Raw genomic sequence first — 72089 nt, 5'->3', positions numbered from 1 at the left:
ACTGTTACTTATGACTTGAATCATGGACTAAAGTACGTTCAATAAACAACCTGGATGTCGTATAAAAATTATTAGCATGAATCTCTGACTGCAGCAGTGTTAAAAAAGATTTTGACCAACATGTCAGTGGTTTATCCTGCTGAAAGAGAAACCAACGCATTGAAGTACTTTGGCTTACTGTCACTTCTGCATTTCAGATCACCTGTACAGGTAGAAACTAACAGATGCAAAGGCGCAGGAGTAGGATCAAAATGAAGCGGCATTTGATCTTTGTAAAACTAGTATTTAGACTTTCGCCGGCCGAAGTGGCCGTGCGGTTAAAGGCGCTGCAGTCTGGAACCGCAAGACCGCTACGGTCGCAGGTTCGAATTCTGCCTCGGGCATGGTTGTTTGTGATGTCCTTAGGTTAGTTAGGTTTAACTAGTTCTAAGTTCTAGGGGACTAATGACCTCAGCAGTTGAGTCCCATAGTGCTCAGAGCCATTTGAACCATTTAGACTTTCCTGTAGCTATTTGTTTTAGTCAAACAATACTAAAGTGTGCGTAATAGGTTTCGATATACATAGGCTCCGTGTTTGTATAACCCAATATTGTAAAATTTGTGAAAAACTCACTTTTGTAGCATACTACTCGTATAAGTTTGGTCTTCAACAATTTTTCTATATACCCTCATTATTAGTAAGAGAAAATAAGGCATCTGTTTGTAAAAATAACTGGTTTTATTTATTTTGTTCTTAATCTAATAAAACTTCCTTTTCCTGGAAACTTTTTGTGCCATAGACCCTTCTCTCTCTCTCTCTCTCTCTCTCTCTCTCTGGCATTCAAGTTATTTCAATATATACATTCTAGTGAGGGGGAAAATGGTACTAACGTAAGAGATCCGCTGGCACATCAACTAATAGCAACCGTTAACAGTGTAATACTTCGGTTCAAAACTATTTTGGCAATTAACGGACAACAGAGTTCAGAATTGGTTTCGTGACACAACCTGACGTCCTTGTCTCAAGAACTTCACCGTGAAACCGACGAAGATGTGTGGAAATTAAATCCACCTGTACCTGTAGTCATGTTCATTCACTTGAGTGACCCAGGTCTAATATGGCTTATTGCTAGATCACTCATTAACCTCTTTCTCAGTAATAATAATAGTCCGGAACAACTAGTAGTTTTAAATGTTGGTATCTAAGTTGGTCTTGACTTCATCTGCAGAGTCAAGATTGGTTTCCTGGCAGTATTCTGACAGGTACGCCCAATGCGGTGGTTGAGATTGTAAGGGAGCTGTTTCCTACGTAAGAAGGTATGTGTTGAGGATTACCATCGGCACGATTGAAGTGCTGGAATGCCGTAAGGAAGGGATAGTATTCTGGAGGACGTAAGTTGGCGCGCCACAGGATAAATGCCCCTTATTTTTTGTGTGTTAATGACCCTGATTCGATGGGGAAGCCAGATGTAAAAAGACTCCCTCTTCTTGATGAGGAGTTACTCACAACATGATCGAGATATAACATTTTGGAGTCCATCATACATTTACACATTGTATTATTATTTTGTCTCTCTCTCTCTCTCTCTCTCTCTCTCTCTCTACAATGGGTAAATACGTCCACTTGCACTGTCACTTGCTACACATTCATAATGAGAAAATAACGTCAACAGTCGTTTATATACTTCCCGTAACATATTATATCGCCCAATCAAAGCTTTTCATGTTGATTGCTGGACCATCTACGTTTATACTTTTGTTACTCTCAGTTACAACTGTACCTATTGCTAGACATTAATTTCTACAACAAAGTTTGTAAAGTTCTCGGAACAGAATATTAAAAAGTACTTACATCACTGAAACATTTTTATTTTTCAATGCAGTCTTCTTGTAGGTTAATGCACTTGGTCCAACGATGTTCCACTCCTTGATCCTATCTCAAAAATGAGTTTCCTCCAGGCCTGCAGAATAGTAGCCAACTCCGGCTATCAGTTCTTCTTATGAATTGAATCTTCGTCCACCAAGAAAAATTTTGTTTTGCGAAGAGGTGTAAAACTGACGGAGCCATATCAGGTGAATAAGGCGGGTGTGGCCACAATTCATACAATAGTTGGTGTAATTTTGCCATATCGACGGCACATGTGTGCAGGCGCGCAATGTCTTCATGGAAGATGACTTTTTTCCTTTCTAAACCTGGCCTGTTTTCGTGTATCTTTTGTTTCAATTTGTCCAGGAGGTTAGCATAGTATTCTCCAGTAATTGTTTGCCCAGTGGGGAGATAACCTACCACCGACCCAGATAGCCACCAATAGCGCTACTCACCTCGTCGTGATTGATTCCTATAGCCGCATACGACCGTCACCTACATATAGCTACAGCGAAACCACTTAGTTTCCGCAGGCCCATGTAGCCGAACAGTTCTAGGCGCTGCAGTTCGGAACCGCGCTGCTGCTACGGTCACACGTCCGAATCCTGCCTCGGACATGGATGTGTGTGACGTCCTTTGGTTATTTAGGTTTAACTAGTTCTAAGGTCTAGGGGACTGATGACCTTAGCAGTTAAGTCCCGTAGCGCTCAGAGCCATTTTGAACTCAGTTTCCAGTGGGATTCGATACCAACACTACATGGGGTTAAGCGTTTGGCACTGCGATTAGCAAACGAAGTTATGAATCTCGATGCTTTAGCATATTTCTGAGGCTCTTCACACGGTAACAATAGCAATGCCAAATACACCAGTAAGGGCTACTTCCAGCGGTCCGACCTATTCATAGCATACGTTTTACACGAGGTTTCAACTGACGGTCAGATGAAAAGTATGTGGCCGTCTATAGGCACTGAAGTGTTGGCAGAAGAGCCAACACTGTGCTGCTAGAGGAGGCCGAAATGCACGCGTTTAATTACACGCTGACTGGCGCGAGGTCTGGAACAGTTAAGGGAATTAATAGTAGCAAATAAAGTACGTAGTTGATATAATACTTAACTTTAATCCACAATTGGTGTACATCTCTCGTTACGTTACACGCTTCACAATATTAATTATCAAATGCTATGGGGCCTTGCTAGGTCGTAGCAAATGACGTAGCTGAAGGCTATGCTAACTATCGTCTCGGCAAATGAGAGCGTAATTGTCAGCGAATCATTGCTATGAACGTCGGCTGTACAACTGGGGTGAGTGCTAGTACGTCTCTCTAGACCTGCCGTGTGGTGGCGCTCGGTCTGCAATCACTGACAGTGGCGACACGCGGGTCCGACGTATACTAGTGGACCGCGGCCGATTTAAAAGGCTACCACCTAGCAAGTGTGGTGTCTGTCGGTGATACCACAGGCACACTAACTAAAAACTCACAGCATACGACTAATCAGTCACACCAGTTTGTACAAACCGGAACTTGGGAACAGCAAAACTACTGCCTGCAGGAGAAGGGAAATTAAATATCCCATCCACTGTTTTTCGCTTGCTTCCTCCACTCTCGCGTCTCGCTCCAGTCCTCAGTCGGCATAAATTGGAAAAACTCTGCAAAACTTCATTATCTAATGTGTTATTCCACTAACTACGACTTTTTCGATGAAAGAATTTAATTTATGAGGTCCACTGGTAGCTGGTGAAACGAGAAATGCTGTGGGATTTGGAACAACGTAAGTGAATACATTAGACATCTATTCTGTACTGTGGATGTACTTTTCCATAAGGTACTAACTTTACTTTCCCTCAGTTCCTCACATAATAACCTTAATAAACCACTGTTTCAGAATTTTCTCGCAACAGTGTCTTCACAACATATTATCGGAGTGAAACTGAGCAAACTCCACTGTGTTTCGACAAAAGAAACTAATTTTAACATGGTAACAATGTGTAGGTTTCACAAAAATCTCCAATCATGATGAGTCTCTGAAAATTACAAATGGATAACAAGTCAGGCGAAAATAAATTGCTCCATTTTCGGCGGAATGATTTTTAGATACTAACCAAAGCAGAGGTGGCAGATCTTTTTGAATGTTCATCAGGTGAGCATGGACTTTGAGGTGCCCCACTTAATATTTACAGAAAATGTGATTGTGGGCTTCCATTTACGATGGCTCTTACTCTCCAGCGCTCGGTTTTTCCCTACAGCGCCTTCCCACAACCCCCACTACTGCTGCTCTCCCCACGATATTCTGGACTCCAGACCTCCACCTCTGGAGAGCTGCTCGTCACTTAACTCACACCAGAAAAACTATGTAGCAGGATTGTCGGGAGATTTGAGTGTACTCTGACAGTGTTGAGTGGCTCTATTGTGTCCCATACTTGTTCCCTATTTTACAGTTCGAACACTACTACACCTTGGTAACAAATTTCGCTGTAATCATGCAGACAGTAAACAAAAGTAAAATCGAAACTGCCTGTTTTGAGGATAATATTTGGCTGTGGCGGTTCATGACTGACGAAATTGCCAATTTCATCTGTTAGCTGAACAACACGAGCTGTTGGTCTATTTCGAGTTCTAGACTTAATGCTATGCAACAAGTAACATACAAAAACATCATAGAGATATGCTAAGGAATTAACAAGCGGTAATTAAGAAAAATTATAATTTCGGAGACTCTATCTCACACTGACATATAAATGCAAATTAGAGACAAGTACTGAAGCCACTACGTCACATCAACGTTGCAATAAACCTCTCTATAAGCCCGTACAGCATTGACAGGACATTTGAGACTAGTTTCGCAAACGATACCCACCGTGAGTGAACCTTAGCGATGTGTGGGCAATAAAAAGTAATGAAGAAAGCTGCCAGGAAGTGGACTCAGGACAAAGTTGTGCTTTTAATTAGTTTGTATGAGGAAAGGCCTGCGTTATGGGATGTGAAGTTACTGGACTACAGGAAGTGAGATAAGAATGGCTGACTGGTATGACTACAGTTCTTAAAAGTAGCTTAGTAGTGGCTTAGTAGAAGATCCACTGCGTAAGAAATCGGGTAAAGTAGTCTTACAACATAGATTGATTAACCCAAAGACACTTGTGAAGTTATTATTGAAAGTAATCTCTTTGCTGCATGGAAAATTGGTATTGTAGTACAGCTGTATCTATAATTATATGTGGCTGAATTTGTTGATTATATTATTATATTGGCTGTTGAACAGACGTTCAGGAATTTAGGACTGGTTCCTTAAGTCCATGTGAGTTAAAAAGCTCAGATAAACGTATGCCCAGAAATTCTTCATTTATCAGGTACTGGCCCTATTTGGCTTTTTTACGTGTATGGGTATAAAGACGAAATTTGTGTGACGTTGTTTCATTGTAATTGTTTCTTCAACAGATACAAAAGAGTGTAAACGTAGCTGAAGCTAGAAATACGTCACAAGCAGTCTATTTTTAACACTAATGTATTTACGCATAATAGTACCTAGATTGGCAACTTTCTGTCCATTTACCAAGAGTACTTCTTCCATCTCCTTCGTTGCCTCTCGCGTAAAATTTAGGTACTGTTACAAAATTTTCGATCACAGAATGAGATTTTGGATGCTCCAAAATCATTCCACCACCTAATCAGCACTCTTATCTAACAGGAACACGGTCGGTTGCGTTTTTTCTTTGCCATTAAAAGTGTTACAAGTGTTGCTGCAGTTCATCGCAACCTGTTCCTTCACGTGCAGAATTATAACACAAACATTTCGCAGTGAGTGGTATCTCAGGTCTCAAAGACACTCTCACCCCTCTGTGTGTAAACGATTTCGGCATATGCTATCACAAAACTCTAACAAGGGGAGGCCATCAATTGTGGAATTCAGATTAGATTCGTACTGCGCATAATAAAAGCTCATGGCCAGAAGTGTAATGTGGCAAAGCACCAAGATGCACTTCTCAGCCGTTGTCGAGAAAATCGACAGTTAAAAGGAACCGTTGCAGTGAAATACTCTCTACGATTAATAGTTTTCTACAGCGTCGTGGCGCAGCGGTAAGCGCTCAGGTTCGTAATCCGAAGGTCGCCGGATCGAATCTCGCGCCATGCAGTTTTTTTATTATTAGTTTTTTGTAATTAAATATATATATATATATATATATATATATATATATATATATATATATAAACTATTAATGAATTGCTTATGCATGTTGGTGAAGGTGGATCGCTCTCCAATTGTACCGCCTCCATTTTTCCGTTTGTTTAACAGGATGTACCAAAGCTGTCCCGTCCGCACTGATTTTCGACGATGTTATAAGTTGCGCTAGGGACCGCATCTACCTTCTTTCGAAGTTAGCAGGCAACTACGCTAGTTATGCGGCGGCTCGTTTCGGCCCATTCAACGTCTCTTCTTCAAGTGTAACGAGCGAGTAACGGAGTTTATATTTCATACCTGCCACAGCAAATTTGTGTTCGTGGGGTCTCTATTCTAATTCGAACGTTTGACTTACGCTATACGCATTCGTTTCGGAATATCGTTTCTACGTCTTCCGTTAACTATACGTGGTTAACATTATGAAGACAATTAATAACATTTGTGAAATACATCTTTGTTTACGGAAAACATAATGATGTTCCAAGTCGCCAGTTTTTTCACCACAAACGACTTTCAATAACTTATTATATGCATAATTGTTGCAACTGATTTCCGGCATATATATATATATATATATATATATATATATATATATATATATATATATATTAATCGTAGAGAGTATTTCACCGCAACGGTTTCTTTTAACTGTCGATTTTCTCGACAACGTCTGAGAAGTGCATCTTGGTGCTTTGCCATATAACACCTCTGGCCATGAGCTTTTATTATGCGCAGTATGAATCGAATCTGAATTTCACAATTGGCGGTCTCCCCTTGTAAGACATTAAGTACTCGAGAGGAATTATCATTTTGTAACTACCAGCGAAAGTTCCCCCAGTGTAAACAATTCTGCGAATTCTGTCTTTAAGTACCAAACTGTGTGAGGGCAAACTCGTCTGTGTATCTGTGCACTTAAGGCAGTGTTACTCAGGGTGCGCAAATTCCACAGACTATATTCATCCTAGTGTTCGAGACTGAGACCACTTAGCTACGTCCAACAAAGCATACACATTATTTCAAACCTTTCCTCGCAATTTTCTACCGGACAAATTAACCTACATTTTTGCTGTTTACACAGCAAAACCTCAGCATAGGGATTGTGTTTTAATTGATCACTTTTTTATTAGTGTATCCAAAACACATTTTGCATACAGTATCCACGTCTATCACTGAATGTACTCGCAAAATTATATGCTGTACGATACACTGTTCGGGAGATATCACGTTATAAACATTAAGATGCGTGAAAATTAGTTTTTCTTTAACCGGAGATGTTATACGAGGCATGTCCGGAAAGTAAGTACCATTTTGGAAAACAAACTCAAAATATATTTTCAAAGGAAAATTTATTTTTACAAGAAGCAGCATTTCTTAGACTGTTCTCCTACATAGCTGCAACCGTTGTCCAGAATCTATCACAGCGGGAACTATCTTTTTTGTTCCGACGTCGTACAAAGATGTCCCCAGTGACGACAGCCACCGGTGAATACCGTTTCTTCGTGTCATAATCGCTGTCAAAGCGCCATCCTCTAAAAGCAAGTTTCAAGTTCACGCTCTTTCTTTCTCACCATTCCATCAATCATTACCTCTTCACGTCCGCCCCGCTAGCTGTGTTTTCAGCATGTCTGACCGCCATACAGCTAGCCTGATTTCGATTCCTGATCAGGTCGAGGGTTTTTTCCGCTCGGGGACTGACTCTTGTGCTGTCTATTTCATCCTCGACACGGAAGTCGCCCACTGTGAGGTCAGCTGGAAAAACAAATCGACTGCCGTAATTCCCAGGTGGACGGGGAACCCTAGCCACTTACGCCATCGGATTTTCGTTTCATATTTCACCATGAATGTCTACAAGGTGAGGTTGAACTACTTGCTTTCAAAGACCGTGTTACAGAACGTACTTTCCAATCGGCGGGTTCAGAGACGTACACCCTTTTAACAGTCAGCAACAAATGTAAACGTAATACGATCAGGCTGTAATGGTGTCAGTGGAAAGACAATGAACCAGAGAGACGAGTACGAATGTGTAGAACTGTGCTACTACTGCTGCAATTGCGCCAGCACGAAACGGTCCATACTTTCCAGACACGCCTCGTACACATGTTCGTTCCAGTCCTTAATGAAACGGGGAGTAGCAGGGCGAGGCGAGGGGGGGGGGGACGAGTGGGGGAGGGGAAGGGAGGAGGAAGAGAGTCCCCCCCTGCGCAGGATCAGTGAGAACGGAACATGTGAAAAACTCTAACTAGATGTGTGCACAGGATGGTACGACACGTGTAACACCACCAGCGAATAGCGTCCGTGATACTAGTAAGAATTGTAGAGTGTAACTGTTGCAGGAGAAATAAGAAGTTGGGATATATGTGGTGTCTGAAGGGAGTGTAAATAAATATTCCATGTTTCATGTCAATTTCTTACTGGATGTTTACAGAGAAAAGTTTTCATTTCCCGTGCTGGTACTCCAGTTGTTATCGATTTTCATTTTTGTTTCTAGTTCAAGTTGTGCTTCAGATTACATAACTAAATATTGAAACTGTAATTGTGAATGTGATTCATTGGCGAATGCTGCTGTGTCTTTTAACATGCAGCACGAATTTAGAAATTCTGAGTATGGGAATATGTTTTCTGTGTGTGGGTTTTGTGCTGAAAGCGCTGCTGCTGCTTGCAGAGAACACGGCAGTCAATTTCCTTGGTGCACAGTGCCATACTCAACAGTAGTTGTCCAGCTGTCACATTCCATTGGAACGTGCAAATGAACAGGGTGTACGTCAAGTAGAATACACTATTTCGGTGGTAGAACGAAGTCTTCAAGAGGCACACGCAAACTTTCTAGACGTATAGCTGTTCCTCACTCTAAAATATGGCGGAAATTACGTCTACATGACTTCTGTCCTTATCAGGAACAGCGTATTCAGTCACTTCGAGAAGAAGGGCAGACTACTTGAATTTTGTCGTTGGTTAATTGCTACTTGTCGAGTAATGAGATTAATACTGTTTCTCTATGAAGCCACTTTCATTCGTGACGGTCTCAGTAACAATCGTTACTCGCTGCCATGGTCAGAGGAAACCATACATGCCTTTGTAGAGAGACATTTTCAAAAGGGCTTGTCTGTAAATAATGTGGAGTGTGTTTTGGTAGATAAGTAGTTGATTTGGCTGTTGCCTTCCCGCTCGATTTAAAAAAAAATTGTTCAAATGGCTCTGGGCACTACGCGACTTAACTTCTGAGGTCATCAGTCGCCTAGACCTTAGAACTAATTAAACCTAACTAAGCTAAGGACATCACACACATCCATGTCCGAGGCAGGATTCGAACCTGTGACCGTAGCGGTCGCTCGGTTCCAGACTGTAGCGCCTAGAACCGCTCGGCCACCCCGGTCAGCGCTCGATTTAAAGATCACTGTTACCCAGTGGGGTAGCTTCAGGTGTGGAGTTACATCTTCTTCCCCCTCACAATCAGCCCTACCACGCCCTCCCACCCCTCCCAAAGTCAAATATTTATTTTTTGGAATTAGATTTTTAATACCGATGATCGAGCATCAAAACGATGACGTACACTGCTTTGGAAGCAGTTGTTATGATTGGAAAGATATAAGTAAAATTTGTTTTTATAAATTACACAGAGTGATTATTAATGAAGCAGTACTTCTTAAGATGACGTAAACATGTAGCTCAGAATATCTTCTAACTTCTTCTGCAGCAAATTGTGAAATTATGTCATCAAAATCGATATCTTCAGCTAATCTATTTTCGACTTGTAACACCATGGCTCTAATGCTGTACGGATTTATTTTTCCTTCCGCTTTGGTTTAATGTTACATCGTTGAGCTTCTGTAAATGTGTTTGATTGAATAGATAACACAAATTTGTATACTCTTTTCTTTGTTTAAAACTTCGACGTCGGGTTCGATTCTCGGCGGGGTCAGGGATTTTCTCTGCCTCGTGATGGCTGGGTGTTGTGTGAAGTCCTTAGGTTAGATGGGTTTAAGTAGTTCTAAGTTCTAGGGGACTGATGACCATAGATGTTAAGTCCCACAGTGCTCAGAGCCATTTGAACCATTTGAACTTCGACGTCGTGGTTTGATCCTATGCAATGTAGTATATCGGTCATTTAAATTCCTTGTCCCATTTGGATGGAACAAAACTTACTGTATATAATTGTAATTTTGTGTGAATAATTTTTGGTAGAAATGTCAATATGTGCAAATGTTCTGTTTTATTTAATGTATTTGTTTGCTGTTATGTAAACTGCTGATCCTCACTTAGGGTTCTTAGTTATTCTGTATGTAAAAGTTGTTGTGGTTCCCCTCGGGAACGGAACTGTGTAGCGCGCGCGAATTGTGGTTGGCCTAAGTAGAAAAGGTGGAACTAAGAGTCAGTCGGGGACGAGCTACCAAACTGTGCACTGCCATGTAGAAGTTGTCTATTGTGCTGGTTCTATGAGAGGTTTTTTCTTCCACTGTCCAATGCCTCGGATGGATGGATAAATAGCTGGAACGATTCTGGAATTGGTATCCATCATCGCCACCAAGAAGGGACAGAGTCCAGCAATTCTACCAGCAAATCCACCTACCAACATGCAGTTCCCACCACACTGCGACCGAGCGAGGTGGCGCAGTGGTTAGCACACTGGACTCGCATTCGGGAGGACGACGGTTCCATCCCGTCTCCGGCCATCCTGATTTAGGTTTTCCGTGATTTCCCTAAATCGTTTCAGGCAAATGCCGGGATGGTTCCTTTGAAAGGGCACGGCCGATTTCCTTCCCAATCCTTCCCTAACCCGAGCTTGCGCTCCGTCTCTAATGACCTCGTTGTCGACGGTACGTTAAACACTAACCACCACCACCACATTGCGCATTCACTGTAACGGAATGCTATAATAATGTACAGTGAAGGCTCAGCTTATTCGATGTGTTAGTGTGCTCAAATATAAGGTAACTTGTAATTGAATTCATGTACCTACCTTGATTTTTTCCCTATCACAATACCTTTCAGGTTCCTCTCCATTTAAACTATGATTACTGAGTGTCCTAGTTTGTGGGAAAAAATGAAAGCCTCAGAAAATTAAATACTGTTGTTTGATCTTTGGTAAGAATGGAGTATTAAGATTTACTGTGGATTTAGTGAAATTGTGGGAGGTAGTAAATGTAGTCTTGTGAAAGCCTCCCAGGGATGGAAACAGTCTAATTTAAAGTTTTGTGGAGTTTCAAAGTCTCCTATTTAATCATTTACTTGCAAATAGAAGACTGTGGTAATAAAGACAATTTGCAGTTTTGCTTAGTAAATTATCACATTGCTGCCTGTAGTACATTTTAAAAGGTGAGTCAGTTTCTTTAAATTTGTCAACATTGTGTTTCACTGTAGCAAAAGTGGAATACTGCAATAGTAGAAAATTATAAGTTCATGATTGCTAAGTGTTTGTCTCTGTTGTGTATTGGAAGTGCATATTAATAGTATAACAGGATCCACAGTTTGTCTATTGTGCTAATGCTAGGTAACAAGTAACGGGAAGACCACTATTTGTGAAAACCATAATTTCTTTATTCAAAAGACAGTGAGAAGCAACCTGTTAGTCGATTCCAATTAACTTTCGTTTTAAGTAGTAAAGTATTTAACTGGGAGAGACTTAACCTATGTTCCATTTAGGATCCTGCAGTGAATGTTAATAGCAATGTTATAAAGACCATTCAGTTTGAACAAGCCCTGAAAGTAATAGTGTGTTTCGGTATCTGTTATATTTTTGCAAATAGTTTGTGCTGCTCTAGTTGTTAGCTTCAATCTTACCGCAAACATATCTATGTGTCAGAGTTCATTGCACTCGCGTGTGGCCAAGTCTAGGTTGTGTTTGTCGGTTGAAGTTACATCTACATCTACATCTACATCTATACTCCGCGAGCCACCTTACGGTGTGTGGCGGAGGGTACTTATTGTACCACTATCTGATCCCCCCTTCCCTGTTCCATTCACGAATTGTGCGTGGAAAGAACGACTGCTTGTAAGTCTCCGTATTTGCTCTAATTTCTCGGATCTTTTCGTTGTGATCATTACGCGAGATATATGTGGGCGGTAGTAATATGTTGCCCATCTCTTCCCGGAATGTGCTCTCTCGTAATTTCGATAATAAACCTCTCCGTATTACTGATACCTATTTTCCTGAACAAGGATATTAATCATTCTCTTGCCTAATTAGGCTGGCGACCGTTTTCTTTATCCGTTAAACAATGCAGATAGGCCAAATTTTTGTTTATTATTATTCAAATGTTTACGTAATTCTGACTTTCATTTCCGATAAGCCACCTCCGTTAGGTACAACTCGGTCAACACAACAAAATTCCTCTCAGAGGGTAACACTGGTCGGTTCCGTTATACCATAATTGCTTTAACAAGATAGTTTTAAAAGATTAAAACTGTGTGCCCGACAGAGACTCGAACTCGGGACCTTTGCCTTTCGCGGGCAAGTGCTCTACCGTCTGAGCACTTGCCCGCGAAAGGGAAAGGTCCCGAGTTCGACTCTCGGTCGGGCACACAGTTTTAATCTGCCAGGAAGTTTCATATCAGCGCACACTCCGCTGCGGAGTGAAAATCTGATTCAAGATAGTTTTATTTCACAACCCGCCTCCAGCTTTAAGGTTATGGTATAGCAATAGCAGGACGCGTGTGTTATAGACTGACAAAACTGCAAAGTAGAGAATCGCGAATGACACATAGTGGACCTAAGATAGTTGTCAATTATTTGGAGTTTTGAGGAACTCCTCTCACACAACGCTACCGAAGAACACGGAGTTGAGAAAAATGTAAACGCAGGACCATGCTGAGAACAGATTCGGGAAATACATGTTCAATAACGAAGTATAAGATTCTCAAAGATGGTCAAGTTTGGCAGTTTGAAGAAATCTTCTCAGGCGTGGAATTGTTGCAGGAATACCACACTGAGAAATCTGCTCATAACTGTTAAATACACGTTTTACAATCGTGGAAAGTTCCGCTTGTGAGAGTTCAACCAGGCTTCCGTGCTGTGAAACAGTGAAAGAATGTGATATATGCTCCCAAGTTTTGCAACACGAACCTATTTCGTGTAGAAACCTGTCGAAGCACCCTAACGTCGATCTGCACAGTCACCGTATTTAAGATAACTGATATCGTTGTCTCAAGTACTGAATTAGAATATCTTTTGTTTACATTCTATTTTAGAGGTAAAATACGTCAGTGGATACGAAAATGTCAGGTGCACGTCATAAGCTCTCTATTTGCTTGTTCTCTCGCATGAGTGTCGGGAATGAAAGGCCGAAAAATATTTATTCTTTCCTCATGCTACAGAACCAAGCAACTTTAGTCACCGCCATGGAGGTGATATCGGTGCTGACCAAGCCCACCGCACCCAATGCAGCCAATGCCTTTACCTATACTTTCTTGAAAACAAGATTCCACAATTATTCGAAGATAAAGTTTACTACATCTGGATTCAGCAGAGTGTAGCAGCGGCTAATGGGTGATGTATGATAACAGCAGTTATTTTGATATTGTTTTATTACGCAGCCAGTTCCGAAGTTCCAGTCACATCATTTTCAGGCCTGTCGCATGAATGGCACCAGGTACCACTCGTACGTGTCTAAAACTTGTCACCAATAATCGTATCTGGCCCCGTAGTTATCCATACCTTGTGAGCACGTGCATGAAATCCGGATATCTACGGGACCAAATACGATTATTCTTACCTTATCTTACACATGCGTGAGTGGTACTTGGTGTCATTCATGCGACAGGCCTGAAGATGTGATTGAAACGTCGTAAGTGGTTGCCTAATAAAACAATATCAATATGACGATTGTTCGTGCAGTATTATTACATTATTCGAGAAGCTACAATGAGAAACACTGGGCCCCTGGACAGTGTAGTCGACTGGTGACACATCATCTAAACCTAACATCACTCGGAAGGTGGATCATGAGAAATTTACACTTGTTTTATGACAATATCCCCTGATACTTGAGCGTTGGATGTTCAAGAGACTAAGTCTACAAAGAAAAGGTAAAAACAAGAGAAGAGTTGAAGGAGGCCATGACGTCGGGAGTAAATATAACTCTGAGGTGAAACGACTGACAAGTGAGACATGATAATGGCGGAGCGCATCAAACCATTCAGAAGGCTGATGAACTGAACAAATTTACCTTTCTTTAATGAATTGTGTGTTGCACGTGGAGGCTTTCCATCGACTTCACTAGTCTGTGAGTGGAATTTCCGTGGGCTTTATACAGAGACTCTGTCGGCAAACTGGAAGGCAGAATGTTGCCCCAGAAGACGACCCGTAGTGAGTGATGTTTCCGCCACGAATTGCAGGCGTATCTGCGCCTCTACGCGGGTCATTTGTCACAAAGTGTCAGACGTATTTTACCCTCGCGCCTGCTGTCACTCAAAAGTTACTGCCGCAAGCCAGAAATGTATTCCATCTCTTGTAGCGGCTGCTCGCTCTCCGCTGCTTCTCTTATGCTGCTCTCTTCACCTCCCTTCCCAATTCCTCCCTTTCTCTCCTCCCCCCCCTCTCTCTCTCTCTCTCTCTCTCTCTCTCTCTCTCTCTCTCTCTCTCTCTCTCTCTCTCTCTCTCTGCCTCTCTTTTACTATGTATTTTATTATATGCGAATTTTTTGTTTCCCATCTTCTATCTACCGGCTATCTGCTACAAACCTTCTCATCGGAAGATAAACTCCATTCTGAATCTCAGACAGGGATGCGTAATCTACAGGGTGGCCATAATTACATTTTCCTGCTGGAGCGAGTGTTGGCGGAAAGCTATTTACCGAATGTGTACCTAACTTTATGGGAATTACATTCAGACTGTGCACGGCTCGATTTGTGTTGTTAGTAGTATCACTGTCATGGTTTGCCATTAGCCGCCGGCAACACAGGAGGGAACTCGGACCCTAGGGACTAAGGACGAGTGTTAACTTCGCCACATGTGATCCCTGCTCTATGGCAGAGAGGTGCTTTGGACTTAACTGTTCTAACGCACGATGGAGGTCCACTCCACATTCCTCGAGAGGTCATTCGGGTTGCTCGGTAACATATTGAGAGGATATTGAATCACTCCCGATTGCTCCAGACTGCGTGGACACCAAGATCGCCAGATTTGAGCCCGTCTGATTTTTGACTGTGGGGCTACCAGAAGGACAGAGTATATCAGCAGGATACTAACAGATAATGGAGGTTGAAGATGGCCGTATCGAGGAAGGTAGCCAATATGCCAACTGAAATATTGCGGGCAGTAGAACAATCTCCATTGCGGCTCCCTGTTGTCGTGGATGCAGATGTTCCTTACATTGGACAACGCTTGTAGCTTGGAAGGTAACATTGGTACCCCATTAACAAATGTTACCATCTTATGTAGAAATTAAAATGTGTTTCATTCAAAGCTTTATTCGTGACTTCCCTTTCGCATGTCCTTACAAATGTTTCCACGAAATGTCATTGTCGTACGAACACTCATTTTTCAAGGTGGACTCTCTCAAATAGTGACAGATTAATTATAACCACTCTGTACATAGAAATGGCTCAAACTTTAAATATTGTGGTTGGGAACTGCACAATTAATCCTAAATTCACTCTAGTTATTAACCTCAAGTGTCGTTATGGGATTATATGTATTGGTACATACACTGATCAGCGGAAACGTTATGGCCACTTACGCCGTCATGTTGAATGGCACCTGGTGGTGGTGTGCGGTAACGAAAGTATATATGCGGAGCATAGACGAATGGGAAACATAATAGTAATGATACGGTGCCCCAGTGGGGAAATCCACAGACATAAGCGACTCTGACAAAAGATAGATTGTTATGAATCTCTGGTAACGAGCGGCTCGGACACAGCGGATCCTTTCGGTTATTGGCGTGCTTGCTGACGTGATCAACTGTGGAAAGTGGTTGAAGGACGGTGGAACCACTTGTAGGCGACAAGGTTCTGGACGCCGCGTCTCGTCAAAGATTATGGAGGTCGGAGACTAGCCTGCTCTGTAAAACAGATACGACGACAATTTTCATCCACGCACAATTTCACAGAACTCATCGTGCAGCGCACATAGTTGAACACTGGTCTCCGTCGTGGAAGACCCCTACGTGTTGCTACATTCAGCCAGCGTCATCGTGTATTGCGACTGAAGCGACAAAAGAATCGTCGACTTCGGACCGTTGATCAGTAGAAATCTGTCCCTGGCTCAGGTGAACCACATTTCTTGTTACACTAGCTCAATACGCTTTCAGTCAGGCGAAAGTCTACCCAAAACATGAACCACGACGCAGATGCGGATCGTCGAGACCGCTGGGGACATCACTTTACTAAGGGGGACGTTCACCTGAGCTTTAATGGGACGTGGGACAGCAATCTGAGACATTGTGATAGCTGTGGACTACGTGAATATCTTTGCAGCCCACCTACATAACTTCATGCTTGATTTTTTTCCCCAGCGGTGATGGCAGTTTGCGCACGGATAAACTATCTCTGTCACACTGCGACAGACTTGCTACAGGAATCTGACGTGCGTGATAGTGGACTAACGTCGATACACTGCCCACCAAATTCGCATTGCCTGTCTAAATGTGTACTAAATAAACTTTAGATGATTATTTATTTTTGCCCATGTGCTTTCAGCTACTGTTAAATTTAGTGGCCAATGATTTGAATTAGGCCTCATCTGTCTTGCAGCAGGGAATTTAGTAACATTTGCCTTATCCAGTTTGTTGGCTTCACGTATCATAACGCTCCAATTTGCTTTTGATTAGTGCTTGGAAATTTCAATTTTTTGTGCACAATTGGTACATGAGTTTGCCTTTTTCCTAATATGCTGAATTTTACACTAAGGTTTGTAATGTTCTTTACATACTGATGAAGCCATTAAGTGAAGCTCTCTCTTTCTGTTCTGTATAACAATGTAGAAACAAGTGATGCCACACTGACCGTATGACTTAAATAAGAACATAACCGTTCAAGATAGGCAAATCTATGTTTATAGCAAATGCAGAATTAGGGAAACATTTTGAAACTGTTGACTGGAAGAGACTCTCTGAAATTACAGAAGCAGCAGGAATAAAGTGAATGGAGCGAAAAGTTTTTACAACTCGAACAGAAACAAAACTACTGTTATAAGGGTCGTAGGACGTAGAACGTAAGCAGTACTAAAGAGGGGAGTGAGCTAAGGATGTTATGTTTTTCAAACAATAATGTGAGTAAGCAATAGAAAGAACTAAAGAGAAATTTAAAAAGGTTTTCAACGTTATCAATAAGAAATAAAAACTTAGATGTTTTCCTGTGACACAGTAATTTTGTGAGAGACAGTAAAGCACTTAGGAGAGCAAAGAAATGTTATGCAAGAGCATATCGGTTTTCGTCTGGTGTTCGCTGAACGAATGCTTCTGTTTCTTTTGAATGAGTCTGTATTGTCCACAAAAAATACCATGATGCAAATTGCGTCCACGGATGGACGATTTAGAATCCCGAGACACTTGTACAATGCCCTACAATTAGTTCACGAACTGATACCATAGATGCCTACTAAAATTCGTGGCCAGTGTACAGTGTTACCCAAAATATGATACCGAGCACGGTGGTTCGAAACTGCTTTGCCAACGGAATCATTTAGAAATGCAAATAATTCACAGAGCCCTAAAGTAAATAAAACATTTTTATGTTCATTCTTTAACTATATTCAAGTAATGAAAATCATACAAAAATAGGTAATTATGTGTTACTGACTTCTACAACAATATACAAAAATCAGGCAGTAAGGCAATACGCAGAGTAATACTGTATTGCTTCCACTATAAATTGATAAAACTGTTTCCACTTAATGGGAGGTATGAAGCATTTTTATAATGACTTGTTTAATGTCATGGTTGATAAAATAAACTTCAAGACCCATGTCAGGTTCAGCATCTCGTCTATTGTGGTATTTTGTGACTGTAGCTGCATATGCTGATAATCCCGTTTCACATAAGTGTCTTACTTGGAATGGGAGAAGAACGGTCAGAGCCTTCGTGCCCAACCGTGCAACAAAAACCGCCAAGTGCATTGTTTTGTACAGTGATCAGATGCTTCAGTCTGATGTAATTTCTGTAAAGCAATCACAGGTTTCATTTGACATACTTTCCAACTTCTGCAAGTTCGGTACAAAATTATCCTGAATCCATGAATTCATTCCTAGTTTTGTATTTTGCTCTTGAGGAAAATAATTCTCAAAATACGCATATCATTGAGACATTGTACCAATTCCAGAATGAGATTTTCGTTCTGCAGCGGAGTGTGCGCTGATACGAAATTTCCTGGCAGATTAAAACTGTGTGCCGGACCGAGACTCGAACTCGGGACCTTTGACTTTCGCGGGCAGGTTTGGAAGGTAGGAGACGAGGTACTGGAGAAGTAAAGCTGTGAGGACGGGGCGTGAGTCGTGCTTGGGTAGCTCTGATGGTAGAGCATTTGCCCGCGAAAGGCAAAGGTCCCGAGTTCGAGTCTCGGTCCGCAACAGAGTTTTAATCTGCCAGGAAGTTTCATTGGACCAATTGTTCAAATATTCTATTTAGTAATTCTGATGTCTCATAAATGTACACATTCAGATCTCTCTTGACAAAACAGACAACATAAAATCTAATTTTAAGGCGATTATTCTATTACAAGTATTTTTATAACTTATGTCTGTTTTCCGTGTAAAGATAGGTTTGATTCATTAACTTTCCCAGATGTATCCGCCGAAACAGCTAGTCTGAACAACCAAGTCACAGCGCTCAAACGTCTGAAGCTTGTGGTTTAGTGGTTGAGCTGGTTGGCCTCTGTAATAAAATAAACTGAGTGGAAAGGATCAACAAACGAACTTCACAGGATGTCATGCGACGTCCGCAACAAACAAGCAAACGATCAACAACGAACAAAAATGTAAAATAAAAAGTGGCTAGCGTTCCTACCTCTGGATCACAGGGTGTCAGGATCGACTCCCGGTCAGATTGGGGATTTTCTCTTCTCGGGGATTGGGTGTTGGTGCTGTCATCATTATTTTATTGTCATCATCATTATTTCATCATCATTCGTGACAGTGGTTAGATTGGAATGTGTAACAAAATTGGGTTGTGAATAAAATTGGACTGTGAAAAAAATTAGAATTTGTTACGAGTGCTGAAGACCACGCAGTTGAGCGCCCCCAAATGTCAGCCATAAAAGCTTGTAATTCATCTCTTAGTTCGAATAATCTTGTTAAGGTTTTACACTGAGCTAACTATCTAATCTTAGTGTGGAGCAGTAAAGTTTGCCAGGTCCCATAATCTTCACACAATATTATAAGAAATCGACACTGAACAGGCCTTGATTTAAAGTAATTGATAACTTTTGCTGCTTCATCAAGAACCAATTTAAAATGCGGCAGCGTCTTCTTTACCGCGAGTTCTTGTCTATGTAGGATGCAATGGCTGGAAATACAGTTCGCCGCTTCGCCTTTTACTAGCGATACCGGTCCTGTTGTTTTACAAATCATTGCCTTGGCCCCATCTGTTCAAATATTGACACAATTGTTCCAATCCAGATGCTTTCCTTCAAAAAATTGTTAGTCGTATTGAAAATTTCTTTTCTGGTAATGTTAGTTGGCAACTATTTCGCTTCGCAACCGTGTGTCACCTTCTTGAGTATCATAGTCTTGATTTGAAACATTTGAAGTTCACACCATCTTCCAGGCGAATTACTTTTCACTTTTCGATACAAGCTGTTGCTGTAAAATCTTTAAGGCAACACTCCATTCCATCTTTTAAAATAAATAAATTAATTTTACACTATCACAAGCGTAGAATAGTATCGTCAGAAGATACTGAATTATACAAAAACGTTGTGAATCTCAAACGTGAAGCCAATACGTTGCGGTCCGAGAGCAGTGCGCGGATTGGACCGTTCGTTACAATCGCAAAATTTAGTAGCAACAGCACTCCGTGCTGCACGGCGGAAATTTGAACTCAGGTGACGAAGTCATGGGACATCGATACGCACACATAGAGACGGCGGCAGTTTCGCGTACTCAAGGTATAAAAGGGCAGAGCATTGGCGGAGCTTTCGTTTGTGCTCAGCTCATTCATCTAAAAATTTCCAACGCGGTTATGTCTGCACGACGAGAATTAACAAATTGTGAACGTGGAATGATAGCTCGTGCTAGACGCAAGGTAGATTCCATTTCTAAAATCGTTAGGGAATTCAATATTCCGAGGTTCACAGCGTCAAGAGTGCGGTGAGAATACCACATTCCAGGATTTACCTCTCACAAGGAACAGCGCGGTGACCGACGGCCTTCACTTAACGACCGAGAGCAGCGGCGTTTGCGTAGAGTTGTCAGTGCTAACAGACAAGCGATACTGCGTGAACTAACTGCAGAAATCCGAGTAATGAGGGAATTTGTGTATTTCATCAAAATATACAAGGTATTAGAGATAAAGTTAGTGAACTGCTTATAGATGTTGACTCTGAAATTATTGCTATAACTGAACGTTTCTTAAATAAGGAGATAATTCAGATGCTTCCTTTACCAGGATACATGTTGGCTGGCAGCTTTTCTAGGAGCTTTTTGCGGTGTGGGGGAGTAGCCATGTACGTGAAAAACGGCATCTCATTTGAGTCAATTGATGTTACAAAGTACTGCACTGAAAAGGTGTTTGAATGTTGGGCAGGTGTGGTTAAATTTAATGGAGCTTAACTTCTAACTGTTGTTATTTGTAGATCCCCAGACTCCGATTTCACAACACTTTTGCTAAAGCTAGAGGAGGTTCTTGGTTCAATTTATAGGAAATACAAAAAGTTAGTTCTATGTGGTGACTTCAACATTAATTGTATAAGTGATCGTGCAAGGAAGAGGATGCTGGTAGACCTCCTTAATTCATATAATCTTATGCAAACCGTATTCTTTCCAACGAGAGTGCAAGGAAAAATTAGAACAACCATAGACAACATCTTTGTTCATTCCTCATTACTAGAAGGGCATTCTGTTAGCAGCTTTCACTTGGTTAATACTAGGCAGAAATCAAATCTGCATGTGGAATGCACTTCCTTGACTCTTGCGCAGAACGGAGTGCAGTATTCTGCTGCATCCATTTTCAAAAAGCTACCACAAGAACTCAAAAATCTTAGCAGTAGCCCAAACTCTTCTAAGTGTAAACTGAACAGTTTCCTCATGGCTCACTCCTTCTATTCTGTCGAGGAGCTCCTGGAAGACCTAAAAAATTAAGCAAATTTATTTTCTTTATTTAAACTTACGACTTGTCGCCTGAATATGTTTTTTTATATTTCATTCTATCTGTTTCTACTATCGTGTTATAATTTCATGTATTGACTCGTTCCATGACCATGGAGACTTCTACTTAATTTGGTCTCACGGAACAATAAATAAATAAATACGTATCCGTTAGGACACTGAGGTGAAATATGGCGTTAATGGGCTACAGCAGAAAACAGCCGACGCGCGTGCCTTTGCCAAAAGCAGGACATCGGCTGCAGCGCCTCTCCTAGCCCCGTGACGATATCGGTTGGACCCTAAACGAATGAAAAACCGTGGTTCGGTCTCAGGTGTCTCGATTTCAGTTGGTATGAACTGATGGCCATCGACCAAACTTGTCAACAAGGCACTGCATAAACTGCGGTAGCTTCATATTGCTGTGGGCTATGTTTACATGGAATGAACTGCGTCGTTTGGTCCAACTGAATCGATCATTGACTGTAAAAGGTAATGTTAGGCACCCTGGAGACCGTTTTCAGCCATTCATGAACTTCCTGCTCTCAAACAACGATGGAAGCTTTATGGATGACAATTCGCCATGTCAACCGGGTCACAGTTGTTGGCGATGGGTTTGAAAAACATTCTGCACAATTTGAGCGAATTATAGGACACACAGGTTGTCCAACAGAAGCCCCATCGAACATTTATGAGACATAATCGAGTGGTCAATTCGTATACAAAACCCTGCACCGGTTATATTTCCACGATTATGGACGGCTATGAAGATAGCATGGCTAAACATTTCTGCACGGAACATCCAGATTAGTCGACGCCACGTCGTGCTGCTGCACTACGCCGGACAAAAAGAGATTCGACATGACATTAGGAGGTAATTCTTGAGTGCATTTCCTTGTAGAAACAGTGGTCCGGCTGAAACTACTTCAAAAATTTATTGCGAACAGTGTCGACCGCAATGAAATATATATCTCGATGGTTACCGTTTTCGGTGAGTATATGACCATCCTCAGACACTTATGCCACGATGGTAGACTGTGACGATGACGATGAGCGGAGCAGGTATTACGATTTCACGTACGTCAGCTGAGCAGTCGAGAGATTTGTTTCAGCGGCGTGCCGAATATGGCGCCGTCAAAATTAATTAGGCTGTAGACACATTTTTGCTTCCTTTACATATTGTAACTTAAATGTTAACTTGTAAAGATTTTGTTGTGTTTGAAATATGTTTTTTTTAAATGATAATTACGGCACATGTGGTTATTTCATAAGAAACGGGAAAAATAGGGGAAAAAAAGAAATACTCAAAGTTGCTCCAAATGGTGCAATTCCGATAAGCACCCTGTATCCTAGTCTGCCTATTACCTTGCACATTGCAGTATCTCAGGTGAGGTAAGTTCAGCCCTGCACCAATTTACAAGATGTGTTTAGCTGGAATGTACGGGCATGTCACTGTCGTAGACGATATTGTTGGAAAGTTTAATGGCACGTACGAACTTTCGTTAGTTAATCATCATTGTAGCACTGATTTTGTAATGTACAAAGTATTTGCCAGTTGCTTTCTCTCTTTTTTTTCTTAAATTTGATAATAAGCTTATCAACGGAGGAGGACGAGATGTGTGATTAACGTCCCGTCGACGACGAGGTCATAAGAGACGGAGCACAAGCTTGGATTAGGGAAGGATGGAGAAGGAAAGCTGCCGTAACCTTTCAAAGGCACCATCCCAGCATATGCATTAAGCGATTTAGGGAAACCACGGAAAACCTAATTAGAATGGCCGGACGTGGGAGTCCAGTTGCTAACCAATGAGCTACTCCGCTCGGTGCTTATGCTCGAAACTAGTCATCAAGATAATCAAGATAAATAATATGCAACTTGGGCCTTCTCTGCAGTTTACTAAATAATGTGGTATTACATTTTATACTACTGGCAATCAAAATTGCTACACCAAGAAGAAATGCAGATGATAAACAGGTATTCATTGGAAAAAAATATATAATACTAGAACTGACATGTGATTACATTTTCAAGAAATTTCGGTGCATAGATCCTGAGAAATCAGTACCCAGAACAACCACCTCTGGCCGTAACAACGGCCTTGATGCGCCTGGGCATTGAGTCAAACAGAGCTTGGATGACGTGTACAGTTACAGTTGCCCATGAAGCTTCAACACGATACCACAGTTCATCAAGAGTAGTGACTGGCGTATTGTGACGAGCCAGTTGCTCGGCCACCATTGACCAGACGTTTTCAATTGGTGAGAGATGTGGAGAATGTGCTGGCCAGGGCAGCAGTCGAACATTTTCTGTATCCAGAAAGACCCGTACAGGATCCGTAACATGCGGTCGTGCATTATCCTGCTGAAATGTAGGGTTTCGCAGGGATCGATGGAGGGTAGAGCCACGGGTCGTAACATCTGAAATGTAACGTCCACTGTTCAAAGTGCCGTCAATGCGAACAAGAGGTGACCGAGATGTGTAACCTGTGGTACCCCATACCATCACGCAGGGTGATAGGTCAGTATGGCTTCCAATTTGCGTTCACCGAAATGTCGCAAAACACGGTTGCGACCATCATGATGCTGTAAACAGAACCTGGATTCATCCGAAAAACTGACGTTTTGCCATTCGTGCACTCAGGTTCGTCGTTGAGTACACCATCGCAGGCGCTCCTGTCTGTGATGCAGCGTCAAGGGTAACAGCAGCCATGGTCTCCGAGCTGATAGTCCATGCTGCTGCAAACGTCGTCGAACTGTTCGTGCAGATGGTTGTTGTCTTGCAAACGTCCCCATCTGTTGACCCAGGAATCGAGACGTGACTGCACGATCCGTTACAGCCATGCGGATAAGATGCCTGTCATCTAGACTGCTAGTGACAGGAAACCGTTGGGTTCCAGCAGGGCGTTTCGTATTACCCTCCTGAACCCACCGATTCCGTATTCTGCTAACAGTCATTGGATCTCGACCAACGCGAGCAGCATTGTCGCTATACGATAATCCGTAATCGCGATAGGCTACAATCCGACCTTTATCAAAGTCGGAAACGTGGTGGTACGCATTCCTCCTCCTTACACGAGGCTATTGTGGCCAAGATAGATACGAAGCCCACACCTACTACAGTAGTACAAGTTTATATGCCAAGTAGCTCTGCAGATGACGAAGAAATTGAAGAAATGTATGATGAAATAAAAGAAATTATTCAGATTGTGAAGGGAGACGAAAATTTAATAGTCATGGGTGACTGGAATTCGAGTGCAGGAAAAGGGAGAGAAGGAAACATAGTAGGTGAATATGGATTGGGGGACAGAAATGAAAGAGGAAGCCGCCTGGTAGAATTTTGCACAGAGCACAACATAATCATAACTAACATTTGGTTTAAGAATCATGAAAGAAGGTTGTATACATGGAAGAACCCTGGAGATACTAAAAGGTATCAGATAGATTATATAATGGTAAGACAGAGATTTAGGAACCAGGTTTTAAATTGTAAGACATTTCCAGGGTCAGATGCGGACTCTGACCACAATCTATTGGTTATGACCTGTAGATTAAAACTGAAGAAACTGCAAAAAGGTGGGAATTTAAGGAGATGGGACCTGGATAAACTAAAAGAACCAGAGGTTGTACAGAGATTCAGGGAGAGCATAAGGGAGCAATTGACAGAAATGGGGGAAATAAATACAGTAGAAGAAGAATGGGTAGCTTTGAGGGATGAAGTAGTGAAGGCAGCAGAGGATCAAGTAGGTAAAAAGACGAGGGCTAGTAGAAATCCTTGGGTAACAGAAGAAATATTGAATTTAATTGATGAAAGGAGAAAATATAAAAATGCAGTAAGTGAAACAGGCAAAAAGGAATACAAATGTCTCAAAAATGAGATCGACAGGAAGTGCAAAATGGCTAAGCAGGGATGGCTAGAGGACAAATGTAAGGATGTAGAGGCCTATCTCACTAGGGGTAAGATAGATACCGCCTACAGGAAAATTAAAGAGACTTTTGGAGATAAGAGAACGACTTGTATGAATATCAAGAGCTCAGATGGAAACCCAGTTCTAAGCAAAGAAGGGAAAGCAAAAAGGTGGAAGGAGTATATAGAGGGTCTATACAAGGGCGATGTACTTGAGGACAATATTATGGAAATGGAAGAGGATGTAGATGAAGATGAAATGGGAGATATGATACTGCGTGAAGAGTTTGACAGAGCACTGAAAGACCTGAATCGAAACAAGGCCCCCGGAGTAGACAATATTCCATTGGAACTACTGACGGCCGTGGGAGAGCCAGTCCTGACAAAACTCTACCATCTGGTGAGCAAGATGTATGAAACAGGCGAAATACCCTCAGACTTCAAGAAGAATATAATAATTCCAATCCCAAAGAAAGCAGGTGTTGACAGATGTGAAAATTACCGAACTATCAGCTTAATAAGTCACAGCTGCAAAATACTAACACGAATTCTTTACAGACGAATGGAAAAACTAGTAGAAGCCAACCTCGGGGAAGATCAGTTTGGATTCCGTAGAAACACTGGAACACGTGAGGCAATACTGACCTAACGACTTATCTTAGAAGAAAGATTAAGGAAAGGCAAACCTACGTTTCTAGCATTTGTAGACTTAGAGAAAGCTTTTGACAACGTTGACTGGAATACTCTCTTTCAAATTCTAAAGGTGGCAGGGGTAAAATACAGGGAGCAAAAGGCTATTTACAATTTGTACAGAAAGCAGATGGCAGTTATAAGAGTCGAGGGACATGAAAGGGAAGCAGTGGTTGGGAAGGGAGTAAGACAGGGTTGTAGCCTCTCCCCGATGTTGCTCAATCTGTATATTGAGCAAGCAGTAAAGGAAACAAAAGAAAAATTCGGAGTAGGTATTAAAATTCATGGAGAAGAAATAAAAACTGTGAGGTTCGCCGATGACATTGTAATTCTGTCAGAGACAGCAAAGGACTTGGAAGAGCAGTTGAATGGAATGGACAGTGTCTTGAAAGGAGGATATAAGATGAACATCAACAAAAGCAAAACAAGGATAATGGAATGTAGTCTAATTAAGTCGGGTGATGCTGAGGGAATTAGATTAGGAAATGAGGCACTTAAAGTAGTAAAGGAGTTTTGCTATTTGGGGAGCAAAATAACTGATGATGGTCGAAGTAGAGAGGACATAAAATGTAGGCTGGCAATGGCAAGGAAAGCGTTTCTGAAGAAGAGAAATTTGTTAACATCCAGTATTGATTTAAGTGTCAGGAAGTCATTTCTGAAAGTATTCGTATGGAGTGTAGCCATGTATGGAAGTGAAACATGGACGATAAATAGTTTGGACAAGAAGAGAATAGAAGCTTTCGAAATGTGGTGCTACAGAAGAATGCTGAAGATTAGATGGGTAGATCACATAACTAATGAGGAAGTATTGAATAGGATTGGGGAGAAGAGAAGTTTGTGGCACAACTTGACCAGAAGAAGGGATCGGTTGGTAGGACATGTTCTGAGGCATCAAGGGATCACCAATTTAGTATTGGAGGGCAGCGTGGAGGGTAAAAATCGTAGAGGGAGACCAAGAGATGAATACACTAAGCAGATTCAGAAGGATGTAGGTTGCAGTAGGTACTGGGAGATGAAAAAGCTTGCACAGGATAGAGTAGCATGGAGAGCTGCATCAAACCAGTCTCAGGACTGAAGACCACAACAACAACAACAACAACAACAACAATGTTTCACCAGGCAACGCCGGTCAACTGCTGTTTGTGTACGAGAAATCGGTTGCGAACTTTCCTCATGTCAATACGTTGTAGGGGTCGCCACCGGCGCCAACCTTGCGTCAATGCACTGAAAAGCTAATCATTTGCATATCACAGCATCTTCTTCTGTAGCACGTCATCGTCGTGATGTAGCAATTTTAATAGTCAGTAGTATATTTAAAATGAGCGCCACATACGCGATAATATTAAAGAGAGAGAGAGAGAGAGAGAGAGAGAGTGCTTATCCGAGCGTCTTCTGGGGAATTACAAGTTTTAACATTCATAGTAGTCAGACGGTAATTAAGTGAAACATTTCCTTTGCACAGTGTCAGTCGTCTCTTTGCAGGTGAGGTTCGTTATTTTCTGATTAGTCGAACGCAAGACGCAGAGAAATTGCAATTGAACTTTCGATATAAATGCAGCTCCCAACAAATGAACAATGAAATGCATTGTACATTTTAACAATAAATGAAAAATCGACTAGTTCCAATAAATTTTGCAGAAAAGATTGATGAATTAAGTAAAGTCTCTTTTAATCACTTGCACTGCTTTCCGAGGCCTCGCTGCTGCTACTGAGTCATCTATTTGGATCAGTAACGGACCTATTGCTGCCGAAAGACAGTGAGCTCTTTGAGCTTAACTGTTTTCAAGTTTATGTGCATGACTCACTGAGTGCCTCCAGACACATTGGGATACAGTTTTCAGAACGGAGTGCCACAACTTTAAATTATCATTTACCTTAAAATTCTTATTCTCGGTTGCTAGTTTGTTCTTTTCACGTGCCCAGAAAAGTCGAATGGCGTTGAATTGACAGTGTGCCACAGGCAAACAAAGAAGTTAATTTTTTTTTTTTTTTTGGCCGTTGAGCGCATTAGACTTTCTATAAGGTATAACTGTGACCCAGAGGCCAGCTGTAGTAAATTCCTCATATGAAGTGGCATTAGTTGGAAGCTCTGCATCATTGCTTTGCTTCCACTCAATAAAATAATACTTTCTCCGTTTCACAGATGGATTTCGTGGTACTGAAATTATCTTCATGTTATATGGAGCCTGATCTAAAACACTCACGGAATTATTTGCTAATTCTTCGAGATCGCTCCAAAACCACTCTTTACAGTAGCATGTTTTGAAACATCCCGTAAGAAAAAATAATGAATTACTGAGGTTTATCAAACCTCTTGCGTTATTTGAATTTCAAACAGCTGAGCAGAACTGAACGTGCTCAGACGTTTCTCTCTTTACTTATTCTGATCAACACTAAACTGACAAACAATTTTTTTAGGGCAACGCAATCTGAATTTCAATAATCCCTACAAAAGAATGGCCCTGACTAACAATAAGCTATACCTTTCATGAATCACTTACCTCACAAAAATCTTCGTTACTCGAACTACTGCAATACAGCGATCGCCCATACTGCCGGCTAAATAGGTATTATAACTACTGATAGGCATAGTTAGCAAATGAAAGATTTTGATAGAGAACAAACAATGTATTTGCCTTAATAGTGTTCGAAAGTCATAATATACATATATTATGACATTCAGTTCATGACATCCAGTCTATCAAATTTACTCTCTCTGATGGACACAAGTTCAGATCATCCGCTCTCAAAACTCCGCCATCTCACTCTCCACATCCACCACTGCTGACGGCTCACCTCCAACTGCGCAACGCTACGCGCTGTTCACATCCAACTGCCCAACACTATAATAGCGACTATTCCAACAATGCCAAGCAGCCACAGACTTCACACAGCACAGTCAGTGATTTTCATATAGAGCGCTACGTGGCGTTACCAACACAAAAACCTAAACAGCCTACTTACCATGTTTCGCTTCCTTGATATTCTTCAGTAATACTTCGTGAATTTGATGTTATCATACTATTGAGAACAAGTGAGATTTTCAACAAATTCTGTACACATTGTACAGTGTATGTTTCAACAGTCCAGTCTATACTGAATATGGAAAATACCCGTTCCATAGCAGCATTGTGGGAATGGATTGCAAAATGTATTACACGATTTTCAAAAATTGTGAACAGTCATCTCCAGAACGATTGTTCATTAAACCGCACTATCAATTCGCCGTGCCACAACAGTCGATGGTTACATAAGTGTTACCAACCTGCTTTTATCTGTGTCAATTTATGTCCATTTTCAATGTAGGCCCTCCAAATGGCACTTGACATCACAAAGCAATAACTTGACATGGATGTCCACAAATCCCTGATTTTCACTGTTTTAAAAAACTTATAGTCGCGCGTTGAAATAAAATCGTTAAAAACCTATTAGAATCCGGATAAACCGCATGTTTCGGTAGCCGTAGGCAGTGCTAGCGGCCAGAGGTTTTATATACTTCTCAAATAGTTAGTTGAGAGAATGACATCATACGAAGGTGTACTCCTATTAAAAAGGAAAAGATACTCAGTTGACCCTGGATAGCATCACACGCTGTCGCAAAGACTGTGGGGATGACAGTTAACATTTCATCTACCTTCAGATGTCGAAATCGTTGCTTTACGAGTTGCTTGGTTACATGTAACGTAGAGATGAATACCTGTTGTTTCACTTGGCATGGTCCTCGTAATCACAGAGAGTATTTTAAAAAGTGCTAAAATAACTATAATTCAAAGGGGAGAGCTCTACGCATTCCATGTTTGCTCTTACACGTTTATAAATAATAACGCTCGTGATTAGTCTGGCTTATTCATTGTTACCCGCGCTGTATATATGTATTATTTAATCAACAGATAACAATGAAAATAATATCAATATAGGTCTGGAAATTACGTCTATTTCTATATTGAAGAAATGAAGTTTTACACTAACTCATCTAAAGTATTCTCATCACTCACAGGTTTCTGCTCGAATTATGGAATGGGATTCCTTACAATACTGTACTAAGGAGTCAATTTCCCTGCGTTGTGAGGGTACGCTTGTGTGTGGCCTCTCAGACTGCAGATTTCCTTTCAGTCTCAGAAAGTAGGTCTTCTGTATTTAATCCACTATCGTACGGTTTATCCATTCCTGTCACTTTTACCGAGCGAGGTGGCGCAGTGGTTACACACTGGACTCGCATTCGGAAGGACGACGGTTCAATCCCGCGTCCGGCCATCCTGATTTAGGTTTTCCGTGATTTCCCTAAATCACTCCAGGCAAATGCCGGGATGGTTCCCCTGAAAGGGCTCGGCCGACTTCCTTCCCCATCCTTCCCTAATCCGATGAGACCAATGACCACGCTGTCTGGTCTCCTTCCCCAAACCAACCAACCAACCAACCTGTCACTTTTGCCTATCATATTTAGTGTTTTCATATTTATTTACCTGTTATAAAATTAAAAATTTTGTAACACACTGCAAAAAACGCAGTGTTCACTTTATTGCAGCAACAAGTTATTGGGCACCTCTTTTTCATATATTTTTATTTCCTTTTATTTTACAGGGTTATGAATCGCGGGTCACTACACTCCACTGCATTACATTTCGTGTATCTAACATAACATCACAGTAATGGGGCAAAACATTTGCAATAGAGACAATATAAACCCCACAATATGAAAAATACAAATGAGTATAGAACATGGATTCAAGTTTCGCGTTGCAAAGAATAGGTAATCAGTAACTCCATACAAATAATGGAAGATTTACAAATAGCCTTACACATCACTTTTGGACAACGTACATTGTGAAATAAAAGTGTAAACCATAATGTAAAATACACGATATTAAAATTACAACGCTACAGTTTAAAATATAACGAAATATTATTAACAATGATGAACAATATATCAGCCTCAGTTTATATTACCGACACGGTAACAGTACGACTTTAGTATGTATTTATGCTGGCCATCGAGACCATACGCGGATAATCGACGAATTAGTATGTTGATGGAGGAACTAAGTTTGTCAAGAAAGCTGTCAGACATGGATCGGATCTGCTCAAAAACAATCTTTATTTGTGTTTGCCAATCGCGGTATTCCTAACGGACCATGTAGCATTTAAAATGATACGAATGCCTCATTTTTGACAGACCTGAAGTTTGTCGAAATGAGTGGACGTGGCGTGGGGCAGGAATACAACAGAACTGGTCGTATTACTGATTTATAAAATAGGAGACTGCTTTTCTGTTTAGAGAAGACCTATTAATGGGTATAAGACAGTTACTACACTTTGTGTTTCTTTTGGCGACGTCAGGTTACACATTTCTTAAAGGTAAGACGTTTACCGAGGTGAACTTCAAGAAATTTGTCGAAGTAAGTCCAAGGAACACCTTCATTGAACAACAGCAGCAGCGAGCTACGTAAATCCCGTCTTTTTCATGCATAAAAGTTAACATGACTTTTGCTCACATTTATCTTGGTTCGCCATGCTGTAATACATTTTTAAAGCAGTAGTCCGGCCCACTTGAGTTTATCATGAATGTTCGGTACGTCTTTGTTAGTGTGATTCCCGGCCTCTGTTGCCTAGCGGTTCTAGGCGCTTCAGTCCGGAACCGCGCTGCTGCTACGGTTGCAGGTTCGAATCCTGCCTCAGGCATGGATGTGTGTGATCAGGTTAGTTAGATTTAAGTAGTTCTAAGTCTAGGGGACTGATGACCGCAGATGTTAAGTCCCACAGTGCTTAGAGCCATTTGAACCATTTCGTCAGTGTAATATTTCACCGTATCAGCAGCAAAGGAAGGTATGTTGACCAGTCGTAAGTTTGGTATGTCAGATAAATACGAGTGTCGGTCCCGAAAGGAAACCTTATGGCACGCCGGCGTTTGTACGATAGACATCAGACACAGTGTCACCAATGAATACACTGAAAGGGCGGTCCGTAAGAGACGACCTAATGAAGCTGATAATGTTGTTTGACTAACTTACACAGTAGACCATTATGCCACACCCTATCAAAAGCTTGAAAATGTTCAGACATAAAACTGCCATGGACTGAGCGTCGTAACAACTACCTGTAATTGGTTCCAGTAGCCGCAGCAAGTGTAGTGGTGCTGAATGGTATGGACGAAATCCAAACTGCGTATTTGGGAAAAGTGATTTGTTCTTGCATGCTCTGCGGAGTCTTAAAGTATGACCCGCACAGCTACTTTCTAAATTGTTTACAAGAGACTAATTGACCTGTAATTTGTGGGATACCTAAGGTCTTTGGCTGCTTTGGGTATAGCAATGGCCTTGCCTTATTCCACCGATGGCGAAAATGCCTTACTTTTAATATTGAATTAATGATGATGAACAACACTTTTCGGGCAGTGGGAGGCAACTTTCAAAACATCACGATGATTGTTCTTGGACAGAGATTTCACCGAGTTCGGTAGCTGGTGGATCAGCGGCGCCGCTAATTGCCGTAGGCTAACAGGCTCCCTCCACTGCCCCTAACGTGTGTGTGTGTGTGTGTGTGTGTGTTTCATACACGGTGCCGCAAATAATAGCTGTATGCCTCGCGGCTGACATTCAAGCAACAATGAACTGACTAAAAAACAATAGATAATAGTAACGTTAAGAACATTTAGCTACCTTTTTGTAAGACATGCTGGAAGTCGTGGCCATGGGCATCCAGGCATCGCTGACCTCGTGTGAATATGCTGTAATTCTGCAGGCGTGATTATGTTAATTCTCTAGTGATGTTCCTTACACTTGGCTTTTGAACGTGCCTCAAACTCTGGGGACCTTTGGGGATAGACGTCTCTACTGACAAGGGAACACGTTAGTAATGTGGGCCTTAGTTTTGTTGGAGGTGTTAGCAATTGCTCCATCTTGTTGGAATGCTGCGTACTGCTTCTGTGAATCTGTTAACTGTGCGTAGAAAGAGTCAAAGATCACTGGATATCTGGCATTGTTTAGTGCGTAATCGAAAAATATGGCGCCACTAATTCCCGTGCCAGGCAGGCAACGCACACCATTTATCTTCTCTTAGAGAAGAGGTTCTTCATGCAGAATATGTGGTTTGTCCTGCGACCTGTGTAACGAAACGCAAGGTTCTCTGAATAACTTTCGCCGTTGTTTGAAAAGAGGTTTAGTCCCATCCAAATTTTAGGGAACAATCCCTTCACAGATTAAGTTTATAAAGGGAGCAACGGATACCGCAATGAATTATTATGGGGCACTCAGACAAAACTACGTCCTGTTAGCTACACTTGTGCCAAGAACTACTTATTTTAGTAGAATAATCATCAATTAAATAAATGTGACTCTATTTTTAGACGTACTGAAAAGGGATACGTTAAACGAGCACGGAAATAGCTTCAAATGATGAAATAATTATTTTTGCTAAGATTTCGCATGATAACAGTAGTCTTTTGTATTCAATAGATAGACAAAACATTCTTGATACATTTATATAAACGAACCTATGGCCTCACGTTCGCCTCAATCTGTGTAGTCCTGTGGGGTGGTGAAATCTGGAGAGCACGTGGTCACTGCTCTGTTTCGAAACACAAACTCTCACGTGAACTAAATCCACATGCCGAACAAAATTTTGATAGTATTTTTGTAAGAAGTGTTGTATGTACCACGTGGTTGGCATTGAGCAGGATTTTGGGTGGCTGCATACCTATCCGTGAAGCGCTTCGATTCAAATCGATTCATTCTTAGCCATATGTACGCTCGATACAATTTTACTGATAATATAAAAGTCCACCACAAATAAAACAATATGGCAAGCCGAAATGGTTAAGGCTTGGGCTAAGATTTGAATCTAGGGACCGCGTGGTCGCGACTAACGGAAATCAGCTTATTATGCCACTGATTAACTGAACCAAAATTGTAACCAGAACATAAATGGTAATTGTTGAGATTAAAAATTATTAACACATTCAAAGACCTTTTTATCCTTCGTTCTTGCATTCATTTTTAGTAATGTAACGACACCTATTGTGGTGTTGCACCAGCATCTGCAAATCTGGTAGCTAACATAACCCAACAATTGAAAGCAGGCTATGGCTGCTGTGAAGGAAGGGGTCCAAGTAGATATCTGAAATTGAAGGTAACAGCATAACGGCTGTGAAAAGCAACGGAATAGCTGTCTTTTACAGTTTTCGTCGTGTTAATACGTATCACAAGAGGACAACTAGGCAACAGCAGCTATGTACATCCAGCGTTATTAAGACGAAACGACATTATCAGGAAGCAACGAAAACACGCATGTTCACTGATGAGCCAAAACATTATGACCTGATGCTTAATTGCTTGTTTGTCCGTCTTTGGAACGTACTACATCACTGATTCTGCGTATCGTTGTTGGTAGTTTTGTGGAGGTATGTGGCATTTGATGGCAAGGCGGGGGTCATGAAATAAGCGTAAATAACGAGTCGCTGATTTGCCTACGCGGTGATGACGCCACATAGTGACCTGGATGGTTTCCATAGGATTTACGTCTGAATGTGGTCGCCGAAACATCAACCAGAGGTCACCATAACTCTCCTCAAACCACTGTAGCACGGTTCTGGCTCCGAGACGAGCGCAACTACTCTGCCGAAAGATACACCGCCGTCAGGGAAGACATCAAGCATGAAGGGACGCAACTGATTCACAGCTGTCTTAGGGTACTACCACAGGTCCCATGCAAGTGCAGGACAATGTCTCCCATAGCATAATATTGCTCCCACCAAGCTGCGTCGTTGATGCGCTTCATGTTTCGAGCCGTCATTCACCTTGACGTTTCATGTTTCGAGCCGCCATTCACCTTGACGACGGCGTTTGTCGAGACGACCATCGATCTAGTGTAGCAAAAGTGTGATCCACCCGTGAAGCTAACACGTTTCTATCGATCAGCGATCGAATCCGGACGGTCCCGTGCCCACTGCAGTCGTAATTGACGATGTCGTTTGTCCAACATGGGGACATACAGAGGTGGTCTGATCCGGAGCTCCGTGTTCAACAAATTATGATGAACGGCGTGGTCCGAAAGCCTTTGCTTGCTCAAAATTCTGCTCTTTCGGAAGAGATGCCACAGATTTCCATCTCTCCTACTTTACAAGGTGTATCATAAACGATGGCGCAAACTTACACGGCTGAAAGTACACGATAATGTAAGCACAATGTCCCAGTAAATACGCATCCGCAAACGAGCCGCTTGCGAGATAATCACGGCTGTATGCTTCCACGCAGCCACTGACGGCATTGTTTGTAACATCGTCCGGTTCCACCCTTTCGCACTTCAGGCCGTCCTATGTTAGCTGTTTACACAACGTAACATTGCCGAGAGGTGGAGTTGGAATCACACCATATACGCAGAACGTACAGGTCGGATACAGTACACAGTCTCAAACGGCATCAGTCGCGTCTGAGGAGTGCCATGTGTGCTGTGTTGTAGTTACAATGGAACCATACAGTAATGAAGAGTATGCGGATATGCGGTTCATACACAGTAGGGCTAATGATAATGCACGGGAGGCTGCACGCTTGTACCAAGAAACATATCCTGATCGAAGACACCCCGAAAATCGTACATTTACAAGGGTCCATCAGCGTCTGAGAGAACACGGGGGTTTTGCACATGGCAGAGCAGAAGGTAGGCCTGTTCGCATTGCGCCTGAAGTTGAGGATATTGTGTTGGAAGCTGTACAGCGCTCTCCAGGAACCTCGACGGGTAGAAGTGCCACACAAGTGCCTGTACTAAACCACAGTAGTGCATGGAGAATCTTACATCGAAATTTACTGTACCCCTACCACTTCCAACGAGTTCAATGTCTCAATGATGCGGATTTTGTTCCTACAGTGATGATGTGTCAGTGGCTGCAACAGCAGGCTGTAGCCGACCCTCGTTTCGCAGGTAACATTTTATTTACAGACGAAGCAGGATTCACAAGCGATGGTGTGCTTTGACTATCATAATATGCATTTGTGGTGTGAAATAAACCCACATGCTGTTCGTGAGCCACCACATCAGCAATGTTCATCACTGCATGTGAGGTCAGGGTAACAGGCGATCAACTCATTGGGCCACACACTCTTCCACCACAACTTAAGGTGAACATCCTCAACCAATCCTGGAACTTGACGCTGCAGAGGCATAAGATACTTAGCTTTCTGCGACGTCATCTCCCAGGATTGCTTGAGGATGCTCCCCTTCAGCAACGTCAGAGTATGTGGTACATTCATGATGGAACTCTGGCAGATTTTGCTGCTGGTGTGAGACGGCATCTAACGCGCAGATACGGCCAAAGATGGATAGATCGATGCGGACCTGTACCCTGGCCTCCAGTATCACCCTATCTAAATCCATTGGATTTTTGTGTCTTGGGTCACCTCAAAAGCAATGTGTACAGCACACCCGTTAACACGGTTGAAGAACTGGAGCAGAGTTTTGTACATGCTTGTCAAGAATCCCGGAATGATCCAGGGGTTTTCGAAAGGATTCGAAATTAATTGCAGCAACGAGCACAGTATTGCATCTAGATGCAAGGAAATCACTTCGAATGACTCCTTTAACAGGGACCCCATAAGTGAAATATGAACTAATTGCGATGTACAACTCAACTGTAAAGTCTAAATTTCAAGTTAATGTGTACTAACTAGGACGATGTTTACAATGATGTCAGTGGCGGCTAGGAACCATACGGTTGTGATTATCTCGCAAGCGGCTCGTTTGCGGACCCGTGTTTACTAGGACATTTGTGCTTCTATTATTGTGTACTTTCAGCCGTGTAAGTTTGCGCCATGCTTTTTGATGCACCCTGTATAGAGCAGAAAGCCTCCGAACCTCACGTTCTGTGAAGAGTCGTGGATGTACAACCATTTTGCGCCTGGTGTCAGTTTCACTGTCCTACCACTTTCTGTAGATGCTCACGGCAGTAGCACGTGAACATTCGACCAGCTTGGCCGTTCTCGAGATACTGGTTCGTAGCTTCTGGTAATAATGATGTGCCCTTTGTCAGTGGATTTCTCCATCAGCAGCCCATATCTTCATTGGGGTGATCCTCCGTCTGTGTCTGCTCCGCTTACATTCTTTTGTTACTGCGTCATGTGCCCGCAACGCACCAGGCGACATCCAACGTCGTGGTGGGCAGCGCTCATAATGTTTTCTCTTTTCGGTGTAATCAGAGAAGGGTTCTGTCCTTAGCTATAGCAATACAGACGTATTTTTCACAACGCAAATTCGAAGGGGCTTGGAGGCGGGGGGTGGGTGGTGTACGTTCTGTCCACCGCAAAGAAATCGTGTTCAGAACCTGTAATATCTTTCAGTATAATCTTAGCAGCACCAACACATTTCCCATAGTGTGTACACTGAGAGGAGCGCTACTTGATGAAAACCACATTTTTTATAGAAGTACAGATTTCATACACTATCGTAAACTTTTTTTACCATATACTTTCTACAGATTCAAAGCTCTGTAAGAACGTCCTGAACTTCAAAATATGTGTGGTGAAAATTCACATATACTACTTAGACTAAATTTTTGGCCTACATTTAACTGAAAAATTCAAAACAATTACCTAATCTCGTATAAGACATCATTAAATATATTTTTTCAAATTTTTTAAATATGAAGCACAGAACTGGATTACAATATTTTCAAAATGTGGGAATAAAGCACCCCCACCCCTTATAATGCGAAGGTTAGACTGTGGAGGAAATTTTTCTCGTAATACCTGTGTGACTTCTATCTGCCTCAAAGTTAACACTCGTAAAAAAATTGTAGAAAAGCGTGATTTCTCTTAAATACTACCATTTACGTAACCCTCTTGTCAACAAAATTTGATATTCATACACCAAATAAAAGTAAACGTTTCCACGATTACAACATCGATGTTCGTCATGCGACGTCATCACAGTAAGGGCTGGAAATTCGCTGTTAGTCATTATGACACAGGTAGTAATTTGCGCACCTGCACAAAATTTATGTCCGTAGCCTATCGAAGCAACGAGTACACTTCATGCAAATTTGATCGAAGTTGCATGACGCCTTCATGATGTTGCTGTATTTATGGCCAATACTGTCGTATGCTATCAAGGATCTCACCAAGGATATTCGTACAATAATAATTCTTCCTGTCGGTCAACAGCGTGACGCTCTCATCAGTCAACTCGGCATTCGCTCCCAGTACTGTTTCGGAAATTACAGCAACCAATCTGCTATGTCGTCACGTAGCCAATAACCGCAAACCAGGTGCGTGCAGGAACAGTATCGGGTAGGGGAGCGTACAACAGAGCTGGTACGAGTGCGGAAAGGGGGGGAGGGAGGTAGGCAGGGGGATGGTGCAATAGTGATAATGCGCTTAGCGAGTCGGCGGCCGATAGCAAGCAGTGGAACGCATAAAGCAGCATGTGGTCGCTGCTAAAACAACATCCTGCGCTACGCGCCAGCTGGCGAAATTCAGGCCTCGTTTGTTATAGCACCGCTGCAAAGTTGCGCGCCAAATGTAATGGCACAGGTTTGATACATAAGAGGTTTATATCAAGCTGAGGCATTCCCACAAAAACCGCGCCTCTCATTAAATCAGAATTTGTATGCACGCTGCTAAATGGAAATCAGCATGTCTTACTAATTAATAAACGTATCACTCAATTCTTCTTGATCGTTCCACTTGTCAAACCAGACATCATGACACCATTCAACAAATTTTCCCCATGAAATTCACTGCCAAACGTGTGGAATGTAATGAAAATAAATTAGCTAATAGGGTAGTCTCTTAACATCAGCATTTTGTTTTTAGACGAGAGATTTACTGCAGCGAAACGCATTGTATACAGATTGAAACACGGATTTTTTTATTTTTACATTTATTGGATCAACAGCCTTCTGACTGATTTGATGTTACCCGCTACGAATTTCTCTCCTGTGCCACCCTTTCTATCTCAGACTAGCACTTGCAACCTACGTCGTCAATTATTTGCGGGCTGTATTCCTGTCACTATCTTCCGCTACAGTTCTACCCTGTACAGCTTCCTTAGTTCCGAGGGCGTCATTCCCTGATGTCCTAACGCATGTCTTACCGTCTTGTCCCTACTTGCTGTCATTGTTTCCCACATATTCCTCGCCGATTTTGCGGAGAACCTCCTCATTCCTTACCTTATCCGCCCACCTAGTTTTCAACGATTCTCTGTTGCGTCACGTCTCAAATGCTTCGATTCTTTCTCCTTTGTTCCGGTTTTCCCGTAGTCCATGTTTCACTACCGTTCAATTCTGTACTCCAAATGTACGTTCTTTGAGGATTCTCCGCGAAATAACGCATATGGTTTGGCCAGAAACACCCTCTTTAACTGTGACGGTCTGCTTTTTGCAATCTTCTTGCCTCGTTCGTCACTCGTAACTTTGCTACCAGGGCAGCACCATTCCTTAACTTTGTCTATTATGTGGTCTTCCGTTTTGATGTTACGTTCGTCACCAATCACATTTCTCCTATTCTTCATTACCCTCGTCTTCCTTCGGTTTACTCTGAAACATCATTCCGTACTCACTAGATTTTTCATTCCATTCAGCAGGTCCTGCAATTGTTCTTCACGTTCACTGAGGGTAGCGAATCATATCATTGAAATCCTTTCACCCGGAAACTTAATCCCTCTCTAGCACCTTCCTTTCCCTTCTCTCATTGCTTATCGGTGCACAGATCGAACGTTAGGGACGAAGCGTTTAAATGTGGGAACTTGATTCCCTGTCTTTCATACTTATTATTCCCTTCTGATTATTGTACACAACGCTTATTACCCCTTTTTTCCTTGAACTTACTCCTATTTTCCTGGAACATATTGCACCATTTTATATTGTCGAACGCTTTTAAGGTGACAAATCCCAGGAAAATATCATGATTTTTTTGAAAAATTCTTCCTTGCTTTGGTGCCTTTACGTATGCTGAGCTACCTGGATACGGAGAATTCTTCACTGTGGCCTAGCCGGCACGCGTTTCAGACCCTACAGCCATTGAATACATCTGGCCATGGTGTAAATACATAGGCTTAGCGCCCGGAGTAAGTTGACATACAAGTTTTCTGGATATGGTACCACGTTATATTCTAAAAAATACTACTTCTTCTTCTTCTTCTTCTTCTACTACTACTACTGGTGACCCAAAGGTGGTTTCGTCAGTAATAATTGTTCCTTGTTTATAGTGTGACGCGATGTCCTATCCAGAAAAAGTTCATCTGGTCCTGGGTTACCACACACATAAGCTATTACGACTATTATGGTGATTAACTAGTATGAATCACCAACCCATATAATCATCAAAGTTAGATCAACCCATGGTAACTGGGTTCGAGCAGTTGTTGGTACCACAGCTGGAATCCCTGTGTACTTAATTTCGCATCCTTGAGTACAAGCATATCCCTTACAGTTTTAATCATTTAGTCTTGTTCCTTCGCTGTACACACATAATAAGTAAAATTTCATGATCTGGTATCCTTCGTGGTATTACAATTTTATTGGTCTACAACGTAAAAGCTCGTACATGAAAGCAAATCTCGAGGAAAGAAGTTCCTTTCAAAGAACTCCGATAACATCTCTCCAGTTTTACATTCACACGCACGAACTCTCAAATATTGTGGCCAGGAGCCTACTGTTAACTGAGAAAGCTGTTGCTTATTTCAAATTTGGAACATAGTGGACTTACAAGACAATCACTGCTGCTGGATGGTACTAATATTACTGAATATTTCTGTCCTAATCCGTACCTGCTTCCTTAGCTTAGGTTGCTCTACTCAGAGGTAAAACAGTGCGAGCTGACATCCCAAAGATGTTAGGGCACACATGTGGTTCCCCTTCTGGTTCCCCTTCCTCGAAATGTATTGACTCAAGCTCGTCTAGGGGTTGAACTGCACGTGTCGCATTACACGCCCTAGATTAGACACTCGTGACCATTTGGTTAATTTGTCTGGCTGATGCCAAGTTTATCAAATTGTATGTAACATACAACGTTAATATATCATATAACAACAGTAACAATAATAATATCGGGAGCAAAATTAGCAACCCATAAATGATGAAGGCCACGTAATTGCGATTTGGTTAGAATAATGTTTATTCATAAAGCAAACTAACACTGAAAGGGGTCGTATTTAAAATTACTATTAAACTCGAGCGTGTACCCATTTGACATAGTTCGATCATTCACAATCTCATGGCGAAACCCAAGTCCGATTCTCAACACAAAAAGTTAAGAGTTCACACCAGGCGCGCAGCTGCTCACAGCTCATAGACTAAGTCTCTCGACACCACACTATGTGAAATTTATTTTGGTGTCTCCACCAGCACTGTCTATCTGCCCGCGCCCCGAACATACTCCCTGCCGCCGTTGGATAAGCAGCTGCCAGCAGCAAGTCGAATACTCTTAGCTCACTTATTTGTTACATAGTTTAATTCTTAATTTCTTGGCGTGTTTTTGGGTACTTGCATTGTTTAATTCGTATATTTAGGGCGTATTATAGTATTTGAGAGTTGCAGCATCGCGTTTTAGTACCTGAATAGTGTAAAATCGCGTAGTCTCCTTTCGCCACCGAGCAGTGCGTCAGCAGTGCGCAAGTAGCACCATTACTGCATTTACTAGGCAATCTTGTATTTTAATAACCGTTTAAATTTTGTGTCTAATTGTTTGTGCTCTCTGTAGATTAGTTCAGACGTTCTTTGCACAACAGCTTTAGCATGGATAGGGACTGCAACTGCTGTGTTCGGATGCGGGCTGAGTTGGCATCCCTTCGCTCCCAGCTTCAGGCAGTGTTGGCTTCGGTCACACAGCTTGAGGCTGTTGCCAATGGGCATCACTGTGGGGGTCCGAATAGGGGTTTGTCGGGGACGGCCAGCTCGTCCTACGTATCCCCCGATCGGACTACAGCTGTGGCTGCCCGGGATACTGCCCACATTGAGGCTGACCCCTCACCCGTGGTAGAGTGGGAGGTCGTCTCGAGATGTGGCAGGGGGCGAAAGACATTCTGGAGGGCTGAACGGAAGGCCTCTCCAGTTTGTCTGACGAACCGGTTTCTGGCTCTGTCTCCGGCTGATACTGATCTTCGGCTGGACATGGCTGCTTGTCCTGTTCCAGAAGTTGCCCCTCAGTCTGCAAGATTTGGGCGGTCGCAGAGGGTAGGCTTACTGGTAGTTCGGAGCTCCAACGTCAGGCATGTAATGGGGCCCCTTAGGGATATGGCAGCAAGAGAGGGGAAGAAATCCAATACGCACTCCGTGTGCATGCCGGGGGGAGTCATTCCAGATGTGGAAAGGGTCCTTCCGGATGGCATGAAGGGTACAGGGTGCACCCATCTGCAGGTGGTCGCTCATGTTGGCAGCAATGATGTGTGTCGCTATGGATCAGAGGAAATCCTCTCTGGCTTCCGGCGGCTATCTTATTTGGAGAAGACTGCCAGTCTCGCTAGCGGGATGAAAGCCGAGCTCACCATCTGCAGCATCGTCGACAGGACTGACTGCGGACCTTTGGTACAGAGCCGAGTGGAGGGTCTGAATCAGAGGCTGAGACGGTTCTGCGACCGTGTGGGCTGCAGATTCCTCGACTTGCGCCATAGGGTGGTGGGGTTTCGGGCTCCGCCGGATAGGTCAGGAGTCCACTACACGCAACAAGCTGCTACACTGGTAGCAGGGGTTGTGTGGCGTGGACTGGGCGGTTTTTTCGGTTAGATGGCCTCAGCAAGTACAGAAAGGGCAACAGCCTCAAAGTGTGCGGGGCAAAGTCAGGACATGCGGGGACCAAGCAGCAATCGGTATTGTTTTTGTAAACTGTCGAAGCTGCATTGGTAAAGTACCGGAACTTCAAGCGCTGATAGAAAGCACCGAAGCTGAAATCGTTATAGGTACATAAAGGTGGCTGAAGCCAGAGATAAATTCCACCGAAATTTTTACAAAGGCACAGACGGTGTTTAGAAAGGATAGATTGCATGCAACCGGTGGTGGCCTGTTTGTCGCTGTTAGTAGTAGTTTATCCTGTAGTGAAGTCGAAGTGGATAGTTTCTGTGAATTATTATGGGTTGAGGTTACACTTAACAACCGAGCTAGGTTAATAATTGACTCCTTTTACCGACCTCCCGACTCAGCAGCATTAGTGGCAGAACAACTGAGAAAAAATCTGGAATACATTTCACATAAATTTTTTCAGCATGTTAAAGTCTTAGGTGGAGATTTCAATTTACCAGATATACAAAGTTGGGAAACTACTGCGAAAGCAAAGAGAGCTTCACTGCAAGTTCAAACGCAGCCAAAACCACTCAGACAAACAGAAACTAAACGATGTCAAAGTTAGCGTAAGGAGGGGTACGCGTGATGCGTTCAGTGAATTCGAAAGTAAAATTCGATGTACCGACTTGACAGAAAATCCTAGGAAGTTCTGGTCTTACGTTAAATCAGTAAGTGGCTCGAAACAGCATATCCAGACACTTCGAGATGATGATGGCATTGAAACAGAGGATGACACGCGTATAGCTGAAATACTAAACACCTTTTTCCAAAGCTGTTTGACAGAGGAAACCGCACTGAGTTCTTTCTCTAAATCCTCGCACAAACGAAAAAATGGCTGACATCGAAATAAGTGTCCATGGAATAGAAAAGCAACTGCAATCCCTCAATAGAGGAAAGCCCACTGGACCTGACGGGATACCAATTCGATTCTACACAGAGTACGCGAAAGAACTTGCCCCCCCTTCTAACAGCCGTGTACCGCAAGTCTCTAGAGGAACGGAAGGTTCCAAATGATTGGAAAAGAGCACAGGTAGTCCCAGTCTTCAAGAAGGGTCGCCGAGCAGATGCGCAAAACTATAGACTTATATCTCTGACGTCGATCTGTTGTAGAATTTTAGAACATGTTTTTTGCTCGCGTATCATGTCATTTCTGGAAACCCCGAATCTAGTCTGTAGGAACCAACATGGATTCAAGAAACAGCGATCGTGTGAGACCCAACTCGCTTTATTTGTTCATGAGACCCAGAAAATATTAGATACACGATCCCAGGTAGTTGCTATTTTCCTTGACTTCCGGAAGGCGTTCGATACAGTTCCACACTGTCGTCTGATAAACACTGTAAGAGTCTACGGAATATCAGACCAGCTGTGTGCCTGGATTAAAGATTTTTTAACAAACAGAACACAGCATATTGTTCTCAATGGAGAGACGTCTACAGACGTTAAAGTAACTTCTGGCGTGCCACAGGGGAGTGTTATGGGACCATTGCTTTTCACAATATATATAAGTGACCTAGTAGATAGTGTCGGAAATTACATGCGGCTTTTCGCGGATAATGCTGTAGTATACAGAGAAGTTGCAGCATTAGAAAATTGTAGCGAAATGCAGGAAGATCTGCAGCGGATAGGCACTTGGTGCAGGGAGTGGCAACTGACCCTTAACTTAGACAAATGTAATGTATTGCGAATACATAGAAAGAAGGATCCCTTTTTTTTTTTTTTTTTTTTATCATCAGTATACTGACTGGTTTGATGCGGCCCGCCACGAATTCCTTTCCTGTGCTAACCTCTTCATCTCAGAGTAGCACTTGCAACCTACGTCCTCAATTATTTGCTTCACGTATTCCAATCTCTGTCTTCCTCTACAGTTTTTGCCCTCTACAGCTCCCTCTAGTACCATGGAAGTCATTCCCTTATGTCTTAGCAGATGTCCTATCATCCTGTCCCTTCACCTTATCAGTGTTTTCCACATATTCCTTTCCTCTCCGATTCTGCGTAGAACCTCCTCATTCCTTACCTTATCAGTACACCTAATTCCTTAACTTCATTGACTTCGTGACCATCAATCCTGATGTTAAGTTTCTCGCTGTTCTCATTTCTACTACTTCTCATTACCTTCGTCTTTTTCCGATTTACTCTCAAACCATACTGTGTACTCATTAGACTTTTCATTCCGTTCAGCAGATCATTTAATTCTTCTTCACTTTCACTCAGGATAGCAATGTCGTCAGCGAATCGTATCATTGATATCCTTTCACCTTGTATTTTAATTCCACTCCTGAACCTTTCTTTTACTTCCATCATTGCTTCCTCGATGTACAGATTGAAGAGTAGGGGCGAAAGGCTACAGCCTTGTCTCACATCCTTCTTAATACGAGCACTTCGTTCTTGATCGTCCACTCTTATTATTCCCTCTTGGTTGTTGTACATATTGTATATGACCCGTCTCTCCCTATAGCTTACCCCTACTTGTTTCAGAATATCGAACAGCTTGCACCATTTTATATTGTCGAACGCTTTTTCCAGGTCGACAGATCCTATGAAAGTGTCTTGATTTTTCTTTAGCCTTGCTTCAATTATTAGCCGTATAGTCAGAATTGCCTCTCTCGTCCCTTTACTTTTCCTAAAGCCAAACTGATCGTCACCTAGCGCATTCTCAGTTTTCTTTTCCATTCTTCTGTATATTATTCTTGTAAGCCAGCTTCGATGCATGAGCTGTTAAGCTGATTGCGCGATAGTTCTCGCACTTGTCAGCTCTTGCCGTCTTCGGAATTGTGTGGATGATGCTTTTCCGAAAGTCAGATGGTATATCGCCAGACTCATATATTCTACACACCAACGTGAATAGTCGATTAGTTGCCACTTCCCCCAATGATTTTAGAAATTCTGATGGAATGTTATCTATCCCTTCTGCCTTATTTGACCGTAAGTCTTCCAAAGATCTTTTAAGTTCCGATTCTAATACTGGATCCCCTATCTCTTCTAAATCGACTCCTGTTTCTTCTTCTATCACATCAGACAAATCTTCACCCTCATAGAGGCTTTCAATGTATTCTTTCCACCTATCTGCTCTCTCCTCTGCATTTAACAGTGGAATTCCCGTTGCACTCTTAATGTTAGCACCGTTGCTTTTAATGTCACCAAAGGTTGTTTTGACTTTCCTGTATGCTGAGTCTGTCCTTCCGACAATCATATCTTTATCGATGTCTTCACATTTTTCCTGCAGCCATTTCGTCTTTGCTTCCCTGCACTTCCTATTTATTTCATTCCTCAGCGACTTGTATTTCTGTATTCCTGATTTTCCCGGAACATGTTTGTACTTCCTCCTTTCATCAATCAACTGAAGTATTTCTTCTGTTACCCATGGTTTCTTCGCAGCTACGTTCTTTGTACCTATGTTTCCCTTCCCAACTTCTATGATGGCCCTTTTTAGAGATATCCATTCCTCTTCAACTGTACTGCCTACTGCGCTATTCCTTATTGCTGTATCTATAGCGTTAGAGAACTTCAAACGTATCTCGTCATTCCTTAGTACTTCCGTATCCCACTTCTTTGCGTATTGATTCTTCCTGACTAATGTCTTGAACTTCAGCCTACTCTTCATCACTACCCTATTGTGATTTGAGTCTATATCTGCTCCTGGGTACGCCTTACAATCCAGTATCTGATTTCGGAATCTCTGTTTTAACATGATGTAATCTAATTGAAATCTTCCCGTATCTCCCGGCCTTTTCCAAGTATACCTCCTCCTCTTGTGATTCTTGAACAGGGTATTCGCTATTACTAGCTGAAACTTGTTACAGAGCTCAATTAGACTTTCTCCTCTTTCATTCCTAGTCCCAAGCCCATATTCTCCTGTAACCTTTTCTTCTACTCTTTCCTGTACAACTGCATTCCAGTCGCCCATGACTATTAGATTTTCGTCCCCCTTTACATACTGCATTACCCTTTCAATATCCTGATACACTTTCTCTATCTGTTCATCTTCAGCTTGCGACGTCGGCATGTATACCTCAACTATCGTTATCGGTGTTGGTCTGCTGTCGATTCTGATTAGAACAACCCGGTCACTGAACTGTTCACAGTAACACACCCTCTGCCCTACCTTCCTATTCATAACGAATCTTACACCTGTTATACCATTTTCTGCTGCTGTTGATACTACCCGATACTCATCTGACCAGAAATCCTTGTCTTCCTTCCACTTCACTTCACTGACCCCTACTATATCTGGATTGAGCCTTTGCGTTTCCCTTTTCAGATTTTCTAGTTTCCCTACCACGTTCAAGCTTCTGACATTCCACGCCCCGACTCGTAGAACGTTCTTCAATAAAATTCTTCAGGGTATCAGACCGCATCGTCATAATTTAAAATGCGCCAACGTTAACGTAAGGCCCTGATGAAGGCTAGCTGCAACGCTGGCCGAAACGTTGGCGCATTTTAAATTATGACGATGCGGTCTGATACCCTGAAGAATTTTATTGAAGAAGACAACGGCCGCGGAAGCCTACGCTTACGTCGTAGAACGTTATCCCTACGTTGATTATTCAATATTTTTCTCATGGTAACCTCCCCCTTGGCAGTCCCCTCCCGGAGATCCGAATGGGGGACTATTCCGGAATCTTTTACCAATGGAGAGATCATCATGACACTTCTTCAATTACAGGCCACATGTCCTGTGGATATACGTTACGTATCTTTAATGCAGTGGTTTCCATTGCCTTCTGCATCCTCATGTCGTTGATCACTGCTGATTCTTCCGCCTTTAGGGGCAATTTCCCACCCCTAGGACAAGAGAGTGCCCTGAACCTCTATCCGCTCTTCCGCCCTCTTTGACAAGGCCGTTGGCAGAATGAGGCTGACTTCTTATGCCGGAAGTCTTCAGCCGCCAATGCTGATTATTTATCAAAATTTACGCAGTGGCCGGGATCGAACCCGGGACAGAAGACGTTTTGATTATGAATCAAAGACGCTACCCCTAGACCACGGGATCCCTTATTGTACGATTATATGATAGCAGAACAAACACTGGTAGCAGTTACTTCTGTAAAATATCTGGGAGTATGAGTGCGGAACGATCTGAGGTGGAATGATTATACACTACAGGCCACTGAAATTGCTACAGCAAGAAGAAATCCAAATGATAAACGGTTATTCATTGGACAAATATGTTATACTAGAACTGACATGTGATTACATTTTCACGCAATTTGGGTGCATAGATCCTTAGAAATCAGTACCCAGAACAACCACCTCTGGCCATAATAACGGCCTTGATACGCCTGGGCATTGAGTCAAACAGAGCCTGAATGGCGTGTACAGGTACAGTTGCCCATGCAGCTTCAACACGATACCACGGTTCAACAAGAGTAGTGACTGGCGTATTGTGACGAAACAGTTGCTCGGCCACCATTGACCAGACGTTTTCAATTGGTGAGAGATCTGGAGAATGTGCTGGCCAGGGCAGCAGTCGAACATTTTCTCTATCCAGAAAGGCCCGTACAGGACCTGCAACATGCGGTGGCGCATTATCTTGCTGAAATGTAGGGTTTCGCAGGGATCGAATGAACGGTAGAGCCACGGGTCGTAACACATCTGAAATGTAACGCCCACTGTTCAAAGTGCCGTCAATGCGATCAAGAGGTGACAGAGACGTGTAACCAATGGCACACCATACCATCACACCGGGTGATACGCCAGAATGGCGATGACGAATACACGCTTCCAGTGTGCGTTCACCGCAATGCCGCCAAACACGGATGCGACCGTCAAGATGCTGTAAACAGAACCTGGATTCATCCGAAAAAATGACGTTCTGCCATTCGTGCACCCACGTTCGTCGTTGAGTACACCATCGCAGGCGCTCCTGTCTGTGATGCAAGGTCAAGGGTAACCGCAGCCATCGTCTCCGAGCTGATAGGTAACGCTGCCGCAATTGTCGTCAAACTGTTCGTGCAAATGGTTGTTGTCTTGCAAACGTCCCCATTTTTTGACTTAGCGATCGAGACGTGGCTCCACGATCCGTTACAGCCATGCGGATAAGATGCCTATCATCTCGACTGCTAGTGATACGAGGCCGTTGGGATCCAGCACGGCGTCCCGTATTACCCTTCTGAACCCACCGATTCCATATTCTGCCAACAGTCATTGGATCTCGACCAACGCGAGCAGCTATGTCGCGATACGATAATCCGTAATCGCGATAGGCTACAATCCGACCTTTATCAAAGTCGGAAACGTGGTGGTACGCATTTCTCCTCCTTACACGAGGCATAACAACAACGTTTCACCAGGAAACGCCGGTAAACTGCTGTTTGCGTATAAAAAATCGGTTGGAAACCTTCCTCGTGTCAGTACGTTGTAGGTGTCGCCACCGGCGCCAACCTTGTGTGAATGCTCTGAAAAGCTAATCATTTGCATATCACAGCCTCTTCTTCCTGTCGGTTAAATTTTGCGTCTGTAGCTCGTCATCTCCGTGGCGTAGCAATTTTAATGGCCGGTAGTGTATAAAATTAATTGTTGGTAAGGCGGGTACCAGGTTGAGATTCATTGGGAGAGTTCTTAGAAAATGTAGTCTACCAACAAAGAGGTGGCTTACAAAACACTCGTTCGACCTATACTTGAGTATTGCTCATCATTGTGGGATCAATACCAGATCGGGTTGACGGAGGAGATAGAGAAGATACAAAGAAGAGCGGCGCGTTTCGTCACAGGGTTATTTGGTAAGCGTGATAGCGTGACGGAGACGTTTAGCAAACTCAAGTGGCAGACTCTGCAAGAGAGGCGCTCTGCATCGCGGTGTAGCTTCCTGTCCAGGTTTCGAGAGGGTGCGTTTCTGGCTGAGGTATCGAATATATTGCTTCCACCTGCTTATACCTCCCGAGGAGATCACGAATGTAAAATTAGAGAGATTCGAGCGCTCACGGAGGCTTTCCGGCAGTCGTTCTTCCCGCGAACCATACGCGACTGGAACAGAAATGGGAGGTAATGACAGTGGCACGTAAAGTGCTCTCCGCCACACACCGGTGGGTGGCTTGCGGAGTATAAATGAAGATGTAGATGTAGATACTCGCTCAACTAACTGGGGCAGTTCCCTTTCCTGAAACCGTCCATCTGTTTGGCTACAGCTTATTCTACATTATTTTACATTTTAACATACTTAAATAATCAAAGGTTGACCACCTTCACGTTCTAAATAATCCACTACATAATAAACGTTAAATTCGTTTACTTACAAAGAATACAATTTCCTTCTTAACTTGAATGTCATGGCCAGTAGCCTTACACCAATGGGCTTTCTGTTAAATAAATACATAAATATTATATTACCTAATGATTCAATAAGGTATCATTTTGTCATCGTTCAATGTGTTTTGTATGGAGGAAGTTATTTTTATATGTTAATCATAAATTTGGTAGTACATGTTATTAAAAGTGCATTGACAATCCAAGAAGCGGGATAAAAGGGTATTTTCAGGTTCTGGATCTTACTTACTTTTCAGTAAATCTTTACAAAGTATGTTGTAAATATAATTCAACAACAATTAATAAATTTTGCTTTTCAATTTTTTTTATGGTGGGCACAAAGTACACCCCTTCTCTCCCATGGTAATGAGCATTACGGAAAATTCCTCGGTATTGCTAGTGTTAATAGCTTATTGGTCCACCTATGGAACGCAATACAGCAGCGAGTCTGCGTGGCATTGGTTCGATAATTCCTGGGTAGGTTTCAGGGAGTACGTGGTACCGGATGTCTCCGCAAAGATCAGTCATTCATTGTATTACGGGCAGGGGTTGCGTGTGTGGGGCTGGCATCTAGTAGCGTACCAGATGTGTTCCATCAGGTTCACAGCAGGCAAGCAGCTGTTCATCACACCAGACAGAAATTCTCTGATAGTCATCTTGAACCCCTCTGGAGACACTCAACGACAACATTTTGAAGCATAACATCTATGCCTTCTAATTCTATTATTCAATACACTCATTACAATACGTAGCATTCTTACGTGACCGCCCAGGTCACGTCGTTAGTTCTCCACGATATTATGGCATACAGATATGTTGCCTTTTATGAAATAATTTTTGCGACTTCAATCACGTTTTTATCAATATTAATAGTGTTTTTATTAATATTTGCACCACAAGTTTCGACAGCATGCCGCTATCATAAGGTGCGTTTCAATTATTTTTACATTATAATAATCTGAAGTGTGATAAGTTCCATTTGCTGTATGGCCAATGAGGTTATGTTTGGAAACAGAATCTTGTACATAAAAACATATATATTTTAGTTCGTACAGTAAATGATTTTTAGGTTTACATCATTTCACTAGAGTACGTACTTTTTTTAAAAAATTGTCTCGCACACAGCTTGACACTGTGCTTTGTGTGCCGGAAAACTGAATTTTCAAAAAATACGTAAGTAAATGGACTAATGAGGTGGGCTAAAGTCTAAATCACTTACTGTACACATTTTAATGCATTTACTTACTTTTTTTTTAAATTTAGTTGCATGACACTCAGAGCACAGTGACAAACACATGAAAATTTAACCCTGCGTTCTGCAGACAACGAAATTTCCAACAAAATTGTAAGTGGATACAGCTAATGAAATTTAATGTGGAAATTACTTAATATACAAACTAAAATGTATGTATCTTTCTGTACAGGAATCTATTTAGACACACAACCTCACTGGCACATACGGCAAATGAGACTACTCACACTTCAGATTAACATAATGTACCTGATAATGACAGCATGCTGCCGAAACGTGTGGTGCTAGTTAAATAATTGTAAAACAAGATTGGAGCAGAAGAAACTTTTTATAAATTTGCAATACAGTCTTAGTCCTCAAAACTTCCCACATGACATTAATAAACTTGTCTCCATCTTCAGGTGGTATGTTTGCAGATATATCGTGGACAAATTGCGACCTGTCCGAGTCGCACCCCGACACTTCTACACGTTAGAAATAAGCCTGGGAAACAGCGGATCGCGTAATCATCCTGATTGTGGCTGTTAGAAATATTTATTGTGATTTAAGTTTCGGCATTTTGTCATTTTCAAACATAGTGGGATATTTAAGTACGGTGTACAACGCTAAGTTGTGGCTCGTTGGAACATAATTTCCGGCAATCGGAATGTACATAAGGTAGTATAAGCGTAATTCCACTTCAGCCATATTAGTTTACAAGTATAATGCAACATGTCACGATTTAACGTTGGTGAATACACTTTAACATCCCATTTAGCTTGAAAATGAAAAGAATGTAGACACTGCGTTCACAATATATATTTTATACTACCACAAGCGGGATGACAACACTCAGCAATGCAATTATTAGGCGTAGATGATACGTTAGAGACTGTCATTGAGTGGTTTTAGAAGGATTGAAGATAACTGGGACAATATTTTACTTTGACCTGATTAATTGCAATTTGACTCAGTTGTGCATAAATATAAGTAAATACAAATTGGTAGGATGAATGTATCGCTATCGCTCGAATACAACAGTAATCGAATATTGTTTCATGCAGACACGGCAGTTAAATGAAATGGAGGGGCACGTAAGGTCAGGTGTAAGACAAGTGTCCATACGTGCACGGTTAATTCCCATTCAGGAATGACGTAGCGGACATACAGAGAAGACGCTTGTTTGACTGATTAAGTGTTGCTCGAATCATCGGGATCCCGTAGTGGTAGAACTAAAGCAGTTCTTTGAAACAATACAGGAGCAAGATGTACCATAATTAAAGGCGTAAATGCATAGAGTTTAAAGTACACTCTACAAGAAGCAAAAACGTCTAAGTATACGTAGGTTCGCAAACGAACCGTTTGGGAGATAATAGTGACATTGTGGTTACCAACCACTACTGAAGAGGTTCTGTAGATACCACATGGCGAACCGTGGTGTGGTCGTTGTTTACGTTTTCGAGAAATGGAGCTCTGAACAGAATGGATACCGCAGTACAGTACAGAGTGCCACTTAACGTCGATTGTTTGCGAAGCGTCATTTTCTTTGAACGAGTGTTGGCGGTAGCATGGAGCATTACAGTAATGAGGAGTATGTGGATGTGAATTTCGTGTATAGCACGGCTAATGACACTACACGGGAGGCTGCACGCATATAACAAGAAGCCCGGAACACCTCTAGGGAAGGAAGGGAGGAGGATTGGATCTAACGTCCCGTCGACATCGAGGTCAAAAGAAACGGAGCATAGGCTCCAATCGTGTCAAGGACGGGGTATAGAATGAGGCTGGTCTTTTCAAAGGACCCATCCCGGCATCTGCCTGCGGCCATTCAGGAAAATCATGGGAAACTTAAATCTGGATGTCAGGAAATTGGTTTGAACCATCCTCCAGTGTACTAACCACTGCGATAACACTACAGCAACCTCGGCAGGGAAGCTTAGCACACAGATTACTCACAAATACCTGTATTACCTCCATAGAGTTCAGTGTCTGAATGAGAAGGACTTTGGTCCATGACTAACGTTCTGTCAGCGGATGCAAGAACAAGCTGTAGGGGGCTCCACGTTAGACGGACACTTCATTTGCATATGAAGCAGTCCCCACGTTTTTACCCATCTAAGCTCCAACCCACATGCTGTGCATGAGCCTCCACGTCTTGGACGTTTCTCATTAGGTGTGTGATTATGGGTACTAAATGATAGTGTTATACACCGTACCTGTTGCCAGACAAACTCACAGGAAAGACCTTCGGTTTTTGTGCCTTCATCTGCATGACTACTTTAAGGCAACGCCAGAGGATGAGGTACATGCTTGGTGGAGCCCCATTACATTTTTATGCTATGGCGAGATGACATCTAACGCGGCGATATGGCCAAAAATGGATTGGACGAGGAGTATCTGCCTCGTGACCTCTAAGATCACTTGATCTTAACCTCAAAAATCACTTGATCTGAAAGCCATGAATCCCTGTGCTTGGGGCCACCTTAACGGTTTAGTGTAAGCCCTTCCGATTTACACGGTTGAGGTATTGGAGCGGAGACAATGTCACTGCCTGTCAAGAATTTCGAAAAGATTCAGGAGTGTTTGAAAGGATTCGGATCTCACTGCGGTGACGGGTACAGTCCTGCATCCTGGTACAGGGATGACTCTTCAAACGCATCCTTTAACTACGAAAACTGTCACCAACTGTTGCAGCGCGCATTCAAAACATTTCCACGTGCACCAAAGTGTCTTTAATAAGTTTTTATAATGGTGCGCAGTGTTATTACCTTTCCCTAACTGAGCTGACGTTTACACTGAATGAAGTACTGGTAGCTGGTAACCAGAGGGTCTCAGTTATCTCCAAACGAGTCGTTTGCAGACCTATGTTTACATAGCCTTTTTTCCCTTCCAATAATGTGCACTTTCAACTGTACTGTAAGGTGGTCATGTCATTTGGTTTTTGTATGTCATCGATGTGCACATCAGAGAGAGAGAGAGAGAGAGAGAGAGAGAGAGAGAGAGAGAGAGAGAGAGAGAGAGAGAGACCGAGAGACCGCAAATTACGTTCCTGTTAAACAATCTTTGGTCTTGTCGTGGAACAGTCCTTGCTTCTGCACAGTGTGATACATTATTAGTTGAAGTGTGGTAGGTGATGGATGTATTCAGTAGTGCTGTGTTGATTTGTGATCGTATCTGTTAGATGAAGAAAGGACAGCAAGGATGAGTAAGACGAATACATTAGGAAGCGAAGGGAATATGTATTTTGAAAAATGTTGTTATTTTTGAAGAGAGATAGTTTGAGCTAAGACTGCAGCACTGCGCAGCTAGGCTGATTATTCTCAGCTATTTAACTTGCTCAGAGCTGAGAGAAAGACCACATCACTTCCCTGTGTCATGCATTAATGTATTAACTGATTAAGTTCTTCGGTGTTTTTATTCAAATTCCCTGTTAACATTGTACGCTCTCTAAATCATTGTTCACTTTCTTATGTATAGTTACGTTCAGACCTATGTTATGTGTGAGGATCACACGAAGTATTATTCTGTCTTTTTTAATATAAACTTAAAATCGTTGTCTTAGCATATCATTTCACAGAAATAGTTACTCTCTCAATTCCACTATTTTCATCAAGCAATACCACATCCAACAGTTTTAATAGGTATTTAGAAACAGAAATTTAGCTTAGCTGCTGCTTTCTTGCTGTTCGCTTTTGTGATTTCGAGAAATCTGTAACAATGTCGTAAAGACGCTAGGTAAGTGGAAATTATGATTAGGGGTAGATAACTTAGTTACTTCGGTTACGAGTTTAATATAAAGACCAGGTGCATTCTGATCAAATTAGGTTGTGTTTAGTGAAATGCTAACATTTGAGTTTAACTTGGATAGCAGTTTGTGGGGACACAGTTCTGAAAATACGTAGACTTCTATAGAATGGTAGATAATGTTGGGTTGAATTTCAGACCGGTGCAAATATTGTAGAGAGGTTACAGTACGCCTTCACGCCAATAATTATGATACACCTTTTTATAGAGAAGTCGCTTTTGCGTCCTATTCTTGAATGTTGCTCGAATGGTCAGGATTCCCTAAAGGTAGAACTTAAGGAATAATTTGAAACAATACAAGAGCGTGTTCCTACATTTATCTCTAGTCGGTTCTATCTCTACTAGATACAAAAATGCTCCACGCGCTTAGGTGGGACTTGTCTGAAGGCAGATGATGATCTCTCCGTGAAACGCTCGTGAAAAATTTTGAGTAAGCATTGTTCGTGACGGAATGAAAAATTTTTGTGCTGTCTCTAATATCCACCTCCCCGAAGGACCATAAGGGGGAGGTAAGGGAGATACACGTCCTTGCGGATTCAGACGGATATAAATTGTTCCATTGCTCTAGTTGCCAGTGAAAGTGGAAAACTAATGACAAGAAGTGGCACAAAGACCATCTGCCTTGACGTACACAGACGATGACGGATTATATACGTAGATTACATTTACGACTTTTAAATATGAGTTCAGTTCGCTGATACTCTATCCATGAAATGTAACACAAATTTCCGTAGCCTATTAGTGGTAGTGAGGCAAAACTATTTCGTCAAATTGAGTCATAAAATTAGGCATTCGTGTATGATAGTGATGACATCTGTAGCTCAGGTCACAGAGTTAGCGTCTTTGTAACATCGGGTTGGTTCCGGGGAAGCGTAAAATAAGACCTCTAATGTTATCAGCATACAGGGTCCCATAGAACAAACAGGATGAATCAGAGCTCTACCGACAACTTTTCAAAGATGGCAGTATGTACCAAAACAAGGAAAAATGTCCGGTAAACAAGGTGGAAAACTAGTTAAAATCAATCGGAAAATTTGTACCAAACAAACACACAAGGAAACGCCCTAATAAAACATGTTAAAATACCTATAATAAAGAGAAAGGAATCTGTTAGTACCTGATTGCAAGTTTACATCTTGAGCCAAAGCCCACTGGATTATTATGAGTAACGTCACGCTAGTTCCCAAGCCCGACGTACTTCGCGAGCGCTCTGCTCTGTCCGTTGCTAGGCGAGAAATCGGTATGACAATGCATACGTACTCGATCTCATACATTATCGAGTGCATGGATCTATTTAAATGCGCAGCTACGAAGTATTAACGTCTCTCAAATGTTAGCTTGGAGACGGTCGCTGCAGCTCTTAAAATCTTCACTGTCAGGTGCTGTATCGTCGCTGGCTCTTGTCTTGAGCACGTAACACGGCATAAATATTGCGATATGAAATGGCGAGATAACTTTAAATAGGTATTACGGAAGGCGGTGACTTAGATTTTTTGCAAGGGTTCTACGAGAGTGAAACTTATCTGTAAAAGAACTTCCGTACAAAACTAAGTACGACCATTTAGTATATCTTGCCAGGAAGGTATGACAATAGATTGAACGAAATCGGAAAAGACCTACTAGGATCGTAACAGATCGGTTAACCCATACGAGAGCGTAACAGAAATGATCGTGGAACTTAAATGAGAATCTTTGAAAGAAAAACTACGTCCTTTCTGCGAAACCACTTTGAGTTAATTTAGAGAAGCTGTATTCCAGGAGGATTGTGTGACCATTATTCTCCCACCACCTTTTATCTTGCTCAGAAATCACGTGAATGAATTGCTACAAGTCAGATTGCGTACAGAGGCTTCAAACAGTCAGTATCCATCGATCAGTAGGCAATGCAATAGGAAACACAATACAGGTACAATGTGCCCTTCGCCAGCTCTTACAGTGGTGTGCGGAATAGATATGCAGTTGAAGGTGTCTGTGGCGTAAGGACGTGTCACGGACTCACGCACTTCTTTACGCCTGTCTCGCCCGCGTTTTCTGCGTTGGTGGTGCGGGAGTGCTTTGCGTGCTTTGGACTGGACAGGCTGTGATGGAAGCTGATAGCTGCTAACGACCCCGGGGCTAATGGGAATGGTTTTAATTTCTGCAGTGGGAGTTGATTTACGTCACAACACCGTCCATCACGCAAAAAGCCTCTTCAGGAGGAAACCAAGAAATTAAAGTACTGACTGGAGGACGCAGCCTGTAGGCGCGGGGAGTGCGCTAGCTGCGTGCAAGTAGTGCACCTTGTGCGTTTAGTGTCTGTGTCTAGCTTACCAAAGATTCATATGTTAAATATGCAATGTATTTAAGTTCTTACGTGACGGTTGTCTTAGACTATTTTTCTTGTATCACATTCGCAAAGACAAAAAATTTCCTTTACTATTCGCGGTTAAACCGATATAGTGGAAACCAAGGTCAAGTAAGCATGGGGGCATTGTAATAACAAAGAAATGGATGTATAATGTAATCAACACCTACTATGTTAGTGATAATAGAGTAATGATAAAAGTTGACCCAGTTACATAACAGTAATCATATATATTACTTCTCAATGCTGTTCTTCTGTCGATATGCCGTACTACGTAATCAAACTTAATGACTGAAACATGATTTTCAAACTTCGTTCACTACTAATGACGAAAAACATATAAATAGTTTAAAGCTATTTTTTCACAAAATAATTTATTTTTAAATCATTTTTATAAAAACAGTGTAGGAGGTGCCATCGACTGACAATCTGTTCAACTAACATGAAAAACAGCTGTTGCAGTTCAGATTCTTTATACGAGTAGAAGCGTAATCTATCACGCGATTTCGATCATACACGCCGATATAAAGAATTTAAAAGGCGCCATCTATTCACATACAATTTTACTACTATGTACAACAGCGGTTGGCATCGTTTGCTTTCAGGAAGCAAGCGTTGTCGACTCTGCGAGTAAACTGAATTAGATCGACGTTCATCATCATAGGTAAGTTATTGCAATTGCGATGATTTTATTCCCACCATATTCAGTGCTACTGAATTCAATGAACAGAATATTTCGCAGTTCTACTCAACGGCAATTCTATGTCCAGTTAATGATGAATGTACAATTTCAAATCTGTTACCTCGAGAAGCAAAGGTTTATCTCCTGGTTCTGTCCAACTTGAAGAAATAAACAACTTTCAGTTGTATCTTATAGAATTCTTAGAGTCTTGAAATCATCAACTGCTTATAAAGAAAAATGCTATTACTACGTCAGAAGCATGAAACAAGGGATTCAGGTGGTCACATAGTCCTTAGCCGTCATGGTACCTCCAATTACTACCGCAGGTTGCATGGAGAATAAGATGAATGTTCACCGTAGCATAAAACTTAGCCCGACGGCCTGCGTCCATGGAGCAGTAAATGTTACGAGCAGCCTATGAGTTGACGCCATATCCGGACACTACCACCGGTCTGGTGCAACCAGAAACATGAATCACCAGGCCAACCATGTACATGGTCTTCACTGCTAACCACACACCGAGCACGTACTGATCGAAGCAGCATCAGTACAGTACTGTGCAGTACAGTACACCACGGCATCAGTCTTCTATAGAGGTATACCACTTTCATATACTGCGCATTGTGTGTCTAACGATGAGTACCACGTGCTTTATTCCAATCTGGGATAGAGTATTACATTCTGTGATGAGTCAACATACTAGCAGCTTCCCAACGGGTCTCTTCAGGTATTTATAGTCGCTGTTGTTACCTGTGGTTTGCTGGCTGTTAGGGCTGAACATCGCTGTCGCAATATGTTTCTGAAATCTTTTATCTAAGGTAACATAATCTGCAACTGAAAGGACTATGCGGCTGGTCCTGGCGGAGGTTGGAGTCCTCCCTCGGGCATGGGGGTGTGTTTGTCCTTAGGTTAATTTAGGCTAAGTAGTGTGTAAGCTTAGGGACTGATTCACTTAGCAGTTAAGTCCCATAAGATTTTACACACATTTGTACATTTTTGTAACTGAAATTATAGAGATGAAACACAGTAGTGGACTCAGTTCAAGCGATACACAGCCAATTACTCTCAATAAGACAGCTTATCTCCACCAAACGAGACTCCAAATTCTTACATGTGAGTACATAGCTGAAGGCACTGCATTTAATAAGTACTGCGGTGGTGTAATTGCCAGCATTCCTGCCTAGTCAGCCAGGAGACCTTCGTTCTAGTCCCGACCACAGCACAAATTTTATTTTTATTTATTCAGCTTCTAAGGTGATACTGAAACGTCTCTGGGAGAATTGAATTACAAGATTTATAAAATTAAAAGTTCGTTTGTGTGCAAAGGCATCAGCTATGTTCTAAAATGAAGCTAAATAATTCACAGGTTAATGCTTAACCCCAACAGGTTTTCAACTAATTTAGGAACTAAAAAAGTTATATGTCAGTCTAGAGTAGCTCTACGCAGTCCAAATTCTCTGTTCAGTATATCAAGAAAAAACGTTGAAGTTTCTTCTAATTTGTGTATGTGTACTCATGTTTAAGAAATAATAAACTGTGAAACTATGACTGCTATCTTCCAGAACAAAATTAAAAATAGCCCAACGTCAGACACATGTCATTTTTGTGCCTTTATTGCTGAGCAAATGGGGCACCATAGAAGTGCTATCGAGAAACTGAAGTAGTCCACTGTTACAGCGAGCGTCCTTCATAGCGTGCACTCCTGCACTCTACGTAAAACATTTGTCAACCTCAAACAAATTAATCACTAGCGGTGTTGTGTCCACTAGAACAGTGCATCTTTGCGAGGGAATGGCGAGGTATTACTTAAGGGCACGTGCAGTCTCCGGCCGGTGCTGGCCAATCAGAGCGCTTGGCGAGTGTGTTTTGTTGTGAATTCTCGTGAAACCAGACACAAAGCACAAGTACTCTTCGGCTTCCGATGCGACTGGCTCTACTGATTCTCCTCCTGTATGAATGCAGATTAGACACTTGTCTTGATTTCCGATATGCAACCATTCAACCGACAACTAACATCCATCGTGCAATCTGGTTATATTAACGTTGCTGCAATTTATGCATGGTTCACGGTCATGCAGATGGCTCTTCTTTTCACACCGCATCTTCCATTCGAACTCAATGAGGGAAATGTTATGCTTTTGGTCTGTCTTTCTAATTCATCGCAACACGTGGTGATCGGTATCCGTTTCTGATTTGACCATCCGCAACTTTTTTTCGCTCATAAGATCTTGCTTCAGAAGCACGCAACTTTATTTTTTTATTTTTTTATTTTCAACATTGTTATTTTACATACATTTAGCCTTCGCAAATTGTTAATCTTGCACACATTTCTACGTTCACGAGTGCACCACGTCTCTCAAATCTCTGAGTGTGGGATTTGCTTCATAAAAATATGCAGCCTCCTTGCAGTTAGTGCAGAGGTCACGAAAGCCATTTACAGCACCGCTAACGTAACAGTACTCAGAGACACGCAACAGCAAAGACGGCGCTATGGAAACTTATTTTCTCCAACACGCAAGCTCAAAAAGTTTCAAGTTCTTAAGCAACATATGTCACATACGAAAAAACACATCTGTGCTGCACAACTTGAGCCTGTATGGCACAATTTATTACACTCTGAAGCAGTATGCTTGCATTCAGTTTTCTAATTTAACCCTGCTGTTCTATTCGGATCTATATGAACTGAAATGGTTATAAACTTCATTTCATATTATTTAATGACTAAAATAACTTTAATATTTTGTGATTTTGTGTGAAAATACAAGGGCAGTATGTGGTTAAAAAAGTTTTAAAATGTTGTAAGTGATCTGGTCATAAAACGTAAAGGTTATTTAAGGTAATGTTCAGCTTGGTATGATACAACATTAATATGATTACTGTAAAGTCAAATACTTTCAGGTTGTCTCACATTGTATAGTAGTAATGACTTTCATTGTTCATACTTGTAACATTCAACAAGTCAACAAAGGCGCTGCATTTACAACATGGACTTGTCATTCGAAATTGTCAACTGTTCGAATTATCCAATGATACTTGTCAGTTTGTGTTCACTATCGGGCTGAATTATGACATCATACCGATTACATCATTGACTCACGCTGTGTTGGAAGAATTAGTGAATAGCTTCAACAGACGAAAAGTGGTGAATAGCCATCTGTTTCTAAAAATGGGAACGAGGAATGGCCGTTGCAACCACCAGCACAACACGGCCGCCTACCTCCCTCGGACATCATCAGGAGTACCCTGGGAGTTACCAGATATTCAAGCAGCAGATAAAGTGATGTGAAAAGTTAAAGTGAATGAAATAACAGAGATGTCAAGTATTGAGGAGAAAAGAGTTGTTAAATATCCCCGTGGACTTTGATTTTATATACAGTTGGGTTGAATGCAAGAGAATGTTATTCATTTGCTTGGTAGTAATAAAATCGTAGATTGAACTTTTTTTAATCTTTGGCTATAACACAGTTTATATGACATAGCACTTTAAATAAACCATGTGTTGATTATCGTTGCAAACACAAAAGATAAAATGCAGTTCTCACTACTGGTTTCTATAGTTCAAAATTTAAGGTTGTGCACTCTGATCTATTATGTGGGGATACGCACAACACTAAAAGATTTCCTGCTGTGAACGTATAATCTTTAATTTGCAAAAATTTGTTATCATGGCCCTGATCTGGCTTGTTAGAAATGAAACACTGTATCATTACTGTAACTGATAACGAAATTAAAGATGTGTTTCTCTACTTTCGTCTCTGAAATGCACTGAATATTACTCTTACTAGACGCACAGAAGTTACAGCATGCAGTGTTTGCAAACCATAAAAGCTGCAGTGGATTTTCTGATATTGGAACACTATTGATTGCCACGGCTAACACGAGAGCGTGAAACTAAAAATGAAACTGATTTTAATATTATTAGCCACACCAGATTTCAACATCGAAGTCTTTGCTCTCACACAAGTTAAATTTTAACACTCTGAATTACATAAATTATTTACGTCACTAATATTGTACTAGCAGTTGCTCATGACCGTCTGAAAATGACATTATAAAATCTGCAATTCTCCTCTGTGGTCTCCGGGAAACAAAAGAAATAATTTTAATGTACAATTGCCTGCCCGTTTAGTTGCGAGAAAACTGCTTTCATTCAATTATAGTTTGAATTTGCCGCGGCAGCGGCTCCCGCGATCGTGGCGCAGCACTGCGCCACAAAAAAATGCTAAAATTGCTGAAAAGGGCTAAAAATGTGAGATGAAACACTGGGCAAGCTAGCTACAAATTATTGCAAGTATTGTTAACAATTTCTATCTTCATAAACATTCATAATTAACATAAAATTCATAGTACACACCTTTTTTTAAATACATCAGTGTCCAGTGGCGTCTTTCTCGAACAAGAAACAAATGAAAGAGAAGCAAGCGTCCGAGAGAGCGTCACGGCCTCTTACAGCATTCACGGCTACGAGAAGACAGAGACAGTAATGTCTAAGCCTCCACTTTTTATAAGAAATTTAATATTCTAATATATATCTTTGTTACATTTTTAATCATCATTGTCTGCGTCGGTTTCCACACTCGCCGACCACAGTCGTTATTTGCGAAATGGACGTACATAATATCATACAAACATAAAAATGCAAAAGATTAGTTTTTTTAAACAGTATCCACATAATCGATAACTCTTTATAGAGAAATGAAATGTAAGAACACATATAAATGTTTTTTTGAATATATTACACAGCCTTTACAAATGTCTTGCCCAGAGACGTGACAGAGTTTATGGTGAACAGTGGACAAACATTGATGATATTCTTTTCTAGGCTTACTTCGGACTCTTGCTCCTTGCAGGCGTGTAGCGCTGACATGGCGAATCCACAAAAGGTTTGTGGGGTAAGGATACTGAACGGAACATATTTCGAGCAACCACGTGCCTAGAAACATTCTGCAAAATATCGCGCATCTTACGATTTGGTAAGAAATCCACAACAGAGGAAAGACGACGTATTGATAAACTCGCCGCAGATTGCATTGTCAGGGACAAGTGGTTAGGAATCCTGTATAATCCTGGGGAAAATGTGACCATCGACTAGTATCTGGTAGCATTTAGAGACCGCTGTCCATTCAAGTTGTACATCCCGAAGAAATCAGCAAAATACGGGATCAACATATGGACACTGTGTGACAGAAAATCTTCATATGTACTGAAAGCCCAAATTGACAAGGGGAAGGAAAGTGAAGCGGCACCAGAAAAAAAATTAGGGAATGAGAGTAGTTGCTGATCTTACCTCTCATTTACGAGGTCAGAATGTAACATGTGACAATTTTTTTATGTCATACCATTTTTGACAGGTGCTCCTGTAAAGGGAACTGACAATGTTAGGATCCATACGTAAATATAAGTCAGAACTTCCACAAAATATGACCAACGAAGAGGTAAATAGCTCTTCATTTTACTTCACAAATGACACTACAGTGGTCAATTATATTCCTAAGAGGAATAAGAACGTTGAAATAATGAGCACTCTCCACCAAGGTGGGGAAAAAGTGACGGGGCTGATAAGAAGCCAAAAGCGATTTCGGATTATAGTTCAACCAAAGGGGCTGTAAACTACTCGATCAGCTAACAGGTTTTTATACACACAAAGGAAAAACCAATAGATGACCCATGATAGTTATCTACTATGGTCTTGATGTTGCTGCTTAGGCCTATAATGCATATGTCTTGTGGACTTCGATTAACCCTAACTGGAATGCAAGAAAATTGACTACAAGGAGAATATTTATTGAGGAACTTGGAAAGTCACATTGTATCAAGATAGCATTTTCCAAGAACAGAAGGATCTATGTTAATGCTCAGGAGCATCCAAGACCCTGAAGGAGAGGCAGGTATGGCTAAATATAACTAGAAACTCTACTAAACGTGCACGTTGTAAGCTCTGTCCTTCAAGCAATGACAATAAAACAAAGATGTTGCGTGAAAAGTGTAATAAACATGTATGCAAAACACACGATACCTACTTGGGTCCAAACTATGGTGAGTAAGAAGGAAAGAAAATCATATGAGCAGATGGATAAGTAGGTTGTTGAGAATAACTTTTTGGTATAAATGTCTGTTGTTCCTAATATACCCTGCATTAATATTAAAATAATAACTTTTCTTTATTAAAGTTCTGTTTGTTATTATTATTATTATTATTATTATTATTTTCCTTTCTCAGACGTCATGTCTGGTTAAAAATGGAAAGTGACACGGATCTTGATCAAGCGTGATTTCCTTTTAACTGTACGGTATATGTTACATTGCATTTAGAAACTTTCGGGTAATGGAACAAGTGTCAATATTTACAGATTTCTGTAGTTGTATATATCCGTTTGGATGTAGCCGTATTGCGTTGATGTACTGGTGGATATTGTGTGGTATGACTCCTGAAGTTGATAGTATAATCGGTATAATGTCAACTTTATTCTGATGACACATGTCCTTGACTTCCTTAGCCAGTTGGATGTCTTTTTCAATTTTTTCTCCTGTTTTCTTCTGTATGTTTGTTGTATTGGGTATGGATATTTCGATTAGTTGTGTTAATTTCTTCTTTTTATTGGTGAGTATGATGTCAGGTTTGTTATGTGGTGGTGTTTTTATCTGTTATAATGGTTCTGTTCCAGTATAATTTGTATTCATCGTTCTCCAGTACATTTTGTGGTGCATACTTGTATGTGGGAACGTGTTGTTTTATAAGTTTATGTTGTAAGACAAGCTGTTGATGTATTATTTTTGCTACATTGTCATGTCTTCTGGGGTATTCTGTATTTGCTAGTATTGTACATCCACTTGTGATGTGATCTACTGTTTCTATTTGTTGTTTGCAAAGTATGCATTTATCTGTTGTGGTATTGGGATCTTTAATAATATGCTTGCTGTAATATCTGGTGTTTATTGTTTGATCCTGTATTTCAATCATGAATCCTTCCATCTCACTGTATATATTGCCTTTTCTTAGCCATGTGTTGGATGCGTCTTGATCGATGTGTGGCTGTGTTAGATGATACAGGTGCTTGCCATGTAGTGTTTTCTTTTTCCAATTTACTTTCTTCGTATCTGTTGATGTTATGTGATCTAAAGGGTTGTAGAAGTGGTTATGAAATTGCAGTGGTGTAGCTGATGTGTTTATATGAGTGATTGCTTTGTGTATTTTGCTAATTTCTGCTCGTTCTATAAAGAATTTTCTTAAATTGTCTACCTGTCCATAATGTAGGTTTTTTTATGTCGATGAATCCCCTTCCTCCTTCCTTTCTGCTTAAAGTGAATCTTTCTGTTGCTGAATGTATGTGATGTATTCTATATTTGTGGCATTGTGATCGTGTAAGTGTATTGAGTGCTTCTAGGTCTGTGTTACTCCATTTCACTACTCCAAATGAGTAGGTCAATATTGGTATAGCATAAGTATTTATAGCTTTTGTCTTGTTTCTTGCTGTCAATTCTGTTTTCAGCAATTTTGTTAGTCTTTGTCTATATTTTTCTTTTAGTTCTTGTTTAATATTTGTATTATCTATTCCTATTTTTTGCCTGTATCCTAGATATTTATAGGCATCCGTTTTTTCCATCGCTTCTATCCAATATGTAATCTTCCTCTTTAGTGCGTTTTCCCATGACTATGCTATTTTTCTTACATTTGTCTGTTCGAAAAGCCATATTTATATCAGTGGTGAATAATTCTGTTATCTTTAGTAATTGGTTGAGTTGTTGATTAGTTGCTGCCAGTAGTTTTAGATCATCCGTGTATAACAGATGTGTGATTTTGTGTGGGTATGTTCTAGTAATATTGTATCCATAATTTGTATTATTTAGCATGTTGGATAGTGGGTTCAGAGCAAGACACAACCAGAAAGGACTTAATGAGTCTCCTTGGTATATTCCACGCTTAATGTGTATTGGCTGTGATGTGATATTATCTTAATTTGTTTGGATATTAAGTGTGGTTTTCCAGTTTTTCATTACAATGTTTAGCAACTGTATCAATTTAGGATCTACTTTGTATATTTCCAATATCTGTAGAAACCATGAGTGGGGTACACTATCAAAAGCTTTTTGGTAATCAATGTATGCATAGTGTAGCGACCTTTGTCTAGTTTTAGCTTGATATGTCACCTCTGAATCTATTATCAGTTGCTCTTTACATCCTCGTGCTCCTTTGCAACAGCCTTTTTGTTCTTCATTTATAATTTTGTTCTGTGTTGTATGTGTCATTAATTTCTGTGTAATGACTGAAGTTAATATTTTGTAGATTGTTGGTAGGCATGTTATGGGGCGATATTTTGCTGAGTTTGCTGTGTCTGCTTGATCTTTAGGTTTCAGATCGGTTAATCCATGTGTAAGTGTATCAGGGAATGTGTATGGGTCTGCAATGTAACTGTTAAATAATTTAGTTAGATGTGAATGTGTTGAGGTGAACTTCTTTAGCCAGAAATTTGCTATTTTGTCATTTCCAGGGGCTTTCCAATTGTGTGTAGAATTAATTGCTCGGGTGACTTCATGTTGCAAAATTATCACTTCAGCCATTTGTGGTATCATCTTGTATGAGTCTGTTTCTGCTTGTATCCACCGTGCATGTCTGTTATGTTGTACCGGGTTTGACCATACGTTGCTCCAGAGGTGTTCCATGTTTGTTACGTTTGGTGGATTGTCTATTTTATTATTATTATTATTATCATGATAATTAACAACATTTTGTGACATAACAATGTCGATGGCTTACAACTGAATTAAAAATCTTTGTATAGTAAAAGTGAAATGAACAACCAGATTAAATTTCGTGCGGTTTACGAAAGCTTTGCCACTTTCGAAACATTGCGTCAGATTGGATTATGTTTAATGTATGGAGATCTATCTCATAGCAGAAACAATTTTTGTGATCTTACGTCAACGTTCAGGTTCAGTTTCAAAAGTAATACCGTTTTCCCAAATGTGTGGCAGAGAAAGCAGGTGACGAATGCAATAATTGGTGTGAGCCTTTGAGGCCTTTAAGGGAGTGTGAAGGTGCTAAAAATGTTACAAATAAGTACACTGAAGGAAAGTAAAGGGCGTAGCTGGTATCAGTCGCAGATCCAAATGTCCAATATTTAATCCTCAGTCGGTCCTGCTATTTTCTTCTGTCACTTACCGCGACTTTCAGCTCTGGCAGTGATTTGATAATCTGAAAAATACCAAGGCTAACAGTGTGTTTCAGCCTCTGTAGCTGGTTGATTAAGTCAGTTCAGAAGTTGGAAGAATGCAGATGCTTACCACGAATAGCAACATGCTCAGTAAAGCATAAACAGTTTTCTAATTGAGGAAAGCATTACCTATCCGTTGTTGCGAGAGCTGTTCGTACAGGGTTGGCATGGCCACTGTTTCATCTTGCCAGAGTCCGAAATGTGTGGTACACTGCGGTGACAGATGAGGATGCATGGAGAGACGACACATTCCTCTTCTTCCACCATTCCACTGTGCGATGAAAAATGTCCACCAGCTCTTCCCGTAGCATAAGGTAATTAATGGCGACAAGTAGATTACTTGGCATACTGAAGCCACTGGTCATCCATATGTGTCCCGGCTCCACTACTTACTTACCCGTCCCCTATTTGTCAGCGTTAGCGCTGCAGACTACGATGTAGCGAAGTATTATTATGAACGTCTGTGGCGTAAGAACTTTTTATGTGACGACGCATCATTAATATAGTCGGCCGTGAGAGCGTAGCAAGCTGTGTGGCTCACAGCAGCGATTCGAGAAATATACGAGCGAACTGCGAAGAAAATAAGAGGTTTAATTTACTTTCAGAAGGCGTTTCAAATGACTAAACCTCTACCGTCAGGTGAATTTATTTATATTAATAAGATATGTATGTGTTGTGTTACGATTTAAGTGTAGCCTGTGGTACTGCCTACTGGAGAAAACAAAACACTCCTTAAGAACATGGCCCTGTGGAGGTCTTTGGCTAAAACGTGAACATAAATGTGCGAGTAAAAAAAATGAAACAACTAAAACAGAATACATTCATCGGTCACAGGCTCGTTTCTATGTCGCAGTACATCATATACAAACTATCACTGTTTGTAAACAAAGGCGGTGTCTTGAAACTGATAGGTGGAAATAAAATGCAGCATGAAAAGAAGCACGGTTTCAAGCAAAACGGACATATAATAAGAACAACCTTAATTTAATAAGCGTTATGGCAGTACTTGGTTAAGCAAATGAAAAGATATGGCAAATTTTTTGAGGTGGTACATGAATCCTTTATGTCAAGTTTATTAAGCTAAAACCATGTATTCATTTGTGTAATCGTGCTGAAAACATTAAGCGCTAACAGTGGCCAGATTATACCTAAATAACTTACGTTAAGACTCAGAGATAAGGGATGTAAGGAGTGATAGGAGAGCAAAATTTTGGTTAAGCCAGAGCTGTGAATTTCTTTGGTGTACATCTGTTACATGTTATAACTAAGTAAATATTAAAGTCATACAGTGTGACGAGGAATGTGTTTTCTCTACTAGACGTTGTCAAGGGTTAGTCTATAGTTGTAATAGAATACGCACATGTCGTATAAATGGAAATAAATCCACCTGACGAGGGAGCTTTGAATTTCTGAAATGTGTCGTGGAAATAAATTAGACAGTGAGTTACAACAGCAGACTTGTTGCTTCATTCGGTATCAGCAATGGTCACGGTAAAGGCTAACGTGAAGTGTTCGCATTAAAACGAAAGCGGGCTTTACATTTCGGTGACGTCTGGACCGTTATAGTGGAAACACTAGTGCAGTAGCACAAGAAGAGGAGTACGAATTAACGTCGGTCTTTTGAAAGGAACCATTACGACATTTGCCCGAGGTAATTTATGGGAACCACGAAATATCTGATGGGGGATTTGAATTCGGCTCTTTATCTGCTAATTGGGTGACGTAGAACTCTTCAGGTAGGCAGTAGTCTGTCCGTGCCCTTTCCCTTCCGCATTGTTGTTGCTTGGAAGACAAAGGATCAGAAGATTATTTAAACATTCTACAGTTCGCCTTTGAGGTCTACATGTTACTACGGCTATTGAAGTGTAGTGCAAGATTCAAAAACTCTTCGTACCTCGTATTTGGTGTAATACAAATCAGTGTTATAACTACTCGAAATAAATATCCGGATAAATTTCTTCCTTACTTTCATATGGTGAATACAAACTCCATCGACAAAATTTCAAAGATTGTTCAGGGATTTTTCCGGATCATTTTGATATAGATACCAGATATCTCTAGTGGCTCGGCGTAGGGATCACTTGATCCTCATGTCAAAATGATCAGAAAATATCCCTGAGCAATCTTCGAAACTTTACTGTGGAATTCGGATTGAATCCGAATTTCAAGATGGTTGTTAGTTACGAGCTACTTTTAGTTCAGAAGATTACTTTCGGCCTCTCATTGTCTCTTTTAATAACCATTATTCTCTTATCGTCTGTTGCTATACTACCAAAGCAGCGGTATCAGTGTTAGAATTTTATATCCTGCCTTGATGTTGTCTCTGACCTGTCACTCCTCTTTATTTATCAATTACAGTACAATTGCGGAGAGGAAGAGTGTGTTCAAATTAACAAGACGTTGCTTCCGTGAATGATGATGATATATTCCGTTGTTTTCTAAATTCATGTCTCCTCTATAGGGCTTAGCCCTCAGTAACACCGAGCGGGGTGGCGCAGTGGTTAGACACTGGACTCGCATTCGGGAGGACGACGGTTCAATCCCGCGTCCGGCCATCCTGATTTAGGTTTTCCGTGATTTCCCTAAATCACTCCAGGCAAATACCGGGATGGTTCCTCTGAAAGGGCACGGGCGACTTCCTTCCCAATCCTTCTCAATCCTTCCCTAATCCGATGAGACCGATGACCACGCTGTCTGGTCTCCTTCCCCAAACCAACCAACCAACCAACCTCAGTAACACTGTTAAGCAGTTGTCTACTGCCGCTGTTAATTTCGCTTGTTTGGCGTTTCTATTCGGTTCCGAAGTTGTATGTGTACGTAGTTCACTCCACCCTACTGGTGCTGTAACCTGTGTGAATTTGCAGCCGAAGAACCGATCAAAAACACCAAAGTAGCTACAATTACAGTTCTCCACTACTGTGGACAACTGCATCACAGGGTTAAATCCAAGTACTGAACAGGACGCGTAAAAATCGAACGGCCATCGACGTGTGTAATGTCACTCCTACTATCGTCGCATGCTCTACTCATTTCGTAGGTATGGTCCTTACAAATCAAATAACTAATTAATTAACTACACGCAGTTTCATACTCTCTCACGAGCGTGAACACTTTACTGCACTCCTAAATATTACAATACAGTACTTAATAACATATTGTCAGTGTCCAGTCAACGAAACCATAATAGATAATGCGTTGTTGCTTCGCTGCATCAATAAGCTGGTAAACAATTTATACAGTTTGTGCTACAAATTTCCAGAAAATGGACATTAACGAGTGGGTTAAACACTTTAAATTATTAGGAGTAAGATTACATTGTGTGACTCCCGCCGTGATGCTATTTTTTAAATGTTCTTCCATTTCGGTTGCCTATGTGTCAGTTTCTGCCCTTATTTCATGAAACTGCTTCTCATTTGTCCTCAAAAGGCTTGAACATTAAGCAGCTTTAACTGGGAATCGAAGCTGGGAGCTTCGCATTGGCGGCATGCAATGCTCTCCACCAGGCCACGAAAGCAGCTGATTAACGGAATTTAAATACATGAAAATCTTTCTTGAAAACACCACCTGATCTTTCGCAGGAAGCGAAATTTTTTGACTGTTTCAAGACTAAGCACTATGACTGTAGGCACAGAAGCGCGAGAGGTCATTTGTTTTACTTGTTTTCCCTCCGGCAGCGTCACATTTCGGCACAGTTATTTCGTTCACAGACAATGCTATTATCACGGAAAAAAGCAAACAGAACGATCAGATCTTCATCTGTAAGTGGTATTATCCACAGTTTGACTTCACCTTTTATTGGCTGAAATGGAGTCACGCAGTCCACTGCATCGAATTCAGTTTTATAATCGTTCCTGGCACTCTCATTATGTTGCTGTTTCCTCCGATAATACCTCCTATCACATCTAATCTCACTCGAATACAAGTGGTCGTTTTCACGACTTAATACGGAAAGTGTATTGATCGATATGCAGTACACCTCTACGGGAGATATTGGTGTCACAGCTTTAGTTACATTTGAGGTTGGACGTGGTGAGTTGATGTTGGCCAGGAATACATTTAAGGCGACAAAGACGTTGTACGAACATCTCACTGAAGCTGAACGTGGTTGTGTAACATGGCTACGAGAAGATGGAGGTTATTTCTGCGATACTGCAGAAGGACTTGGCAGGAATGTAGCCACTGTACCGGACTGCTGGTAACGGTGATAACGATAACGTGCGGTTGCAGACTCCAAACGGCCACGTTACACTACCAAGAGGGAAGACCATCGCGTTCGGCGCATGACTGTGACTCATCTCTAGCCGCAATTGGAGGAGCAGTCGGCACCACAGGGATACAACGAATAGCTACAAATCGGTTACTTCAAGATCATCTCCTAGCCGGGCGCCCTGTAGGTTGCATTCCTCTGATCCCAAACCCCAGCCGTTTGCGACTGCAGTGGTATCAAGCAAAAGCTCATTAGAGGGCAGGGTGGATGTCTCTTGCGTTTTCCGATGATAGCTGGCCAGAGATGTCCAAGTACTGGTTAGAAGGAGACAAGTTGAGGGCGTGCAACGAACCTGTCTGCGCGCTAGAAGTACTGGATCTATAATTGGATCTATGCGTGGAGTTATGGCCTTAGGTGCGATTTCGTGTGAGAGCACGAGCGCTCTCGTGGTTATCCCACGCACACTGACTGCAAATTTGTACGTCAGTGTGGTGATTCGACCTGTTGTGCTGTTATTCATGGCCGCGCCGGGTTAGCCGAGCGGTTTGAGGCGCTGCAGTCACGGACTGTGCGGCTGGTCCCGGCGGAGGTTCGAGTCCTCCCTCGGCCATGGGTGTGTGCGTTTGTCCTTACAATAATTTAGGTTAAGTAGTGCCAAAGCTTAGGGATTGATAACCTTAGCAGTTAAGTCCCATAAGATTTCACAGGCATTAGAACATTTTGTCATTCATTGACAGCATTCCAGAGTATGTTTCCGA

The sequence above is a fragment of the Schistocerca americana genome, chromosome 6 (assembly GCF_021461395.2).
Source record: "Schistocerca americana isolate TAMUIC-IGC-003095 chromosome 6, iqSchAmer2.1, whole genome shotgun sequence".
NCBI lineage: Eukaryota > Metazoa > Arthropoda > Insecta > Orthoptera > Acrididae > Schistocerca > Schistocerca americana.
The sequence above is the reverse complement of the archived record's forward strand: the minus strand, read 5'-3'. Positions refer to the sequence as shown.